The 71,806-nt window shown below is 36.1% G+C and overlaps 6 protein-coding genes and 1 long non-coding RNA gene across 8 annotated transcripts; all 7 read right to left on the reverse strand.

Moving 5' to 3' along the window:
* Nucleotides 1-5,476: 5,476 nt before the first annotated feature.
* On the reverse strand, nt 5,477-6,551 carry LOC145068743 (uncharacterized). The gene is made up of 2 exons (XR_013689106.1): nt 5,864-6,551; nt 5,477-5,751 (listed from the first exon to the last, which is right to left on the reverse strand). It is a non-coding gene; the product is annotated as an uncharacterized LOC145068743 (long non-coding RNA).
* Nucleotides 6,552-17,353: 10,802 nt separating this feature from the next.
* On the reverse strand, nt 17,354-19,658 carry LOC145089254 (protein NRT1/ PTR FAMILY 1.2-like). Its single transcript, XM_079027718.1, has 3 exons — nt 19,299-19,658; nt 18,947-19,164; nt 17,354-18,877 (listed from the first exon to the last, which is right to left on the reverse strand). Exons 1-3 carry the CDS (start codon nt 19,414-19,416, stop codon nt 17,555-17,557), a joined length of 1,659 nt encoding a protein of 552 aa, XP_078883844.1. The 5' UTR covers nt 19,417-19,658; the 3' UTR covers nt 17,354-17,554.
* Nucleotides 19,659-23,770: 4,112 nt separating this feature from the next.
* LOC145089263 (protein NRT1/ PTR FAMILY 1.2-like) lies at nt 23,771-26,145 on the reverse strand. Its single transcript, XM_079027723.1, has 3 exons — nt 25,755-26,145; nt 25,387-25,604; nt 23,771-25,297 (listed from the first exon to the last, which is right to left on the reverse strand). Exons 1-3 carry the CDS (start codon nt 25,870-25,872, stop codon nt 23,975-23,977), a joined length of 1,659 nt encoding a protein of 552 aa, XP_078883849.1. The 5' UTR covers nt 25,873-26,145; the 3' UTR covers nt 23,771-23,974.
* Nucleotides 26,146-34,580: 8,435 nt separating this feature from the next.
* LOC145089269 (protein NRT1/ PTR FAMILY 1.2-like) lies at nt 34,581-36,832 on the reverse strand. Of its 2 annotated transcripts, none has more exons than XM_079027729.1 (3): nt 36,435-36,832; nt 36,067-36,284; nt 34,581-36,001 (listed from the first exon to the last, which is right to left on the reverse strand). In XM_079027729.1, the coding sequence occupies exons 1-3, from the start codon at nt 36,550-36,552 to the stop codon at nt 34,679-34,681; spliced, it is 1,659 nt and encodes a 552-aa protein (XP_078883855.1). In that variant the 5' UTR covers nt 36,553-36,832; the 3' UTR covers nt 34,581-34,678. The 2 variants fall into 2 exon arrangements, with proteins under 2 accessions (XP_078883855.1, XP_078883861.1); XM_079027735.1 differs by having other exon boundaries at nt 36,067-36,376.
* Nucleotides 36,833-54,120: 17,288 nt separating this feature from the next.
* Nucleotides 54,121-56,503, reverse strand: LOC145089281 (protein NRT1/ PTR FAMILY 1.2-like). Its single transcript, XM_079027739.1, has 4 exons — nt 56,197-56,503; nt 55,836-56,053; nt 55,227-55,768; nt 54,121-55,124 (listed from the first exon to the last, which is right to left on the reverse strand). The coding sequence occupies exons 1-4, from the start codon at nt 56,315-56,317 to the stop codon at nt 54,344-54,346; spliced, it is 1,662 nt and encodes a 553-aa protein (XP_078883865.1). The 5' UTR covers nt 56,318-56,503; the 3' UTR covers nt 54,121-54,343.
* Nucleotides 56,504-58,474: 1,971 nt separating this feature from the next.
* LOC145089288 (protein NRT1/ PTR FAMILY 1.2-like) lies at nt 58,475-60,672 on the reverse strand. Its single transcript, XM_079027744.1, has 3 exons — nt 60,407-60,672; nt 60,039-60,256; nt 58,475-59,951 (listed from the first exon to the last, which is right to left on the reverse strand). The coding sequence occupies exons 1-3, from the start codon at nt 60,525-60,527 to the stop codon at nt 58,629-58,631; spliced, it is 1,662 nt and encodes a 553-aa protein (XP_078883870.1). The 5' UTR covers nt 60,528-60,672; the 3' UTR covers nt 58,475-58,628.
* A 1,277-nt stretch (nt 60,673-61,949) lies between these two features.
* Nucleotides 61,950-64,502, reverse strand: LOC145068751 (bark storage protein A-like). Its single transcript, XM_079015755.1, has 5 exons — nt 64,236-64,502; nt 64,088-64,155; nt 63,860-64,015; nt 63,326-63,562; nt 61,950-62,409 (listed from the first exon to the last, which is right to left on the reverse strand). The coding sequence occupies exons 1-5, from the start codon at nt 64,444-64,446 to the stop codon at nt 62,038-62,040; spliced, it is 1,044 nt and encodes a 347-aa protein (XP_078871881.1). The 5' UTR covers nt 64,447-64,502; the 3' UTR covers nt 61,950-62,037.
* Between the last annotated feature and the right edge of the window lie 7,304 nt (nt 64,503-71,806).

Raw genomic sequence — 71,806 nt, forward strand, 5'->3', positions numbered from 1 at the left:
TTGAAAGTTTTCTTGCATTCGTTTCCATAATTTCATGATAGATGCTCCAGCTTCATGATGATTTGGAGTAAATCTAGAGATATTGTGTTGTAACTGCATTGATTGACGATTACATAAATTTATCTTCCATGTGGCATCATCAACGTAGTGAAGTTCATTGTGTGGGCATGTAATCATCTAAAACAGTTTTACCCAAGATGTGTAACAATCATCAATATAATCAAGGATTATTCTCATTAGGAGCCCTATGGCTCGATGATGGAAGAAGAACAAGCCATCCCCTCCACCTCTTCTCGCCTATGGATGTTGTCCTTCTCTTCTTGTCATTCTCATATTCTATCATAGAACACTATAACTCCCTAATGAGAATAAAAAAGCCAACAAGAACAACTTTTACCCTTCCTTCACCATAACAAACATAAAAAAAACTCAATATAGATAACTCTTGATTAAACTAATGATCCTTGCGCATCTTGGGTTGAACTTTTCCATATCATTACATGAAATTACAATGTTCTTGACCAATCGTCAACTAATGCATTTACATGACTATCTCTCCAGATTTACTCCAAAATCATCATGAAGCTGGAAGCATCTACTATGAAGTTATGGAATTGGATGCAATAAATATTCCAAGATAATAAAGATGTAAGGGTTGTTTTAGAAAAAAAAAGTTAAGGTTTAATATGAAAATATGAGAAATATAATGGCAAAATCGACAAAAAAATGAAAATGTAAGTGTAAATAAAATAAAAATAAAAATTGTAAGGGCTAAATCAGGAAAATAAAGTTAAGGTTTAATCTTAAAAACCCCACTATATATATATATATATATATATATATATATATATATATATATATATATATATATGCTTAGGTTATTTTGTTTTTACTAACTATTGTGTGTCATAATGCATAGACCTGAATCAACGGATGTAATTAATCAACGGACATGATTTGAGAGTGTATGATTTTACAATGGGATAATATGTACCACATGGTTAAATTCTTTAGATTCTCTTTCAGGCATTTCAACAAAAACTTGTTAGAAATTATCATCAAACAAGTCAAAATTCATCTAAGATGAATAATGAAGTTAGAATAATAATGTGGGTGTTAGGTGTGTATCAACAAAGACCATGATCCTTATAAATAGACAAAGAAATCATCAAAAAAAATGTTAAGAATAATTGCCATAAGAATGGGCTAGATTCATGAGTTTCTAGCAACTATTGTGTTCCTAAATGGTCCATTCTATAAGAATAATTGCCATCAAATCGAACTATATGATGATAACATTCTCTGGGAAACTTGTTATAATAAAAACTAGTTTCATAATCCATCAACAAAAAATTCAACGAAGATATATAAACAGTAAATTGGTAAAGAGGCTAAGAAAAACACAAAATTAAACTGTTAAAGTAACTTAAGGAGTTGTAATCCTTGAACATAGTTTTAGGCAACACATAAGCATCAGTCGATTCAATAATTTCGCACAGAAAACAGTGATTGCAACACTCCAATACATTCTAATAAAGTGAGGGTGGTGTTTAAGAACAACCCATTTTCCCAATGGTGTTACTGCAAGAGTATATCTTAAAGCATCTACCATTGAAACGCATCTGACATTTCAACAAACACCTGGCATGCATGTTTATCTCGGAGTTTATCTTGAAGCATTTGTCAATGCTAAAGTAAAACTTAAGTATCCCAAATACAAACATAGTACAAATTGGACCTAATTGGACATCGATGAAAATGACTAATAATGATTTGCAAGAGATTATTTTTGGGACAAAGGAAACAGAAGTCAATTAGAGCCACATAAAAAAGAAAATAGATAATGAAATCAGACCTGATGAGCAAAAACTTAATGATACTCAAGAGGCTAGCATCAAGGATTTCGTGTGGATCTAGAGTCTACTTCAGCTTGGGCACGTTTTGGAGGTAACAAGATGTTACCTTGAGCTCTTTTCTTCTAAAATCTTTCATATGTGAAGTTTAGGGCTTTCTTTAGCTATTCATGAAGGGATTATGGTATTGGAGCTAGATCTGAAGCTGAAACTTTAGATCTGAACCTCTTTTGAGCCCTAAGTTCATAAAGTTCTTAATAGGGTCATGAAGGAACCCTTGTTTATGAGCAAAGTCCCATTTAAAGCGTAGATGTGGAATTTGAGTCATGAAAATACGTAAAGGTAGCAACTTTACGTTGCTAATGCACTCTAGGGACCTAGATCTACTGATTGGAACAAAGGGGCAGTTCAAAATCGCTTGATTGTGAGAGTATGCGTATGGACTCGGCGAGTCGGGTAGGGTTTTGTCCAAATTAGTCCCTCATGGACTTGACGAGGTCTGGGAGATGACCCGGCGAGTTAGTTTGGACTTCCAAGCACTGGGTCGCGTATTGACTCGACGAGTCTGCTAGAGACTCGGCGAGTCGAGTCGAGAAATTCAGGAATCAGGAGGGAATCGAGGCAAAGAAAGTTATATTCAGCAAACAGGTCAACATGGACTACTGACCATTGACTAGTGACTTGACTTGACTGTGGGATGTCTTGTACCTCCCAAGGGCATTTTGGTAATTTAAGTGATTATTGAGTGGACACTTATGGGTACAGGCGAGGTGGTTGGAGTTATATCTGGAGGTGTGGATAGTATCATTACGAGCTGCTAGGAAGGTGAGTTATCCTCACTATATCAATAGGGTCTAAGGCACCAAGGTCGGCCCCTTTTAGTAGTTATCTTGGTTATAATATGCTACATGTGGTTATGATCTGTTAGATCGGTATCAGGATATATATATATATATATATTCCCATACATAAGGTTACCACACATCTACTTCCCATTTTTTCATAATTATTTTGCAATAACAATTCAAGATAGTGCCAGTACTCTTCAATTTCATAACGCATCTACCTTTTTTTAATGTTTATATAATAACACACACGTATTCTCATTATACATATTTTTTTTTTCATTTTTGACAATTCCTTGCACAATTGTTCAATTTTAAGTTTCAAGTCAACCATTTGAATCAAATCCATCGACAAGTTCTGTAGCAAAACATTTAATATGTTTTTATTATCGGAACACGATCTAATAAACACATTTCATTAGCATTTGATCATACCCACACTAATAATTCAACATTTCATGACTATTCCTAATTAGGTCATGAATTTATACTTTGCATGTTTAAGATTCTTATCTGATACATATTATTCACTAGGTATGAGACCCATTTATTACATGAGTTAAATAAAAAAAAATTAAATGTAAATGTCTAAATATTTAAAAACTTTTGATTTATAAGAAAATAAGAAAAATAATGAATTATTAAAATTGATTTTTTTATCTTTTAAATTTAAATAAATAAACAAAATAAATTAAAGAGTTTTAATTTAGTAATTTTGAAATAAAAAGATAAGTCTATTAATAACCTTTTATTTTCATTTATTAGTATATTTATTGTAATTATTACATTAAAATATTATGTGAAATTTATTAAAATAGAAAACCTAATAAATGACATGTGGAAAAAAATTAATTCAAAATAACTACAAAATTACATTTAAAAAATTAAATGAAAATGTGACGCGAGATAAAAAAACATTAATTTATTAGAGTAGATTTACTATTTGTTCGCCACTAAGCTCAAGCAACACATATCAATCCATAACCTTATTAAGCAATTTAATTCGCCCTGTTAAAGAAAATCATCAAACTGTAATTCTCGATACAAACACTTGATTTCACCTTGGTCATTTAAACCCACGCTTCACATTAACAAGACACACATTTAAGAAGTGTTTTGGAATTTCTGTAGCTAAAACGAGGAAAAAAAAAAAGACATTTCAATATCGAAATCAAAAGTGATCATTCGGTCAAAACCGTTTGTTATTGGGTACCTACACAAGTCATGTAGAAATTAACTTTGGGCTCATTTTAACCGGCTATGAGACCTAAACAAAAGTCTAAAGATATGTTTAGTTACGGAAAAAATATGTTGTTTTTCAAAAAAAAAATATCAAGAAAAAAGACAAAATTGCTAAAATAGTCCCTATGGTATGCAATTTTTTAAGGTTTTAGTCCATACCTCGAATTTTTTGGATTCATGGTCCTTTTGGAGTGGTTTGTATGTTGAATTGGTCCCTTGCTAAACTGAAATGATTAATATGCCCTCCTGATATTTTTTTAAATCTATTTTCTATTTAATTTAATATTTTATTAAATTAAAATATAGGTCTCTCTCTCTCTCTCTCTCTCTCTCTCTCTCTCTCTCTCTCTCTCTCTCTCTCTCTCTCTCTCTCTCTCTCTCTCTCTCTCTCATGAATGATATAAATATATGTTTATCTCCCAAAAAAAAATCAAGTTCATTTTAACACAAACAAAAAAACTAATCTCTCTTTACCATCCCATCGATGTTCAAGCTTATGAAGAACATAATTCTGAGCTTTATAACACCGATTAAAATACAGATCTAAACATTAACATGTTGCGCTTAATCAAAATTTTCTATGTTTCTGGGTGTTCTTATCTGAACATGAAGATGAACAAAAAATCTGATGAATAAACAAATCCTAAACCCACTATCTATTCGTAACAAATCGAAACTCAAACTCAATTTTAGGAACTCAATTACGAACTTTAAGAACTCAACGATTTTCAATCTGTAAAAATCACCCAAACCAGGAAAATCAGATCTGGTGGTTAGCTAGTGGGATTGACTAGGATGATATCATCTTCAAGGTTGTAAAAATCGCTCGACGGTAGCTCGACGGTCGACTGGTGTTAATGAATTAATCGGTCTTGGCGGAGATTAATCGGGGACCATAGATTATTAATAAAATATTAAAATTAATTAAATATTAATATATCTTAAGAAAAAAAAGTACTTCAAAATTAGAAAATAAGAAAAATTGTAATTTGGAAACACGAAAATATGAACATTTTGGTATAATATTCGAAATTTTGAAAATTTGAAAAGACAAAACTGCAAAAATGGTCCCTCTGGTATGCATTTTTGGGGGTTTTAGTCGAAACCACGACTTTTTTGGCTTTGTGGTCCTTTTGGACTAGTTTGTATGTGAAAATAGTCCCTCCGAAAATTGAAATGAATATAATACGCTTGGGGTATTTATTTTTTAGTTTCCTTTCATTTTTCTTTTAAAATTTAATATTTATTTATTTATTTTAACAATTAAAAAATAATAGAGGACCTCTCTCTCTCTCTCTCTCTCTCTCTCTCTCTCTCTCTCTCTCTCTCTCTCTCTCTCTCTCTCGTATACCCACCTGTTGCAACCATGGATTCCCATTTCTCTTTTCTTCAATGCTCAACCAATCTTCAATAACCTAGAGAAAACTAGATTTTCAAAATGAAATCATAATGTAAATGAAAAGGCATTTGGGATGGAGCGGTGGATCTATGAGGGTGATAGGTAGTGTTTGCGATTGAAAAACACCCAAATCAAAATTATATCTATAAGTATGTATCAACAAAATTGACCAGAAATAGGTATCTTCATACACGAACAAACTTGCTCGATTCGATACACACACTTGATTGGGTCCAATACACACACTGAAAAATTGAAACACGCACACACAGTGAAGAACATGAAAATAGTATGTAAACCCATTTGAATTTGGAATCGCTCTGTTGAATGGTTTTCTCATAGACTAGTGTGTTTCATGAACCAAATCCACTCCCATCCCATCCCTTCCGAATACATTTGTTGCATATTCACTCTGTTGTACATTTTTAGCAGGTTTTAGAACTTACATAAACATATTCCTACAATTACCACCTACAATTTGGGTCAAATGAATTTGAGCAAAAAAATGGAGGAATCGATTTTACCTCTGTACCACAATCAACACCTCCGATCATAGTCGTCATCGGCCTCCACTGCAACAACCACCGGCATCTATGAAACCGTAATCACCACCATCAATCCAAACTCTGGTGGGTTTGGTTCTTTTCGTGGTTCATCATCATCTTCCTCAAACACTGCAACTTCGATTTGTGATTTAGGTTATGATCGGTTCTTGAACACATAACAGTTACATCTCAATTTATCCTTTTACCCCTGAATCAAGTAGAGCAAATCACTAGAAAACCTTTTAAGATCTCACCGGAGAGGTTGTCACTGGATGAAGATGAAGCAGCTGCTAGTAATGGAAGAGTGATGTTTTTTTATTGTCTTCTCTCCCTCCTCTCGTATCTTTCTCGTCTTCTAGGTCCAAATCAACGACCCTCTTTGATGTCGTAATCTCGTTCTTCATCTTCAACTTACATCCCCTCTCACCGCCTCCTTCTAAAATCACTCATCAAGAACCCTCTGTACTTTCATTCGTCACCTGGAGACACAGATCCTCCATCTCCCCCTTTAGCTCTATCAATAAAAAAATGAATCAAGCCCCAAAACCTTTCTCTTTCCTTTTGATAAACCCCAACACATCACCACTTTCGTAACTCTCGTATCATCCTTTTTACTAATTTGATTTTTAATGGCTTTGAGTTTAATTTGATTTTTAATGGCTTTGAGTTATAGGTGAGGTAGGGAGAAGAAGATACGTAGTTTTTTTTTTTTTAGAGAGAAAAAGACGTGGGTCCAAATTAATTAATTATTTTTTTCATTTAAATTAAATAGAAAAAAACATAAAAAATAAATGAGAAGGGCATTGCAGTCATTTCAATTTACCGAGGGACCAAATTCGCAAAGAAACTTGCTCAAAAGGACCACTAATCCAAAAAAGTCGGGGTTTAGACTAAAACCCCAAAAAAATACATACCACAAGGACCATTTTTGCAATTTTGTCATTTGAAAATTTTGGAGTAAAAAAAAAAGTTGGTTTTTCGAATTTTTTTTTTTAAATTTTATCCAAATTTATTTTGACATTTTTTGGCTTTTTTTTTTTTTTTACTTTTGTCGACCGATTAATCCTGCCAAGGCCGATTAATCCCGTCAAACCCGATTAATCATAAATTTCCGATTAATGCCCTAATCCTCGACGGTTGGAGAACGACAAGCGATTAATCCACGATTAATCGCCGATTAATCCCGATTTCTGCAACCATGATCATCTTCAACAAGACCTTTCATCTTCAAGAATCGACCCCCCAACCCAGATTTTCAGTTTACATCTCACATACTTTCCTGAGCTATCGGACTCCTCAGACTCCACACCAAACCCATTTTGAAAGGAACCCATACACCATACCTATTTGGAAGTTGACTGCTGCCAGATTCTTTCTATGCTTTTGGAGAATCGATCTGTCAAAGAAAGGCGGTGTTTGGGTTAACTATTTAAACAAACATGAAGGGGGATCATCGTTTTCAACAAATTGGGAAGGGAAAGAAAATGAACACAAATAGGAAGCACCTCCGGTGGTGGCTAAGAAATCGCGAAGAGTGGAAGAGTCGGCAGAAAGCCGTTGCCAATGACTGTGGAATCGAAGGGAAAGGGTCTCCGGTCTTTGACCGATCGTAAAGAAGAACGAATGTAGAAATCGGGGGAGCATCTTCGATCCTCGTCTGATCATGAAAGGAGAAGGGCTGCTCTGGCAACTTCTTTCTTTTTCAAATTGAAGGGCTTCAGTTCTCTATAGATCGGAGGAGGATGTTGAACAAAAGCAACACTGAATTGGGGTTCTTTGGATTGTTGTTCCGATCGACAAGAAAAATGGAGGAAGGAGAAAGGTTGTTTTACTCTTTGATGACAGGTAGAAAAATTCAAGAGAGAGAGAGAGAGAGAGAGAGAGAGAGAGAGAGAGAGAGAGAGAGAGAGAGAGAGAGAGAGAGAGAGAGAAAGAAAAAGACCCGATTTTTATTTTAAATATATAAATACTTATAGGCAAAAAAAGAAAAATGGAAAATAATTATAATAAGGGCAATTTGGTATTTTCAATTTATCGAAGGACCAAAATCACAAGCAAACTACCTCAAAATGACCACCAATCCAAAAAACTCGTGGTTTGGACTAAAACCCCAAAAAATTGCATACCATAGGGACCATTTTTGCAATTTTGTCAGAAAAAATGAAAATTTTGAAAACGCGTTTAGTTCAACAATTTTTCTGAATTTTTCTCAGAAAATTAAAATTTCTCATTTTCCAAAATTAAAAAGAACTTATAAAAATTTGGAAAACCATAATCATTGTTTTTCATATTTTTCTAATTAATTTCAAAAATATAAGCACAAACCCACCCCAACCCCACCCACTACCCTCACAAACACACATACTCACCCCTACAAACACATACACCGCACTCCACAAACACACCCACATGCACATCCAACCCCACAAACACACATATACACATACAACCACCCCCACCCCCATAACACACACCACTACCCCACAAACACATACACACCATTACCGTAAATTCCGACCTACTATCACATCCACCACTACCTTATCACCGTCACTACCATCATCTCAACCACCACCACCACCCTGTCACCACCGCCACCACCTCACCTGTAGTAAAACGTGTGTGAAAACACTCCCCAAGAATCCGAGTAATTTAGACTAATATTAGTTCGATGCAGAATAGAGTTAAAATATCAAATGCAAACAACCACCAATAAAATACGAATGAAAACGGTAAATAAAAGAGACACAATGACTTTTGTGGAAAACCCAAAACGGGAAAAACCACAGACAGAGGAAGCCGATAAACAATTCACTATAGTTTTGCAGTGTTACAAAGTTTTGGGTAAAAGGAAAAATACTATGAGCTCGAGTGGTTTTAATGTGATGTATTTAGGCTGATGTTATAATCTTGATAAAATCTTTAATAAACTTCGAGCATTTTTATATATGCATGGGTAATATGAAAGCATGTTAAATACGTCGACTTTAATGTGCCGAAATTATGTGTTTTCTTCTTGTGTCTGACATGCAACTTTCTTCAAATGCATATAGACTTCACAGCTGCATTAATTTTAAGCCACCAACCCTCTTTTGATTTTTCAACACTAATCGACAACAAATTTGACAAAAGAGTTCATTAACCAAAATTTACAATTTTGGTCCTTCTAGTATTGAGAACTTGTCATTTAAGAAGGCATAATTTCTACAATTTTCACCTTGACTTCAAAAAGACAAAATGAAAATCATAACATGCTCATCAAACTTCAATACTCCATAAAAACCTGCAATCACCATATAGAGAAAAATTGATTCCAAAAAATAGAATACTTCCTCCACCAGGAGCCTTACCAGGCTCAATTGCGATCAGAAACACCCACCAAATCCAACATATCAGCGGGATTATAATTTGTATGAATTTTTTCCACGACACAATCACATTTTTCAATGATATACCACACAAAATGGAAACATATATCAATGTGCTTTGTTCGGTCATGAAACTTTTGATCTTTACTCAAGAAGAGAGCACTTTGATTGTCACAGTATACCGTGGTGACCTTTAATCTATCATAGAGTCCACTAAATAAACCCTTCAACTATATATCTTCCTTAACTGCATCTGTGATCGCCATATACTCTGCCTCAGTAGATGACAAAACAACTGGAGACTGTAAATGGGCTTTCCAGCTAATAGCACAACCATGTAAAGTAAACACATACATTGTAATAGATCTTCGTTTATCCAATTCTTTGCCATAATCTGAATCAATATATCCAAGCACCCCAGTGTTAGATTTAACAAAGTGTAGACATATAGAAGACGTACCACGCAGATAACGAAAGATCCATTGCACTGCTTTCCAATGTTTTTCCCGGGTTCGACATATATCTACTAACCATGCTAACAGCATAAGCCAAATCAGGGCGCGTGCAAATCATAACATACATCAAGGATCCGACAACACTAGAGTATGGTACGCATTTCATATAAGCCATATTAGTCTCCATAGTAGGACTTAAACGGGATGATAGCTTGAAATGAGCTGCAAAAGGTGTGTTGACATATTTTGCGTCTTGCATATTGAAGCATCTTAGGACTTTCTCAATATAGTTTTCCTGAGAAAGATACAAGATCCTAGACTACCTTTCACGAATAATTCCATATCTAAAATCTTTTTGGCAGCTCCTAAGTCCTTCATTTCAAAGTCAACTTTCAATTGGGTTTTCAATTTTTGAATCTCCTTTATATCTTTCGCTGTGATAAATATGTCATCCACGTATAAGAGTAAGTAGATCACTGAACCATCATCACTGCTTTTATAATAAACACAACAATCATTGGCACACCTCTTGAATTTGTGACTAGTCATGAACGAATCAAACCTCTTATACCATTGTCTAGGAGACTGCTTGAGACCATAAAGAGATTTATTCAATTTACACACATATTCCTCCTTGCTAGGAACTACAAAACCCTTAGGTTGTTGCATAAAAATCTCTTCCTCAAGCACACAATTTAAGAAAGATGTAGTAACATCAAGTTGCTCTAATTTATAATCATTAGAAGCAACCAATCCCAAAAATAAACAGATAGAAGTATGTTTAACAACTGGGGAATAAATATCAGTGTATTCAATACTAGGAATCTGACTATATCCTTTAGATACTGACCAAGCTTTGTACCTTGGTTTCTCATCCGGGTTGACAGGTTCCTTGAGCTTGTAGACCCACTTTCATTTAACTGGTCTTTTGTCTTTCGGAATTGGAACTAAATCCTAAGTACCATTTCTTTGCAAGGAATCCATCTCACTTTGCATTGCAATCATCCAATCACTTGAGTCTTTAGATTTAACAGCCTCATCATAATTCACAGGCTGCATTCCAGACTCAATATCATCAGCAACAATAAATGCATAAGCAACAAGATCAACTTCAACATACCTCTTTGGAGGTACAACATCTCTTCTCAGTCTATCTCTTGTAATGCATGGAGTAGTAGTTCGTGGTGGTAAAGATGTTGACACTTCAACAACAATGGGCTCATTAGACAATGAAGACTCCAGATTTTGTACTGAACTTGGAACGGAAGTAGAAGGTGAAGTAGGAAACTCCACCTCTATTTGAGCTTTTTCTTTACTTGTTTCTAATGATGCATTTGATGTATCTGTATCTTTTAAGGAGTCTTAGACTGGTTGAATCATACCAAACTCATCACAAATAACATCTCTAGAGATAATGACTTTATTCAGATCAAAGCTCCACAACGTTTACCCTTTAACACCCGGATTGTACCCAAGAAAAACACATTTGATTGCTCTTGGTTCTAATTTCCCATTGTCAAATTGTGCATAAACTGGACATCTAAAAGGTTTTAAATACGTATAATCAGCAGTTTTCCCGGACCATAACTCAAACAAAATTTTCTTCTCAATTGCTCGTGACGGTGATCGGTTGATGAGATAGCAAGCAGTCGAGGCAGCCTCCGCCCAAAAAGACTTTGGCAATTGGGAATTAGAAAGCATACACCAGAACTTCTCCATAATGGTGCGATTCATCATTTCGGCTACGCCCTTGTTGAGGTGTATGGACTACCATGCGATGTCGAGTGATGCATTCCTTTCGACAATAGGCATTAAACTCTTTTGAGCAAAACTCAAGTCCATTATTTGTGCGAAGATACTTTACCTCCAATCCTGATTGCTTTTCAACTTGTACTTTCCGATTTTTGAAGGTAGAAAAAACGTCTCCTTTATGTTTCAAGAAGAAAGACTACACCTTCCTGGAAAAATCATCAATGATAGTGAGAATATAAACAGCTCCACCTTTCGAAGAAACTCGAGCCTGCCCCCTTAAATCTGAGTGTACATATTCAAGTGGTCCTTTCCTTGTATGAATACCACTCATAAATCTCACTTTTTTTACTTGCCATATACACAATCTTCACAGAACTCTAAATCAATAATCTTTTGCTCACCAAGTAATCCTCTCTGACTCAACTCAAACATGCCTTGAAAACTCATATGGCCGAGTCGAAGGTGCCAAAGATGGGACTGGTTTGGACCAAAAAAAGACTTTGAAACAACAACAACACCACTCGAGATTGTTTGCCCGTCAAGAAAGTAGAGATCTGAGGTTTTACGCTTGGTTCTCAGTTTATCAGAACCATCTTTGAATACCCTGAGAACTCCACTTTTACCAGCAAACTTGTATCCGTTTTTATCAAAAGACCTGAGAGATAACAAGTTTCTTCTGAGGTCAGGAACATGTCTAACTTCCCCAATGGTTTGGATAACCCCATCAAACATCCGGATTCTGACTGAGCCATGTCCAACAATTGGACATGTAGAATTGTTACCCATCAGAACATAGCCTTGGTTAACCTTTTCAAATGTGTAAAACCAACTTCTTTTGTAACACCCAAAGTTTTGAAGGCCAAGAAAGGAAAGAAAACATTAATTTTAAGGGGCGACTCGGCGAGTCCAAGGAGGAACTCGGCGAGTCCGAGCGGGATCCGGGTCGAGGAGTAAGTGACCGACTCGGCGAGTCGGCCAAGGTGACTCGGCGAGTCTGGTCAGTGCGTGGAAAACCCTAAATTCGGGACTTGGAGCCTATATAAACGTCTTAATCTTCTTCCTAGGGTTCCTTACTGCCTCTTTAGCCCTGGATACCAAACCCTAGCCGTCATATCCTTTGATTGAGCCATTTGTTGCCTTGGAAGGTGCATTAAAGCTTGGAGAAGGAAGAAGGAACTTGGAGGAGCAAGAAGGGACTATATATCTGGGATTGTGAGTTCATTCTGAGCATTTGGAGGTAATAAACTAGTTCCTGGACCCTTTTTGCACCTAGATCTATGTGTGGTTGTTGGGGCTTTTTAGCCATAATGTTATTATTTTGAGTTAGAAGCCAGATCTGAAGTTGCTACTTCAGATCTAAGCACATTATGGTCTTGAGAAGCATAAAGTAGTAGCCCTTGAGTTGATTATGGAGCCTCCTTGTCTTAAACCCTAGTTTATGGTGTATTTTGCTTAGATCTCCTTCTCTACACGTAAAGTTTGCAACTTTACGTGAGGAATAGGCTTGGGAAGGGTAGATCTACAGATTTGAGTCCCTGCATGACTCAAAAATCCTCTGCATGTATGAAGGACCGGATGGACTCGGCGAGTCCTTTGAGTGGACTCGACGAGTAGCTTGAAGATGAGGAGGAACTCGACGAGTGGGATGAACAGCTCGTCGAGTCGGATGAAGTTGGGCATGAACTCGGCGAGTTAGATGAAGATTGTCTTGGACTCGGCGAGTCTGTTCTTGGACTCGGCGAGTCAGGTCGCGAAACCCCAAACCCTTCGAGTTGAGACTCGAATCAGTGAGTCGAATGGAGACTCGGTGAGTTGGACAGGTCAGGAATCGGTAATCGGTAGACTCGGCGAGTCATGGACTGACTCGACGAGTCGAGTCGCGAATAGAAGGACTCTGAACGTATGAGCTCGACGAGTCAATAGGGTGACTCGGCGAGTAGGGTTGACCTGGGAGGTTGACTTTGACCAGGACTTTGACTTTGGCAAGAGTTGACTTAGTTGACCTTTGAAGGTCAGTTAGACTAAGTGTTATGTTGATATTGGTAGCTCGGGGAGCTAGTGGAGCAGCAGTTCGGAGTCAGTGGTCAGGTAGCGGTCAAAGGGATTAGCAGCAGCAGTTCAACAGTATCAGGTGAGTTTCCCTTTGTATGAATGGGTCTACGACCACAATGCCGGCCCATGTAGTTATGAGTAGAAGACCTCGGGGTTAGCCCTAGGAACAGTATGCTAGTATGATATTCGGGACGAGGTCTAATGATAGAGGGCGGGTGCCCAAGGAATGGTTTATGTGATAGTTTATACTTGTTGTCTGTGTGATACTTGTATGTGTCTGGTAGGGAGGTGAGTGTGGGCGAGGTCCCGTATCTCACCAATAGCAGAGTGTGGATGGTGTTCCACATCTCAGTAGCAGCAGAGTAGGGGCGAGCCCCTAGTTAGGGAAGGAGTGAGGGTGGGCTGGGCCCGTACCTCACTATCAGCAGGAGTATGGACGGGGTTCCATGACTCATCAGTAGCAGGACAAGGGCGGGGCCCAGAGATAGGCGAGGCCTTAGGACAAGATCCGTTAGTATGTGTTTAGATTATGTGATGTGATGTGATATGTTTACGTGCTATTATATGTTAGTGGGCGAGGCCCTGTGACAGGCGAGGCCTAAGTGAAACAAATCTGTATCCGAGCGGGGCTCGAAGCCAGGCGGGGCCTGGAGCGGCGGGGCCGTTGTAGCGGGCGAGGCCCGAGGTAGGGGGCGAGGCCCAGGTTAGCGGGTGTGGCCCAGTATGTGCAGTATGTGGTTATGCATGGTATGTGGTAGGGTGGGGAACTCACTAAGCTTCGTGCTTACGGTTTTCAGTTTTGGTTTCAGGTACTTCCGGTAGCGGGTGATGGAGCTCGGGGTGATCGCATGGCACACACCATAGTTTAGACAGTCTGGGAATGTTTACTCTGATAACGAACATGTATTTTGGAAACTAATGCTATGTTTATGTTTTGAAATGATGAATTTGCTTAAAGTGATGTTTTATTAAAAGAATTTTTTAGTCTTGAATTTTGGGACGTTACATCTTTTGTGACACATATGAAAAGTACAACCATAATCGAGTATCTATTCACCATTGGAATCAGGTTTATTTGAATAAACTGTGAGAAATTCTCTAATACAACCGGCCTCTGCTACATCGGTTTCACCCGAAGTGCTAGCTTATTTACCATACGCTGTTGCTTTCTATTTATTCTTCAACTTGAAGCACTCATCAATCATATGTCCCTTCTTGTGACAGTAATTACAAAACTTTCTTTTGCTTTTAGACTTGGATATGGTATTGTTAGAAGATTGAGGATTTTTACCTCTATCTGTTGTTCTTCCTCGGGCATTAAACCTTCGACTTTCGCATCACTTGAACCACCACCGCTAATATGTTTCATCTTCTCTTATAAATCCAAAGTTGTAAAAACTTCACCTAGGACAAGAGTGTCACGATTATAGATGATAATATCATGAAATTGGCTGTAGGATTCAGGCAACGATGACAACAAGAATAAAACTATATCTTCATCTTCATACTGAACATCCATATTATCTAAGTTATTTACTAACTCTTTGAATGTGGATAAATGTTCATCTAAAGAACCTCCTTCAATCATTTTAAGATTGAAAAACTGCTGCTTTAAATGCAACTTGTTTGGTAGGCTCTTCGTCATCAACATTTGCTCCAACTTCAACCATAAAGTAGCCGCTGAAGTTTCTTTCAAAACATCTTGCAAAACATCATTTGACAAATGAAAATGAATATGGGATTGAGCTTTTAAATCTTTCGTCTCATTTTCTTCTTCCGTCCACAAAGCGGGCATCTTCTCATAACCCAAAAGCGCCTTGCATAAATCCATCAGAATAATAATATCTTTCATCTTTACTTGCCATAGGGGAAATCTGGTGTTTCGATCCACCACCCCGCCCACCCCGTCCACCCCCACTCTACCACCACTACCGTTTTCTAAAAATGAAACCGATAGAAAAATACACATCTAAACATGTTTTCTAATTTTCTGAAACCGAAAATGAAAAAAGAATAAGTTTTAACTAGACGCAGTTTCTAAATTTACCAATGAAAACTGAAATCGAAAAGAGAAAAATGAGAAATAAACATTATTTTTCCGTAAGTAAACGCAACCTGTTTAGTTGTGGAAAAATGGGACGTTTTCCAAAAATAATTTCTAAGAAAAATGAGAATTTTGAAAACGCGTTTAGTTCGTATATTTTTCTAAAATATCACAGAAAATGAAAATTTCATGTTTTCTAAAATTACAAAAACGTTGGAAATTTTTGGAAAACCAATAATCATTGTTTTCCACATTTTTCTAATGTCAAAATGTTTCTAAAATATAAATGCACACATACTCTCACCTCTACCTACCTCCACCTTAACACCCCCAATCCACTACACCCCTACGTACGCACACCCACCCACCCACTCCCAAACCAACCCCCACAAACATACACACCTTTTCACCCTCACAAACACACACCCACCCCACCCACATCTACCCCCCCCCCACACACACACACACCCACCCACCCAACACAACTAGCACAATCACCGACCTATCATCACCATAACCACCACCACTATCCCATCACCAGCATCACCATCACCATTGTTGCCGCCATCACCACCACCGCTACCACTATCACCACTGCCACAATTGCCACCGCCACCACCACCACCGTTGTCATCATCGACACAACAACTGTCCCCTGCCGCCTCCTCCACCCCCACCCTATCACCGCTACCATTTTCTAAATATGAAAACCGATACAAAATATACGAATCTAAACACGTTTTTTAATTTTCTAAATTTGAAAATGAAAAATAAATAAGTTTTAACTGAACGTGTTTTCTAAATTTTCTAATGAAAACTGAAAACGAAAAAGGAAAACTGAAAAGGGAAAAGGGAAAACGAAAAACAGAAAATAAAAACTGTTTTTCCGTAACTAAACCTAATATTTTGTTTCTCACTCTAGTTTTCTATGGGCCATTCGAACTGCTTGTACTATATAAGAATTTCATTATTGACATAACTTTCTTATAAGATGCTTAAACGACTTAAATCTTTTTGCGTTGGCTTCCATTTTGACTTAACTACATGATAAATTGTCTAGAAATTTTGCACTTAGACTTGACTTGTCCAATAGTTCACAAGTAGTCTACCACTTTCAACTTGTATCATACATACATATAGTGCTTCTCACTGTCAAGTCTTACATATTTATATTTTATACACATGTTTTTATATTCATTTTCTCATTTTGCCAATAATTTCAAAAAATAGCAATATACTTTGGGATCTATCTTATTCCTTGTTTAAAAATAGTTTTATCCTCTTCTTTCCTATAGTGAAGCATAATATTCATCACACAATACATTTAAGAAGTTTTCCACAATATAATGATTATCGGGTATTTTCATCTCTTTTCCTTCTTGTCCTATTGTTTTAGGAAGTAACAACATATGTTGCAATTTGCATTATGACTCACTTCTTTCATAAACACCTCTTCATCTATACCATTATCATCGATAATCCACCATTTTATTACTCTAAGTTGACGTTTAGAGTATATTTTGACATTATTTACCAATTTCTCACAGTTAGAATCATTTTTGCAAGATCAAGACTTCCATTACATTTCATAAACTTTGAACCATTAATCCACTTAAGTTTAACCCAAATTTAGGATGTTAAATGCACAACATCAACTTCACATTATATCATATTACATCCATATAGTGTAATTTACATTAGATTTAATGTGAAGTTAACATCAAATAGTACGAATCTGTTTAAAAATCCTTCAATCATTAAATTCAAACACTACATAGCATGACATTGATATAACTCATAGAAATTTACGTTATCTAATATGATCCCATAAAAAACCATCATATAATTTCTTTTGGATTATTCGTATAATGTTTATTAAATATGTATCTAATATTACATAATTTGTAATTATCCATGTGAATATAATTCACAACACTAGGGCATGATAAAACCTAATGTTAACCTTCAATGCTCAAAATCTTACCCTTCTTCTCCAAGCTCATGTGGACAATGTAAACCTCCTATGAAAACGACAACATATCAAGAAGTAGAAAAAGTTAAGCAAATTCAAGAAACCAAGTAACCAATAGTAATAATCCACATGCCCTTCATCAATATCACTCGATAACCAACTCACACTACCACCTTCACTAGTCACCAAGTCAACAACATTGACCAAAACGCTTCCAAGTAACCCCGCGAATGCATTGCTCACCATGAACATGGCCATGGCAACACTCGACATGCTCCTCGGGAGCTCAGAGTAATAAAACTCCATCTGCCCTATTGCATTAAAAGCATCGGCTAATCCTAGCAAAGCATACTGTGGGACCAACCACATCGCTGACATGTCATTTCCCGACCTTGCCACGTGGCGCCTTATGGTTTCCATGATTGCAGACACCACCATGGCAATGACTGAGATTAGTAGCCCGATTCCCATTCGGGTTTTTGGGTGGAGCCCACGCGGTTGGTGTGTGTGTTTTGCTAGAATTGGGACTAAGATACGATCGTAAAATGCGAGCCATATTATGAGTGTTAAGACCATGAATAAAACGAATGATGCGGCTGGGATTTCAAACCATGAGGTGATGTATCGATTCATTGCTTTTGCTTGGAGTGTTGGGTAGTTTTGGGAACTTGTGGCGAATAGTAGAATGCTTGAAGACCAAATGGGTGCTATACGAATTAGGGATTTGAGGGATTCGACCTTTTCGACTGTGGAGAGATTCCATGGATCTGTGTTTGAATCATTAATAACGCACGCTTTGTTGAGAAACCTTAAGTTCTCTGTTAGCTCAACTCGATCCATTCCATGGCTATGATTATAGCAGTCATCTTGACTAAGATTGAATTTCCGGTTCTTGAAAGCAACAACTAGAACTTGAATGAACCCTGAAAACGGGCTCTCACCAACTTTAACTTTCACATAAAGAGACGATCCAAGTAAGAACATAAGAGCAGAGCAAACCATGAACAACACAGGAACTGCAAATCCAACCTGCCAACCATACTGATCTTGAATGTACACCACTACTGTAAAAGCAACAACTGTCGAGAATGCTCCAGAAGCATAGTACCAATTAAAGTAGCTGTCAATGAGCCTCTGGTTGTTTAGGGTTGGATGATTGTTGAGTTGGTCTGCACCAAAGGCCATGGAGCATGGTCTGATGCAACCACATCCAATCGAGAGGAGACCAAAAGATGAAAAAAGTAACGCGAGTTGGGTTGGTGTTGCAGGGCTGCAAATGGTGTTGAGTTCATCGCAAGATGAAGGTCGTAACTGTGGGAATATGGAGGTCAGCCAAAGAAAAACCATCCCCTGTAGCGATAAGAAGATTAAATACAGCCCCAAAATCAGAATCAATATTATGGGAGGTGGAAGACTTACGAGAAGGGTGGAGAGAGACCCGAGAGCGATGACCCGAAACCGACCCAAGTAAGAATCAGCGATGAAAGCTCCAAAAATGGAGAGGCCATTTGAAAGTGCTGACCAGATGGAGAGTATACTTGTTCCGGTTACAGCTTCCATGTGATAAGCTTCCATCAGATAGAATATCATGTTTGGCATCAATCCATAGCTCGCCACTCTCTCGAATGCTTCATTCACTGCTCCAAAATCAAAATCAAAACCTAATTAGTACGATCGAGATGCATTTATATTCGAACTCGCAAAAACTTTTTTCTGGGAGTTCGAGTACAGAGTACAGATAACGATGGAAGAATTGGGAATTTTGATGTACCTATGATGAATGGCATGGTTCTCAGACCACCCTTATGATCATGATCACTGTGAAGGAGTAATTTGGTTTGTAATTCTGTATCGATGCTCGACTTTTCTTGATCGGATATTCCTTCCATGGACGATCGACGTTTTCCCCTGATTGATCGACTTCGATTCAAAGATGATTCGATGAAGTTTAACTAGTAGGTTGAATTTGGGTGCCATGTTGATAGTTAGAATGTGACAGAGACAATAACGATATCAAGAACTCAAAATTGCGCAAGCAACTAAGGATTCCATTGTTGTTTGTTTCTTGCAACTGACAAATACATCCCTTTCAATCAATACACTTCCTTCAGCTTGTCAGCTCTTTTGGCCATTTTTTCTTTCATCTGTCAATTATTCATTATCCTGCTAATTTGATTTTCCGTAGGTACGTGAAACGTACGTTTCTCAAATCCAGTTGTATTTCTATAAAAGAAATGACAAAATACTTTTTTTTTCTTAAGATTTTTATAAAAGAATATTCAAAATTTAAGAAAAATTCCCCCACTAACTACTCATTACAAAGTTGAAATATTACAATCAGATTTATTGACATATGAAACTTATATCAATACTATAGATAAAGACCTCACCCTTTGGCAAAACTTTACTAGAATCGGGAAATTACAAAGTTAACAAAATTAAATCAATTTTGGAAACTACCTAGAATTGAATTAACAACCATATGTTACCAAAACAACAAAGCCATTCTACAAACAAAAGAGCCAAGAAAATGGACTCTCAATCTTGCATTTCCATATCAAACGCAAGCCATCTTCCATGTGCCCATTAAAGTTCTTACCCCCTTCTTTTCCAAACCCATATGGAAGATCTAAACATCCCAACATACCAATGAGTAAACAAAATTGAGCAAATTCGACAAACCAAGTAACCAATAATAATAATCTAGATGTCCTTCATGGCTTAATTAATATCGTTGGATAACCAACTCACATTACAATCTTCACTTGTTACCAAGTTAATAAGACTTACCAAAAAGTTTCCAACAAGCCCCAAGAAAGCATTGCTCACAATGAACACCACCATAGCAACACATGACATACTTTTCAGAAGCTCATATAAGATAAGAGATTGTTTCATTCATAAATAGTGAGGTTAAACTGCATATAAACAGGTTTATAAATCCTAAAGGGCTTGGGCCTAAACTCTAATCACTAACATCCCCCCGCGGTTTGATCGGGAGGGGACGATTAAACTGAAAAAATAAAAACATAAAACATAACATAAATGAAGACAGCGGCAACGACAGTGGCAGAGCTATAACGATGACGTCTAACAACTGCTTATCGAAGAAGGAGAGAGAAGAAGCGACAACAGTAGTTCCTTTGTATAAGAAGAGAGGAGCGGCGGCGACGATAACGATCATGCAACCAGAGGGATCCGGAGAAAGGCAGCGAGAAAGAAAGAGGGCTCGAGCTGCAGCGGACGGAGCCAATATCGGCGAGATCGGCGACTATAATGTTGATTGAGAAAGAAACGACTGTAGATCAGAGGCTGCCCGACAGAGAATGTGTCATCGGAGAGAGGCAACCGAAATATCAGAAGGGGTTGAATCAAAAAAAAGATCTGAAGAAGTGGTCGGCCTAGGATGAGGCGGAAGGTGAGGAGGCAGAAGTAGACGAGGCAGTAGAAGAAGCCGATGAAAGGGCTCTGATTTGGTGTCATCTTACTGTTTTATTATTTAGACGAAGAAGAGTAGAAACGGAAAAATAAGGAACATAACAATGACACCTCTGGCGACTATTAGAGAAAGTCGCCGGAGGTGGAAGGCGGTGGCTACGAGTTGTGGTCAGAAGTAAGGTTTTAACCTAGACCTCTGATACCATGTAAAATAATAGATTGTTTCAATTATAAATAGTGAAGTTAAACCTCGTATAAATAAGGTTACATAAGAGACCTAATATAAACCCTAAAGGGCTTGGACCTAAACCTAATCACTAACGGCTGAGAGTAATAAAACCCCAAGTGCATTGCATTGAAAGCCTAACTAATCCTAACAAAGAATATTGTGGGACCAAACACATTCCTTACATGTCATTGACCTACCTTGCTAGATAGGGCCTTATGATTTCCACGATTGCGGACCCCATGGGTAGATAGGTAGATGAGGATGCTAATAGCGAGTTTAGGACTCAATCCTTCTGTGCGTTTTTGATGTCGTAAGTGATTTACTTGAGTTGTTTAACAACCCAAGGTTTTGACGAATATTAGACAAATGATGTTGTCTAAGGATGTTGTTTGTGTATTTCTTATTTTCACATCTGGGTGTTGATTTAATGGATGTTAAATCAAAATATTGGCCAAACCATAGCCCTTTTGGTTACAAACGATTTAGAGGTATGGAACATGCTTATTTTAATGAAACATTTTTAACACTATTTTTGTTTTATTTTCCTCAACCTTTATATTGTTTAGGTACCCATGGACATTATATATGGCAATATACATACATTCAGAAGCGTGCTTCTAGGATAGAGGATACAAAAGATAAACGGAAGAGAAATTTTAAGAAAATGAAAGTGAAATGTGCCAAAAAAAAATGATAGGATAGCATACAATATTTATGGACTACAATATGTTTCCAAGGTAAAGTAACTTGGGTGGAGTGTCAGAGTAGTATGGTGAACTTGTGGTGATCATAGTAGAATAGTAGAATGCATGAAGACCAAAGAGGTGTCATACGAATTAGGGATTTGAAGGCAGTGGCGGACGCAGACTGTTTTAATATGGGTGTCCCTCGTCCTTCAAGCGGGTGCACCTAATAGAAAAAACCAAAAAGAAAAAAAAAATTACAGTGCGTGCCGGAAATTGAGCAGGGACCTGGGACCCCAATTGCCCCACTAAGGTCCGCCACTGTTTGAAGGATTCGACCTTTTCGACTAAGTATTGATCCATGTTTGAATCTTTAATAACACATGTTTTGTTGAGAAACCTGAAGAACCATGTAATACGATTAGGTTAAGTTTATGTTTTTTAAGTTATGAAGTGTTGTTTGTATAAATGATATTTGAAAACCTTTTGAGAAACTCACTACACATTTTTTGGAAATCAAGAGAAAAATATATGAAACCAAATATGTAAACTCTTAAAGAGCTGTAAGTCATTTTTTTCTATATTAAATCAAAATTTAAAATTTTATATATAATTTATGAGATTAATTTCTCCCTGTTAAGTTAGAATTACAAAAGAAACACCACTTTAAGCATCTCTAACCCATTAAAGCATTCTTTGCACCAAACCTATGTAATTTGTTGTGTAAATAATGTTTTATTTCTAACTCGTTCCATTTGTATCTCCAACCCACTTGAGGAATTTGTCAAAGAAATCGAAGAAGTGAAATCGATAAACCGAAGAAAGCATGATGGTTATAGAATTAACAAAAACATATACTTTGAATTGTTGTAATTATTAATTCTTTATGGTTATATCATGTTCGAAATATTATAAAACTAGGTTATAATATGTGGAAACCACGGTCGGTATATTTAAATTTTTTATTTAAATATAAAAAAAAACAAGATATTATTGATTGTAAGTAATTATGAATTAATTTATTAAACAAAATAAACACAATAATGTTATTAGGATATGATTTTGTATTTTCAAATTTTGAATTGAATGATTTGTTACCAGAAAAAAGGAAATAATAAAAATTATAGAAAAATATCATGTGTCAAATATACATTCTAAAAAACTGATACGTATCATTTTTAGGTTTCATCTATTAGAAGCGGTAGATATGAATATATATGGTACCATTTATTCAATAGAATAGCAAAAACAAAGAGAAGGTGATTCATTATAAAGCGACCATGTAAAGTTGCTACAGATTCATATTTAAAATGAGATATCTAACCCATAATACCTTTCTTCGGTGATTTTGTCCAAAATCCCGATCATTTCACGTGCATGTCAACGCCAAAAGGAAGCCAAAAGCCTTGAAAATACCAAAAGCCTTGGTACTCATATAAATGATGGTGAAACCACAGTTTGTCCTTGGGGAGAATTGACACTCTATCCCTATATCGCTCGATGATCATGGATATTTTTGTTTTCCAAGCTTTTTCTTCATTAATCATAGATGCAGAAGATGACGAATAGGAAGTGATTGAGGAATACATTATTACGGAAAGTTGGAAAACTAAGATGGTTGTAAACTTGTAATTCATTTGAGCATGATTTATTTACATAGAAAAAAAGATGTGCTCTACCTATCATACAAAGTTGACAATTTGAACCTAAGAATATAATATTTAAATAAAGATAGCTAACAAACCTTATCGGCATCAAATTACATTATATATATATATATATATATATATATATATATATATATATATATATATAAACTTCTTTAAAACAATAAACGTTAAACATGCAAAATAAAATTTAATGTCCATGCCATGGGTGGGTGGTAAAAAACCATATCGAGAAAGAATTTGAAATTCATTAACAAAGCCAATGATATCATCCTTCAAAAACAAAGGATCTTGAAATTATTTACTAGATTATCCACATGCTACAACACTAAAGCAGGATTTACATAGAAACACATTGCATGGCAATATTGGATTCTAAAACCCTAATGTTGAGCTTCAATCCCCAAACTCCGATCCTTCTTTTTTGAGCTCATGTAGACGATGAAAACATCCGATGAAGACGACAACAGACTAAGAAGTAGAAAAAATTAAGCAAACTCAAGAAACCAAGTAACCAATAATAATAATCCACACGTCCTTCATTAATATCACTCGATAACCAACTCACATTACCACCTTCACTTGTCACCGAATCAACAAGATTTATCAAAAAGCTTCCAAAAATCCCCGAAAACGCATTGCTCACCATGAAGAGTGCCACTGCAATACTTGACATGCTTTTCGAAAGCTCAGAGTAATAAAACTCCAATTGCCCTATTGCATTAAAAGCATCTGCTAATCCTACCAAACAATACTGTGGGACCAACCACAATGCTGACATGTCATTACCCGACCTTGCCACATGGCGCCTTATGGTTTCCACGATTGCAGACACCACCATGGCAATAACTGAGATTATTAGCCCAATTCCCATTCGGGTTTTCGGGTGGAGCCCACGCGGTTGATGTGTGTGTTTGGTTAGAATCGGGACTAAGATACGGTCATAGAAGGCGAGCCATATTGTGACTGTTAAGACCAAGAATAAGACGAATGATGCGGGTGGGATTTCGAATCCTGAGGTGATGTGTCGATTCATTGCTTTTGCTTGGAGTGTTGGGTAGCTTTGGGAACTTGTGGTGAATAGTAGAATTCCCGAAGACCAAATTGGTGCTATACTAATTAAGGATTTGAGGGATTCCACCTTTTCAACTGTGGAGAGATTCCATGGATCCGTGTTTGAATCTCTAATAATGCACGCTTTGTTGAGAAACCTTAAGTTCTCTGTTAGCTCAACTCGATCCATTCCATGGCTATGATTATAGCAGTCATCACGACTAAGATTCACTTTCCGGTTCTTGAAAGCAACAACTAGAACTTGAATGAAACCTGAAAACGGGCTCTCACCAACTTTAACTTTCACATAAAGAGATGATCCAAGCATGAACATAAGAGCAGAACACACCATTAACATCACAGGAACTGCAAATCCAACTTGCCAACCGTACTTATCTTGAATGTAAATCACTAGTGTAAAAGATATAAGCATTGACATTGTTGCAGAAGCGTAGTACCAATTAAAGTAGCTGTCAATGAGCCTTTGGCTGTTTTGGGTTGGATGATTGGTGAGTTGGTCTGCACCAAAGGCCATGGAACATGGTCTGATGCAACCGCATCCTATTGAGAGTAGACCAAAAGATGTGAAGAGAAAAGTGAGTTGGGTTGGTGTTGCAGGGCTGCAAATGGTGTTGAGTTCATCACAAGATGAAGGTGTTAACTGTGGGAATATGGAAGTCAGCCATAGAAAAACCATCCCCTGTGGAAAGGAGAAGATCATCAATAGTTTCTATTTAAGAATCCTATGGTTCTTATTCGGGTCATTTGATAGAAAATTGAGGGACTTACAAGAAGGGTCGAGAGAGACCCGAGAGCAATGACCCGAAACCGACCCAAGTATGAATCAGCGATGAAAGCTCCAAAAATGGAGAGACCATTTGAAAGTGCTGACCAGACGGAAAGTATGCTTGTTCCGGTTACGGCTTCCATGTGATAAACTTCCATCAGATAGAATATCATGTTTGGCAGCAATCCATAGCTCGCCACTCTCTCGAATGCTTCATTCACTGCTCCAAAAAACAAATCAAAACCCTAATAGATACGATAGTGATTCATTCATACTCGAACTCAAAAAAATTCGGGGACGGATAAGGTTTTCCTGTGAGTTACAGTTTAGAATACAGATAATGATGGAAGAATTTGGGGATTTGAAGTACCTAAGATGAATGGCATGGTTCTCATACCACCCTTATGATCATGATCACTGTGAAGGAGTAACTTGGTTTGCAATTCTGTATCAATGCTGGATTTATCTTGATTCAATTTTCCTTCCATGGACGATCGACGTTTTCCCCTGATTGATCGACTTCGATTCAATGATGATTTGCTGGAGTTTAAATAGTAAGTTGAATTTGGGTGATGCCATGGAGATAGTTACAATGTGATAGAGACGATAACAATTTCTATAACGCGAAATTGTGCAAGCAACAAAGGATGCAATTGTTGTCCGCTTCTTGAGGGTTACGATGACAAATACATCCCTTTCGATCGACATACTTCCTTCTATTTATCACCTCTATGTGGCCAGTGACCAGTGGCCAGTGGCCCTATCGATCGACATACTTCCTTGACTATTTCATTACCCGGCTATTGATTTTAAAATAATTTCTCATATACACTTACTAAAATAAATATATTATATTTCTTTCCAAAATTTTATAATATATATATATATATATATATATATATCCCTCTAAACATCAAAATATCAATACAAAGACCACTTAAGACCACTTACTATACTTCTGCAGTGCCACATCATTGTGTCGTTACCCGACAAAACCGGTGGGTGTCATACCACATTTACTCTATTTTTATTTATTTATTTTTTTAAATGACGCAAATGGTCAAAGGTCAAAAAAGGAACAAAAAAGGTGCAGTAAGGGCTTGTGGTGCGGTGGCCAAACGGTGCCACTGGGGGTTGGTGATGTGCGCACCGCACACTGTGTCACCACATCAGCCACCGTAGTGTGCGGTTTATGGTGTATCGACCTAATATCTAAAATATCCTCTATTTGCAATGTCACAATATTCAACAACAAAACAATTAATGCATAGATATCATGGAGATGACTGAAGATGAAGATGTTTGTTTGTCAAGAGAGTGACATTCCAACAATTTAGAAATAAAAATTCAATTATTATAGACGTAAGGATAACATGATTAAATATTTTAATTATTATAATAATTCTAAGATATAAAAAATGATTATAAATTATTAAAAACATTGTAAAAAAGATTTGGGTAAATATGATATTTTGAAGGTTTATAAAGTAGAAATATGATATTAAGAAATTAAGTTGGGCAATATGATATTTTGATGTTTAAGAAATGCATATACAAAATTCTCCCGTTTTGCAAGTCTGTAGACATGTAGTCACCTCAAATCTCATTTTATTATTATAAAAAATGATGAGCGGGTATTATTATCATTGACTTAATCTTTTAGCAAAACTACGGATGATACAAATCCCAAAATCACATAATGCAGAAAACACACAAGCAGATGTGGTGCGATTAAGTCGGACCCTTCCTTTTCAAGCTGGAAGTACATGAAACACAAACTAAAAACCGTAAGCACAAAACTTAGTGAGCTCCTCCAAAATACCACATATCATACATGCATAACAGTCAAAACATAAATAGGTCTATTTCACCCCCTTCGGTATCTTTCAACCGATATTGGGTCAATTTCACCCCCCTCGGTATCTTTCAACCGGTATTAGGTCTATTTCACTCCCTTTCGTATCTTCAACCGGTATTGGGTCTGTTTGTGACAACCCGATATTTCAAATCTTTGTAATGACCTAAAAAGTCAAGTATTGTAACCACTTTTGAGTTAATAAAATTAACTTTGATAATAAAATGTCCAAAAAGTTCTATTTAAATTACCTCTATGTTTAAATGTCATTAAACCATGATCGTACGTAAAAAGAACGCCCAAATCCGACTTCGTATATTGAAGTTAAGATTTTTCCAAGTTCGGCTTAGCAGCTGACAACTAAAAACTCGAATCGGAGATCGAGCGACTTTTGGCCGGAATGACCTAAATGAGAATCGAAGGTCTCGACAATGATATTTCAGCGGTGAAAAGTCTGGCAAAAACCAACGTCAGATAAAGAAGTTATGAATTTTTAAAGAAATTCCTTAATCACGTCATTTTATAAATAAATAATAAAAATAATTTCGGAATTTGCCAACAGGATCTAAACGAAAGTTGTAGAGCGTAGTCTCACCTACGCGTGGATATAAAGACTATCGAAAACGGAGTTCGTATGAAGAAGATATGAATTTTTGAAGTTTATTAAATAAATTATATATAAATTTATATCAAAAATCCGGTAATATCCGAAGAAGGAGTCAGCATCCTCATCCGAGTTACGCGCTGCGTAACCCCGTACGCCCCGCGTACCCGAGGGCCTTGGTCTCGGTCCGTCCACGTCGCCCCTATGCGAAGCTATCGACCCGCCCCATCCGATCCGTCCCATCTGAAGCCGAGGCAGTCGAGGACTCGCTCATGCATGACGTACGCGTACGCGCTGCGTACGAGCGTACGCCCCGCGTACCGAGGCTTCTCAGACCCCCTATAAATAGAAATGCGAGGGTTCCCAGAAATTCACCCCATTTCTCTCCTTTCTCTCACGATCTTGCCTCGATTTCCGTGCCCGTTCAAACCCGAAGCTCTGGTCTTTTTGCTCAAGTCCCGAGGGTCGATTTTACTCCCGAGATTCCCGAGAATCCCGAGAAAAATCTGTTTCTCAAGACGAAACTCTGCCCGGTTTTCCATCTCGCTATCTTCAAACTTTCAAGTGAGTTCATACCCCTTAATTAACCTTTTTAAGATATTCTAAATGCTTTTATATGCTTTCAGGGGGGGAATACAAGTAAAACACACAAGTATTATCGTGTGTTACATAAATAATTATTTTATATGCTTTTATATATCCAAATCACATGTGATTTATAAACTTTATAGGAAACTTTCGTATATAAAATATGTTACCTTAGAATTCTATCTTTTGAAATATAAATTGTTGTAATGCATGTATAAACTAAACTTTTTCTTAGATTTTATGTATACTTGTCTATCTTAGGCTCTACAAAAATCTATACTTTCATAACAAGTGATTCCTTTTCTAGGTATTTCTAAACAAACGAGACATACTTTTAGAAAACTATAATAGGTATAGTTTTACGAGGATATTGCTAACTTTTACATACTAGAAACATGATTTTCAAGAAGTCACTTTCATATACAAGAACAAACGAACATTTTAACACGTAAATCTGTTTTTATACCACGGTTTTGTGAGACATAAACTTCACGTACGTTCGAGTACACATTTCAAGTCCTGTATTATATACCAGAATCCCTTGGAGGGGGAGCATGGTGTTTGTGTATAGATCTATACGGGCTTGACAACCCGCGCCCTGACTGTTAGCTACAGTCCACCGTTTGGGGTAACAAACGTCATAACATTCCAACGCCTGAAGAACGTTGTGTATAGGCATTCCGAGTCAATAGTATGGTTATAAAACTCACATGGGGTATTAAAAATGCATTGATTTACAAGGTTTTCAAACACATTTGGTTATTTCACACTTACATACATTTCAGAAACAAACATTGGTCTTGAGAGAAGGCTACTTTTATACTAGTAGAAAATATAGGATTTTCTAAACACAAACAAACAAGGACAAAACATTTCATTTCATACAAACATTGTCATTTAAATACTTATGAAACTCACCAGCTTAAATGTTGATCTACTCTTTCAAAACTACTTGTATGTCCCAGGGAATCAGTAATTTCAGGTATCATTATGCTTTTGATGAAGGGATGCTGCGGCGCCAGTTTAATCTCATATTTTGACATCATATTGTAATTGGTTTTGAACATGTAACTTTTGACAAATGTAAACTTTCAATTATATATGTGATGGTTGTATTGCTTTCTTTACTATGTATTCATTTGTTACGTTACCACATGAAGTCATCCGCCCCCGAACGTTTCCGCCGTTCAGGTTTGGGGGTGTGACACTGTTTCACCCCTATATCTAAGCATACAATCATATAAACGAAATTCATGAAGACAATAGGCATAAACAAACATAGAATGGAATTGTCACGAAGACAACTATCATCATACTACCAAAATCTAGTGGGCCAACATTGGTGCCTTCGACCCACGAGTACAATGGAGGAAACTCACCTTGATCGAAAGATAGCAAATCCCACACCCGAGTCTGCAGCCCAACGGTTCCTCACGGTGAACATAATCAATACTAACCTTAGTTACTATCTAAGGTCAAGCTTATAATCATAAGGATTAACAATGGTCCAAGCCTAAACTAAAGGACCCTAAGGCCCAACATAGCCCCAAGAGCTCCAAAATGGCCTAAGGCCCACAAATGACCTAATACCACAAAAGGTCTAAGGCCCAAAATCAACAAGGCAAAACCCCAACTTAACCCAAGCCCAAAAACTCCAAAAGCCCAGAGACAGACGTACGTGTGACGTACCTACCTGGCTGATCTAGAATCAGGGTGCTGGTTCAATAAGCACAACGTACTCTGGAGTACGCCAGACGTACTGGTCCGGGAGCCAAACCCACCCAAATGTCTTAACTCATTAAGCTTATAACGTTTAGACTTCAAGTCAACATCAGAACAAGGTCTTAAACCATAAAGTCAAGGACTTTAAGCTTTTGCATGGCTTAAAAAGGTTAAATCTTGGATTTTAACATACTAACTTCATGAAACAACCCTCAACCCTTGCATGGTTGAGCTTAATCCATCAAGACACCTTTCTGATGCATAAGGGACATCAGAAATACTAAGATCTATCATCATAACCTTCTGGAGTAGCTTATACTCTCAAGGAACACCTTAAGAGACCAAAACAAACCAAAAACCCTAACTATCTAGAACTAGGAGATGAATCGTCAAGGTAAGGACTTGATACCTTCTTAAGAATGATCAAGGTGGCTAAGTTTTGGATCCATAAGCTTTAACACCACAAGAGAAACTTCTAAGAGATCCTTCCTTCTTCAAGATCATCAAAAACACCAACAAAGATCACTCCTAAGCTCAAAACACTTAAATGTCAGCTAGGGTTTCATGGGAGGGCTAATAAGGGAGGGAAGCTGATGAGGGGGCAACCTCAAGCCTCATAATAGGGGTTATATAGGAGTTAAACCCTAAAAATTAAGGTTTGCTGATTCACACAGTACGCCCAACGTACATATCGTACGCCTAACATACGAAAGTGCTCTCCCCGCGTCTAATTCAGGTGAGGACGCTACGCATACTCTCATTACGCCCAATGTAATAATCCCCTTTTGTCTTTAAAGAAAATCAACACTTAACCAAAATGTCAAGAAAATAATACCTCACAAAATGGATGTTCCACACACATAACCAACATATAACATCATGTAAATATGAGCCTTTAGCTTGACTAGACTACCTCGTAGGGCCTACAACCTATCCGGACCGCTCTCCGGGCCTTCAGTCTGACTGGTCTGCCTCTCGGGCATTCAGCCTATCCGGACTGCCCCATGTATCTTTTCCTTTAGCACAAAGCAGGATCACCTCAACCCAACAAACCATATCATGTCAACATATACAATAACAATCAATAACCAACAAGTACAGATAATCAACCTGATATACCAATCTAGCATATACTCAGTAAACACACGTAATCATACATATCTACTAGTCTATCGTATAAACAACACAACATCAATCCAATATACCAGGATACATGATCCAGTAGGTTGGCACTGATGCCTTCGACCCATAAGTACAGTGAGGAAAAACTCACCTCACAAGTCCGAAATGTAGTTGAACAGATGATTGTTCCAACTGCTGACTCTACTAGTCACCTAACAACAAACAATGACCTAAACTCAAACTACTACTCAACAAAATCTCAAATTTCCTAAGTCAAACATGGTTAAATTCAACAGTCAACGGACAAAAGTCAAAGTCAACTACAACTGGTCGTCACATCGTGGCCCTCCCTGTCCATGTGGTGGCAACAAAACGACAAAACACTTGACTCTAACCCAGTCGCCATGTTGGGGTGACCTAAGGCCACGCCGTGGGCACTAGGTTCTGAACAACTTAATATTCTAAGTCGTTTTCTTCGATTCTAAGAACTCTACAACTCAGATCTAGTCCATTCCATGGTCTAAATGGATAAAGTTTCCAACTTTATCCCTTAAAACCTTCCATGAGGCAAAGATCTCACCCTTAGGTCCAAAAAGGGGTGAAAACACATCCTGGCTTAATCATTAAACACTTAATATTGAAGATCTCACGACCAACGATTCCAGAAGGGTTCCTAGTACCAAAAATATCATAAAAATCCATGATTTCCAGACATGCATGTTTTGAACTTCTAATAGGTCAAACACTAGTGTTTTATGACCAAAACTCCATGCATGGCACCAAAACTCATTTACAAATCAAATCCAAGACACCAAATACTCTATTTGTCCTGGAGATTCATAAAGTTGCAAACTTTATGAGATCCCACAACTTAAATCCATCAAGACATGAAGAAAAGGGACAAAATCAAGAGGTCTAGTAACATGGCAAGAAAATGTTGGATCTTGGACAGTTACCAAGATCTAGGAGATGTGCTAGCTGAAGAAAATGATGCTTGCCAAGTAACAACTACACCAAGGGCTTCCTTTTCCTTCAAAAATACCAAAAAGCACCAAGAATGAGCTCATTACTTCAATGGAGGCTAAGGTTAGGGTTTCTGAGTTAGAGAAGAAGATGGAGGCTGAATGATCACGAAACCCTAGCCTTAATGTTCTTTATATAGGGCCTAAATCCTGAAATTAGGGTTTTTCACTAAAAACACCTGCCACGTTGTGGCACCTAAGACCACATCGTGGCGGGTCATTTAAATTTCGCGGTCCAAAACATTATGTCACGTCATGGAGATGCTCCACTACATCTTGGCCACCCAATTTAAACTTAATACATAAAAAGTTGATTCATAACTGGAACGGATGTTACACACACTCTCTGTCTGCCTCTCTCTCTCTCTCTGTCTCTTTTTTTTCTCTCTCTCTCACTCTCTCCATGCCTTCATAGATTCTGCGTATCTTCCTCTCCCATCCTCCATTATTTTTTTTTATTTCATCACAACCTTGTAATCTTCCATAAAAATGGTGATAGCAATACATTCATATACCGCCACCACCGGATCTTGAAAATCACACACCCACAAAAATGACACACAACAACACTGGAAAATCTGATGAAGTTAGGTTTTTTTAACTTGAAAATGGAGCTTGGAGAAACAACAATGATAAATTTGATGCTCGAACAATAATGACATATCATGAAATTGAGCTTGAACTTCGAAAAGTTAGGGTTTATCTTGAACCCAAAAATCCAAAGGAAAAAGTCTCGATTCTTGAACTTGAAAATCAAAAGTTGAGGATGATGTTTTAAAGGTTCAAGATGGTAAAATCTGATAGAAAACATGATTGTTATTGTAAGAGTGTCTTAAGGATTTTTTTTTTGGTAGGGGAAAAGGGGGGGGGGGGGGGGGAGGGGGCTCCGGTGAACCGAGATCTAAGAAGTAATGGTTTCGTCCATTCTGCTTTAGCATTTGCAGGTTCAGTGAACGGAGATCTAAAAAGGAGATTGGTGGTGGCTCAATAGTGTTAGCGACGGAAGGAGTAGCTGGTGGTGGTAGGCGGGCGACAGTGATGGACAGTAATGATATACGGTGGTGGTGGTTGGTGATGGCAGTAGGTGGTTTGTTCTTGAGAGGTTGTGTGTTCTTGAATTTTCTTGTACTTAGTGTTTATGTGAAGGAGAAATTGATCGAGAGAAATGAGTAAATGCAAGGACAATATACTATTTTCATTTAATTTAACAAAAAAACTAATGTGTTTGTGTGTATGGTTTGCTCCATATGGACCATCCATACAAAAAATATATCTTAGGGACTATTTTAAAGACAAACAGAAAAGCTTAACGGCTATTTGTGAAATTTTATATGAAATTTATATAAAAACTAAAAAGACTAGTAAGAAATTAGTTAAACAAATACAAAGAGTACAATCACAATCTAATTTTGGATTCGTATACCAAGGTGACTAATTAGTCTACCTTTTTTTATTCCACGCGAGGGTCAAGAAAAAGAATGAATAAAATCAAATATCTAAAATGTCCCACCGACCAGGATTTTTATCCCACAACCAGGGTTATGCTATTAGGCTTATAATCCTTGATACACAAAGGATCTTGAAGATTGGGAATCAAAGCAAATGAGCAACAGGCTTATAATCCTTGATACACAAAGGATCTTGAAGATTGGGAATCAAAGCAAATGAGCAACAAACAAAAAACTGCATCCTTTACACCTCGTTTCCGAGTTTAACAAAAGAAAAGAAGAAAAAAGAAAAGAAAGTCATGAGAAAAAAGAAGAGAAAGGAAAAGAAAACAAAATTTTCTTTCGTGTTCCCGAGTTGGAAAGAAGTGGAAGGAAAATGAATCATTTTGTTCTTTCTTTCCAAATCCTCCCAAATCGGATGAAAAATGATCCTCGTATTTCCCTCCATTTCCTCCCACTTCCCCCCTTTAATGAAACTCGGGAACACCAATCTCTTTTATTTTCTTCTCATTTCCACTCATTTCCTTTTCTTTCTCTCGTTTTTTTTAAAGAACGGAAGTTTTTTTCTCTCGTTAAGTTGAACTCAGGAACGGCGTGTTAGGGAATCGAGAAAGAAAATACTTCAACTACAGGAGTGACATCAATAAGTATGCATGTCTTATAAAAAAATTGTAAATCAATGAATTCACATTCCATGACATTCATGATAATTAATATAAGTTTTTACATTACTAATTACTTATATGAATATGATAAGAGAATTCATTTGTACACAACTTTTTATCATATCATGAAGATCCCTCATGTGCTTGAAAATGTGTAATCAAATACTTAATTTCTTTTGGATTATCCGTATAATATTTATAGAATAAGTATCCAATATTACACAATTTGTAATTGGATGCTAAAACCTAATGTTGACCTTCTTCGAGGTCATGTAGACAATGAGAAAATCCTATGAAGTCGACAACATACTAAAAAGTAGAAAAAGTTGAGCAAACTCAAGAAACCAAGCAACCAATAGTAATAATCCACATGTCCTTCATTAATATCACTTGATAACCAACTCACACTACCACCTTCACTAGTCGCCAAGTCAACAACATTGATCAAAAAGCTTCCAAAAAGCCCCGAGAACGCATTGCTCACCATGAAGAGCGCCACTGCAATACTTGACATACTTTTCGGAAGCTCAGAGTAATAAAACTCCAACTGCCCTATTGCATTAAAAGCCTCGGCTAATCCTAGCAAAGAATACTGTGGGACCAACCACATCGCTGACATGTCATTACCCGACCTTGCCATGTGGCGCCTTATGGTTTCCACGATTCCGGACACCACCATAGCCACGAATGAGATTACTAGCCCAATTCCCATTCGGGTTTTCGGGTGGAGCCCACGCGGTTGAAGTGTGTGTTTGGTTAGAATCGGGACTAAGATACGATCGTAAAAGGCGATCCATATTGTGAGTGTTAAGACCAGGAATAAGACGAATGATGCAGGTGGGATTTCGATTCCTGAGATGATGTTTCGATTCATTGTTTTTGCTTGGAGTGTTGGGTAGCTTTGGGAACTTGTGGTGAATAGTAGAATTCCCGAAGACCAAATTGGTGCTATACTAATTAAGGATTTGAGGGATTCCACCTTTTCAACTGTGGAGAGATTCCATGGATCCGTGTTTGAATCTCTAATAATGCACGCTTTGTTGAGAAACCTTAAGTTCTCTGTTAGCTCAACTCGATCCATTCCATGGCTATGATTATAGCAGTCATCACGACTAAGATTCACTTTCCGGTTCTTGAAAGCAACAACTAGAACTTGAATGAAACCTGAAAACGGGCTCTCACCAACTTTAACTTTCACATAAAGAGATGATCCAAGCATGAACATGAGAGCAGAACAAACCATGAGCAACACAGGAACTGCAAATCCAACCTGCCAACCATACTCATCTTGAATGTAAATCAATAGTGTAAAAGATACAACCATTGACATTGCTGCAGAAGCATAGTACCAGTTAAAGTAGCTGTCAATGAGCCTTTGGTTGTTTTGGGTTGGATGATTGGTGAGTTGGTCTGCACCAAAGGCCATGGAACATGGTCTGATGCAACCGCATCCAATCGAGAGTAGACCAAAAGATGTGAAGAGTAAAGCGAGTTGGGTTGGTGTTGCAGGGTTGCAAATGGTGTTGAGTTCATCGCAAGATGAAGGTCTTAACTGTGGGAATATGGATGTCAGCCATAGAAAAATCATCCCCTGTAGCAACAAGATGATTAAATAGCGGCTCGAAACCAAAATCAATATGGAGGTGGGAGACTTACAACGAGGGTGGAGAGAGACCCGAGAGCAATGACCCGAAACCGACCAAAGTAAGAATCAGCGATGAAAGCTCCAACAATGGAGAGACCATTTGAAAGTGCTGACCAGATGGAGAGTATACTTGTTCCGGTTACAGCTTCCATGTGATAAACTTCCATCAGATAGAATATCATGTTTGGCATCAATCCATCGCTCGCCACTCTCTCGAATGCTTCATTCACTGCTCCAAAATCAAAATCAAAACCCTAACTGATACGACAGACATTCATTCATACTCGAATTCAAAAACAATGGTGGACGGAGAAGGTTTTCCTGTGAATTAGAGTTTAGATTACAGATAATGATGGAAGAAATTGGGGATTTGAAGTACCTATGATGAATGGCATGGTTCTCATACCACCCTTATGATCATGATCACTGTGAAGAAGTAACTTGGTTTGTAATTCTTTATCAATGCTCGATTTATCTTGATTCGAGTTTCCTTCCATGGACGATCTACGTTTTCCCCTGGTTGATCGACTTCGATTGAATGATGGTTTGCTGAAGTTTAAATAGTAATTTGAATTTGGATAATCCCATGGATGCTATTGTAGTCTGCTTTTTTGCGGGTGCGGGTTGCGATGACAAATACATCCCTATCGATCGACATACTTCCTTCTATTTTATCACCTCTATGTGGCCACTGTCCATATCGATCCATGATTCCACATACTTACACAAAGTCTTTTTCTTTCTGTCAATTTATTACTAGTCTATTCAACAAGAAAAGAATGCGTTGAATTCGTGGATATGAATACCATGAGTGGAGCTTCAAAAGAAATTCGAATACAAACGAACAAAACATTAAAAAATAAATAAATAATGATATTAAATAATATATTTGTATAGAACAATCAAAAAAACATAAATAAAATTAATAGTATTAAATAATATATTCGAACAATATTAAAAATAAATAAATAAAACAATAATAAAATTAATATGATTTTAATTAACTAAGATAATTATTTTAAAAGAAATCCTCCCTAATAAATGAAAATATTTTTGCAACATGTCACTCTCTCATTAACTTAGACATATGTCGTTTTTTGATATTTTTGAATAAATGTTTTTTTATTTGTCATTTTCTCATTTTTTTTTAATTTTTTCTTAATTAACATATCATATTTACACCTTAATTAATAATTGTCTTAATTGAAAATAACCAATAAATTACAATATTACAACTCATATAGTATTTTAATATGTTTCCTTTTAAACTCAAATTTTAAATGTTTAATTTAAATAAATTTTCATTTAAACCTTCATATTTAATTTTTTTTTTTTTTTATTCAACACGTATAACATAAATAAAAAATCAAAAAGTTAAATATTATCCTTAAGTTGTAAAAATTTCATAAAAAAACATTTATAAATTGTAAAAAAAGGTTACGGATTCAAAAGATCTAGTTTTAATTGTCGTTGTCATATAAACGAAAAAAATATTAAAAAGTTATGATTAAATAATGTAACAAACAAAACTTTATAAACTTAAAAAATAGCTGAATAAAACGACAACGAAAAATAAATAAAAAATAACATTAAATATTTTTATAATATGTCAAAAAAAATGAAAAGGTTTTTAAATAAAAATAAATAAAGATAAATAATTAATAATAATATGATTTAAAATAATTTAAGATAATTGATTTAAAAAATTAAAATAGTTTATATCAAATCTATATTAAATTTTTTAAAATAAAACGAAAAAATATTAGTCATTAAATGTTTGATCAAGTGAAGTGATGCAAGGGTTTCTTTTAAGAAATCATGTATTATTATCATTGACTTGTTTTTTAGAAAAACTATGGTAAAATTGTAGTTTTTATTTAGACAAAACTACAAAAATTGTCACTATCGTAGGCATTTTTTTTAAGATTTAGTCAAAACCTCAATTTTTTGGCTTCGTTGTCATTTTGAACTAGTTTTGTTGTATATTTGGTCCATTAGTAAATTGAAATGATTGAAATACTTTTGGGTAGTTATTTTTCATTTTTCTTTCATTTTTAAAAAAATCTAATAGTTATTTATTTATTTATATAATTAAAAAAAGAGCCCACATCTCCCTCTCTTTCTCACACACACACAAAACATATCGGTCATCAAAAAACCCATCATCATCTTCCCCACTTCACCTGCAACTCAAGCTACACATACACACACTGAAAGTTAAAACACACCATAAAATCAGTAGTGCATACCACAAAATTGCAATTTTGTAGATATATAATTACAAACCTCATAAAAATTCAGTAATGAGTTCACAGAAATCAATGTCACCCCTTTTGTCACCGTTTCATCTCCTTCCTTGATTCTCTTATTACAACTTCAATTCACCATCATAAAACCACCTTATAACCACTTGATACACAACCATCATCACCAACCTTTACCTGCGCTAAAAATAAAAGAAACAAACAGAAGGAGAACATCAAATACATAGAGGCACACACAAAAGGGGTGAGAGACGAACCATATACTTTAACTTTTTGGTATCTACAAGTTGAATCAACGAGAAAAGGGAGGAGGTCTGCGATTTAGCAAATCGGATAATGAAACCCAACATTAGAGCCCCAGAAACAGTAAATAAAGAAAAAGAACCAGCAAACTGGAACCCAATTTCGGTCCAGCAAATCAGATGGCTTCAAAAAACCCAGACAAAGAGAGAAAGATGCGTGAAGAAGACGTAGGAAGAGGCGGCACCCATTTCGATCCAGCAAATCAGATGGCTTAAGAAAACTCATCGAATTCCCTGATGTGTTGGAGTTCCAGTTAGTTATTGTCCGCGTCTACCGTCTCTTTGTTCGTCGTCAAAGGTTTGAATAAAGACATGAACCCTATATTTCTTTTTTCCTTTTTTGTTTGTTTGTTATCTTCACAAAGCAATGGCAACAATGAATTATTGGTATACGCCACAATTTATGGCGGTCAAATATGAGGAGTTTATGGATTGATATTTCAATTTGGACATTTGTTTCATGAGAGAGAGAGAGGGGGGATATGTGGGCCCACTTTTATATTTAATAATAATAATTTTAAAAATTGAAAGAAAAATGAAACTAAATTCATTAAGGGTATAATAGTCTTTTTTGTTTGGACAAAACTACAAGGAAACTAATTCAAAAGGATCACCAACCCCAAAAAGTCGAGGTTTGGACTAAACCTCAGAAAAAATGCATACCACATGGACCATTTTTACAATTTTGTCTTTTATTTATTTGGGAATAGTATATTTTAACTTTTAAGGCTTTATGTGAAAAGTAAAATTTAGCTTTTAAATATAACTTTTTTATATATAAATAAAATTCATTAATATTATGTTAGTAGTTAAAAGATAAGATGTCTACTTAGGAAGCGAATACTTTATCTATTGGGGGTCGATTTACCTTGTTTAAGTTGGTGTTAGGAATCGGGAGTTATCTTATGTCGTCCTTCTCAATTCATATTGGGGGTTGAAGATTTTGGACACTTTACATGCTCTTTTTTTTTCTTAGAGCATGGGGGTGAAAACTACATTGGGTTAGATGGATAAGGTTTTGGCGAGTCGGGAGAAAGGTGGTATGGATGTAGAAGTTTATTTATTTTTAATTTGGCTATGATGTTCAAGTGACGGTGTTCTTCATTATGTAAAGTCCTTGAGGGTAAAGGTAGTTTAATAGTTGTATAGTTCGGATAAGAGTTGCTTCTCGTTGTTGTCTTCTATGTCCTTCAAGGGGTCGTATAATGACATTATTCAATCTTTGGGATATTTAAGGGATATGGGTTGGATGTGCAAGAGTTTTATCCGATTAGGGTAGGGAAGGGTGGTCGTTCAGATTTATGGAGAGATGTATGGATTGGAGGGAAGACATTATTGTCAGATTTTCATGGGATTTATGGGTTGGGCCTTTTATAAGGAGGTGATAGTTAGGGATAGGGTGGTGATATGTTGTAGATTCTCTTAATCATAATCTGAGGTGAAGGGGGGAGTAGGAGTGGGGGTCCTTTTCTTTTGTTGATACATGAGGCTCGACTTTCAGATTGTTCGAACTGGTTAGGATGGCTTCTCATTGAGCCATTTTTTTTTTATTTTACAGTTTCTTCGACTAGGGCCTTTTTGTATTCGGCTATGGCCTTTTTGGATTCGACTATGCTGGTTGGGGGGGGGGGGGGGGGGGAGGTGGTTGAGATATCTACTAGATGGAAGAATTTGTTCATATGAAGTTAAATATCTTTATATGAAGAGTTGGTCAGCGATGCATCCACACTAAGGAAAGACTTTCTTGAACATGCATTAAGTTGGATTCCATTTTGCATGCTACGTGTTCGATCCATGTCGAGATTATTTCCCATTGTTTTCCAGGGTACCCTTCCTTGTTGAGATTATGGAGTCTGATTGGTGTGTGATTGGTGTTTGGTGCAACGTAGACAATCATGTTCCGGATATTGTGGATTTATTGATTAGTTGGGCTCATAGACTTTCTCTCTCCTTCTCGAAGGAAGGCTTTTGATTTGTTGGTTATTAATGTCTTTTGAACTCTTTGGAAGTTTTGTAACCATCTTATTTTTTGTAACGATTATTCCTATGAAATCTTTCATTTTTATGATATTTAGCTACTAAGTTTTATTTTATGTTCTTTTCTTTTAAATAGTGAATGTTGTCTAGTAGTGTAATTTTGCTTTCATTTAGATCCATGAACACATTCATAAAAATAAAGGAATTCAAGAGCATTTAAACATGTGTATTGTGTGACTTTAGAACAAGCAGGGGGACAGATTCGTAATTCTGGACGTACGCCCAGCGTATGCTGGATGTACGTCCAGCATACAGACCATGACCAAGGACCATTATTTTTTTGGTTTAAATCTGTTAATGCTGGAATATCTTGTTTGGTTTTGTGTTGGTATTTAATTTTTGCAGATTATGGCCCGAAGAACTCAAAGGACCAACCCACCCGAGGACGTGACCGATCACCGTTTCTTACAATTTCCGCAAACTCTGAATGATGCAAACCAGGCCCGATATGTCACCAATTTGAGTCTGCTGCTCACTAAGGAGATCGATATAGCACCATCATTCGACTGGGAATTGGCGACCCAGACTGGACTTGCTGCGCTGATCCAGAATTTTTTGCAATACACGCACTCGGACGCGAGTGGAGTGCATTTGTTCGTATGTCAGGGATGGGCACAATTGTTCAGGATCCAGGAGCCTGTTTATCGGGAATTTTTGCTAGAGTTTTACGCTACAGTTTCCTATGAACCTAGGAAGGCACCCGATGATAGGACAACCTTTTCCTTTAGACCGGGGGGTGTGAGCCGGGAGTGCAGTGTGATAGAGCTTGCGACTCAAGGGGGGTTATATACAGCAGATGAGACGAGGAGTGTCCACTTCCCGGCATTCTTTGCTGATTGTCTCACGGACCGGCCAGATGATTATAATGAGAACACTTTTTGGGTCGAGATTACAGGGGGAGTATATACGCCATCTATTGCATGGGGGAGGATGATTCGGTCTACTACATACAGATTGTTGCACCGTTTGATTTCCATATCTCTCACGCACTATAAGAACAGTGAGAGAGTGCCTTCGACATACTTGTATTTCTTATGGGCACTTGTTGCTCCAGGGAGGCACCTGAACCTTCCAGTTGCGTTAGCTGCGTATTTGGGTAGGAGGGCCAGGGGACTTCGGGAGGATAGCCCGATTTTCGGGGGGTATTTTATCATGCGATTAGCTCGATCATATATGTTGTTGACGCGTGAGATCACGAGATCGATGGTGTTTCATGATATGAGGCCGATGAGCCTTCAGTTGTTGGAGTCGATGCGTGTACTTGAGCGGGGCGGAGATGGTTCCTTGCGGGTACGACCAAATGATGTGGCGGACGAGGAGGGTGTCGTCGAGCCACAGCCGAGACGGGTCCAGCGGCGTAGACCTGCTTCTCGGGGAGCACAACAGGGACCTGAGCCAGAGATTGATATGCGTTACCTAGCTCAGCGCATTGACCGTATTGACGTGGGGGTTCAGAACCTTGGTGAGTATGTTGCACATGTGGACAGACAACAGCAGTGGTATGGGGATGCGTTGACCGCATTCTTTACCCACCAGGGGTTTCGGTACTCGGTTCCTTTCCCTCCACCATTCCAGTCACGACATGATGGAGCCGGTACTTCTGGGACACAGCAGCATGATGACGGAGATGATGAGTGATTTAGTTATCCTTTTTATTTTTATTTTTGTGTTATTTTTAGTTTATTTTTCTTGTTGCTTAGTATTAGTATTTTTATTTGGTATGTAATTAAGTTTAATTTAGGGTGTTTTACTTTTGTTTTCCATGTTGATGCTCTTTGGTTGTTTAGATCTCTGCAGAATTTTCGCCTTTAGAAAGCTGGCAGTAAGTTCAGCAGCTAGGTCCGACTGTTGCTTGAGAGAGTCGTGTGAGAGTTCGAAGGTTATAGTCAAGACCCACAATTTGTCATAAGTGTGGGGTGCATATTGATTTCGTGAGAGATTATTTAGAAGATTGGCATTTTTACTATATTTTGACTCTTATGATATGGATGAGTTGTTCCCACACCATAGAGTTTTATTTCGACGCGAGGAAGAAGTATCATCCCGGCTGCCATGACATGGTTGACACTTTCCTATGTTGTGGGGGATTTTTCATCGCGAGAAGAGGATGTCATTCTTGATGAGACGACGTGGTCGACACTTTCCCACGTCATGGTTACGATACATTGCATTTGTTTGCAATCTTGTGCACCACATTTTCGAAGTCAGCACTCTTGATTTTATTTTTCGGCAAATTTAGAAGCAGCAGTTCTAGTTTTCAGTCTTTCAGCAATATTTGAAGCAACTTGTAGCAGCCTCATTCGATCTCGCCACAACTACCCCATGGGAGTCTGTTCCTTTTTCTCCTTTTTTATGTGCTTAATTAGTTTTATGCGTACAATGAGGACATTGTATGAAATAAGTGTGGGGTAGGGGTCGGTAAAAGTAAATTATAAAAAAATATAATAGTTTGGAAATTGCTAGATTTAAGGAAATTTAAAAATTTAGAAACTTGAAATAATAGTTTAATTTAGAAAAATCTAGTGATAATTTAAATTAATTTTTGCTAATATGGTATGAGATGATCCGATGAGAACTCAAATGTTTAGTTGAGCCAATATACGTTATAGTGCATTTTTGGCCTCCCTTATTTTAGTGAAATCATGGAACAAAAACACAACCTCGCTTAGTTTGAGGGATGCAATATGTTTAGCATTGTGTACCAGAAATGTATCCAAGAAAATTATTATCGTTAACCAATAAAGGTTGAAGTTGAGCGCCCCTGCTTAAGCATGTAGGTTTTGAGTGAAAAAAGTGAGGTACATGTAAGAGAGAGAGAGAGAGAGAGAGAGAGAGAATTGCAAGAAAAGTTTGAAAATTTTTGGAGTAATTAAAGTAAAGATCAAAAGATCAAAATTCCAAGAATTCAAAAAATTGAAGATACTAGAAATCAAACAACAAGGTGGTGAATTCAAAGAAATCAAAGATCAAATTATCAAGAAAGTGAAGAATTCAAAGAAGCTCCATAGTGGTATCATAAATTGTAATTCTAGATTATGTATGCTTGGGTTGCTCAATCAAAAATACCTTGAGGGTAAGAGGTTTTCTGCGGATGGATTCGGAAGGATGCATAAAATGAGCATTGTTCGAAAGAAGTGGGCGAGTGTTTATGAAGATTGTGAGTATTTAAAGTATGGGGGTACTTTAGGAAAATTTTAGACACAAATGCATGCATTGCGGTCTTGACATAATGGTTGAGTTTTAAATGGATTGTTTAGTACGATATTGGTAAAATAAAAGTAAATTTGCTTGGGGGCAAGTAAAGGCTAAGTGTGGGGTATTTTGATATGTGTATTTATATATATATATATATATATATATATATATATATATATATATATATATGCATTATATCTTAATAATTTGGCCTTTATTATTCTCTTTTAGAACTAAAAAGTACTTATAATGCTTTGAATTATGATTTGCAGCTATTCGTTGTTGATAGAGCACAAAAGAAAAGACTGAAGCGGAATCGGGCTTAGAGGCTAAAAGAAAGGAAAAATGCTGGAGGAGCCATTTACGCCCCGCGTAATGCACATGTACGCCAAGCGTAATAGTCAAATACGAGTTATGCCGAGCGTAATATATGTGTACGCCCCGCGTAACGGCTGGCATCCAGATAACTCCATCGCGTATTAATCTTCACTACGCCCAGCGTACGTAAGTCGGTTACAAGGGTTATAAAAGATGATTATCAGCTAACCAGAAGGGAGGATTCAACTTCTAACCTAATTTAGTCGATAATTAACTTCTGTTAAGCCGTTTTGAGGGTCTAGAAGGCGGCCGGAAGGCCGTTAAGCTAACAAGAGCGGAGATCGGAAGGATTGGAGAGCGGATACATGTCGGTAATCATATGGGTTGTTAACGTGACCATGTTTAGCATTCCATTGTGATACTATTATGTGTTTAGTTTCTGATTTGGGTGTAAAAACCTTTTACTTTGTGTTTATGATTTAATGAAACCTTGATTATTAGACTAATTGCTATATTAAATTGTTTGTTTATGTTTAATTTATTTTGCCAAGCTTGTTAAAAGATCCTTACATGTTAATGATAATTATTTGCTGTTAATTATTAAGTAAATTGAGTTGTATGAACATCTGCTCAATTGCTTGTCTCTTATGATTTTGATGACTATCGAGATTATAAGTCTAGGAATAACGAATGTGAAACTAGAATTAAATTGGGAATAAGTAAGTTAATGTGTGAGCCTTGTCTGATGACCATCAACAAGAGGTTAATTGAACGACCAATTTGATTAACTATATTTACAAGTCTTGCTTGATACGAACTGAACACTAGGAAGCATGTTAGTTTAATCAACTGATCACTGTTTGAATTGACTTGTTTGCTAAAGGATTAGTTATAGTGAATGCGAATCTAATCATTTTAGGAATCGGTGAACATGAATAAATGAGTTTGTGTATGCAATTGTCTATGTTTTTAAGGTGTAATTTATCTAAACCAAAATACCTGAAGAGATTTGCTTTCCTGTTAGTTTATCGAGAGTTGTCAATTAATTGTTCGTTTGAGATTTATTAAACTGCTTCTTTATTCTTTTCGTGTGTCCTATAACCTATAATCAAATATTTTAAATTAATTCACCACCGTTCCCTGTGATCGACACCCGACTTACCTAAGCTATACTGTAATCTGACTAGGTACACTGCCTATAAGTGCATAGTTAGTCTAAGTTTGTTAGGTTATAAATATTAAAATTAGTGGGTACTTTCGTGCACATCAACGGATCATTAGAAAATATGGTTTATGTGTAAACCAATCAACATGTGCCACCTAACCCTCATTAAATAATTTATAAAATTATCATATAATTTAGTTAAAATCACATTTTTGTCCCTGATTTCTTAAAAGCCCCCGACAACCGGATCCCATTAAATCTCTAATACAAAAAATCATATAACCAATAATGGTTTCTTATATTCTCTCTCTTTCTTCTCTTATATTCTAAAACGCAAGAACCCTAAGCCATGGAACTTTACATTTCGCCGCCCACCATCACTAACTTCTCTGCCGCCGCCTACAATGCACACGTCACAGCCTCTCCGGCTACAACGCACACGTCTCCTCCTCCGACTCAAAAACTCCGACTCTGGCTCTTACATCTCTTGCTCCAGCCCTCCCTTCTCTACCATGAATTACAAAACCTTGGAAAACTAACAGTTTTCTCCACCACAGACATCCTCCTTCCTCCTCCCTCTTCACCTCCAACCTACATCACCCATGCCCTTGTTATTCCTTGGACCGAAAAAATAATGAAATTTGTGACATCCCCAATTTGAAGGCCAGGAAAGACCGATTTATTTATGCTTATTAAAAATCAGAGTATCATTTTTAAAGAATTATAATGCGGAACTTGTTCCCAAAAATATGATAATAATATTATCAAAAAATTTCCGAAGAAATGTACTTTATTTATATTAAAAACATTTGGATGTTATCGTCAATACAATACATAAGCATAAACGAAAGATTACATTCCTTACAAGAGTACATTAACCTATTGGCCTACATTCTATTATCCTCTCATCAGAATCATCCCAACATTCATGTGCTTTCATACCCCAACCAGTGATACAAGGAAACTGAGTGGGTTAGACTTGAGGAAGCCTGGTGAGCACATAAGGTTTAAACCCACAATAATTAATTTTTTTAATTATATTCTTTTCATCAAACAATTCAACCCGATTATCCATTCCCGTTATCCTCACATTATGACCTAAATACTAGTCTCAAGGGACTTATGCTAAGGTCAATGTAAGTATCGGGGTAGAAAATATCACTTCGGGGATTCCTTAGCGATATATGTCAACAAGTCAACCATGGGGGGATGAAGTACATCTTTAATGAAAACATAGCTCAAAACACCTACAGGTTGCGAGCCTGCTAGCGTTCCATTGGACTATCTAGAATACTCTGTGGTCGTCATCTATACTCTGCTAGACGACTAGATCATCTATAAAGTCAAGGCCTCTCATTTTATCATCATTTCATCTCATCTATTTAATCATTATCATCCCTTTTCTACCCCCCCCCCCTCTCTCTCTCTCTCTCTCTCTATATATATATATATATATATATATATATATATATATATATATATATACACGATCAAATAAAACAATATTATAATATTTCATCTAGCACGGCTAACAGGAAATACAAATAATAGGCATATTTAGAATATAATCATCTAGATACTTCATATCTATGTGTAAGTCGAAGTTACTCTGCACTCGATGATTCGAAATTCAGGCAGCACTTCGCTTTTAGTACTTGACATTTCCTTGGTGACATCCCCATTTTTACGGTCTGAAGAGACCGATTTTCTCATGCTTATTAAATCAGAGTATTCTTTTAAAAAGATTAATTATGTGGAATTTGTCCCAAAAACATGATAATTATTTTATCAAATCATTTTCGAAGAAATGTGTTTTGTTTATATTTCTAAAACCCGGGATGTCATAACTGATACAAAATGGAAGAGCGTCGGTCGCCCAAGCAATATGTTTTGTTCCTTTGGGAATCGCATTACCAAGAACCCAATTGTTCGTGTGATGCTCTCCCTTCCTTTGTGGCTAACCAACATGAGTAGGAAGTTTATGGTGCCCAATGGCCTAGACTATGTCCTGTGAAGACAACCAAGGGCTGCCTGTTGGCGGTTTCAGGCCCTCTTTCCAGGAAGTCAAAAACTGCCTGAAGTAGTGCTCATAAAGGATGTCAGTGCTATTACCATTGTCTATGTAAACGCGATGGATTTGCTTTTGACGTATACATGCAGTGATTAAGAGTGGATCCCTAGGGTTCCAATTGTGTGGTATCGGGTCCTATAGTGAGAAGTTGATGTTAAGGAGGTTTCTAGATAGTACCTCTAAGTCGTCTTCAGCTTCACAGTGCTCGCGTCTCTTGTGCAGCCTCCTGATGGTGAAGATCTCGCTCTTGTGATCTTGGTGTTTACCAACATCTTTTCGAACCCTAATACTCTTCTTATCGGTATCGAACTTGGTCCTCAAGTTATTTCTGATGTCAAAGATGTTGCATTCTAGCTGCCTTCTTTCCATTTCAGCGGTGGTGTGCGCTTGAGGGAAGGTTTCTTGGAGATTGTATATGCAAGGGTTAAACTTCGGTACTTGTTACACCGAAACCAGTATATGCAACATGCTCTCCTTGATGAAGGACTGATGGCTCGTCATTGATTGTAGCGCGAAGGAGGGTGTGGCGTTTGGCGATCAAGTGTTTGTCTCCACATGCTGCAATAGCGGTTGCAGCAGGGAAGCCATCGGTTGTGACTATTGGGTCGGTGGTTGCAACTGTTGAGTTATGGTCGACTGAGGCGTTGTAGTCGCGGTTGTAACCGGGTGCTTTGTTGTGACAGGTGACGTTCGTCATATGGAGGCGATTGTTGCTGTTGTGGTTCCTGTTATTGGACTTGATTTCTGTGTTGTTGGTGTGTAGAATGCAGATGGTTGTGTGCCATCGAGCGAAGACATTGATCTGATTGGACTTGTTTATCCTCCACCAGATGTCGTATGTTCCCTTCCCGTCATTTCCGATGTCTAGAGTCGTATTAAGCTTGTGTAACTCTAAGTACATGCCAAGATGGCGCCAAATGTTGCTATATGTTCCCCGAGCTTAACGTTTTCCCATAATAGCTTCACCTAGGTTAAGCCTTAGAATCACAACAAAGAAAAAACCGACGTCAGTCGTTGTCCTGGAGGTGGTCCTGGAACGAAGCTCCGACAATCTATTTAGTGGTTCTATTAGAGAATTAGGTTTAGGTATGGGATAGAGAATGTGGCAATCCCTTATTCAGGAGAAGAAGGGTCCCTTTTATACTTGTCATCTTCTACGTGTGATCCCGACAAGATCTTTTGTCTCATCTGGGCCGACAGAACGTGGGGGATTCCTATTGGCGGACCATGCACCACTAGTGGTTATCTGTTATTGGTGTGGAACTATCAGAGGACAGTACCGTGGGCGCTACACTTGTTGCTCTAGGGAGTGGCCAGTACTATTTTGGCTTATTTTAGACTGGAGTTTCTTGTCTTGAATTGGACCTTGGCGCTAGAGTGTCGGGGTCTAAGCGTGAGGCCGCAAGGGCGAGGGCCTGGGCCTAATCATTTACGTTGGGTAGCGACCGTTAGCTAGGTCGTCCTTTAGATAATTGTTCTGTTATCTTTGATGTATTCCTAGAGGGATACGTTAACAATACGGTTACACATTCCTTGGGTTGTTGGTTTTGTATCCTTGTATATAGGATGTTGATATGTTGTAGTGATCCGCTAGATCTGCATGATTATTTGTTTGTAACAATATGTTTTATATATTGTATATGTCGACATAGTACGGTTTGAGTTGAGGCTTTACTGCTATGTGTGTAAGCCAACAGACTGAGGCATTCCAATATGATGACTGATTGGGCTAGGGTATTCCAATCTGATGACTGATTGGACCCGTTGCATGTTGGCATTCTAGTCCGATGACTGGATGGGCCGAGGTAGCCCAGTCCTATGACTGATTGGGCCGAGGCATTCTAGTCCAATGACTGATTGGGTCAGGGCATTCCAGTCTAATGACTTATTAGGCTGGGGTATTCCAGTCCGATGACTGATTGGACCTATTACATGTTTTATTTGTCTTAATTTATGTGATATTTTTGGGGGAACTCATTAAACTTTATGCTTACCCAGTTGCTATTATTTCCAGGTATCATTGGTTCGTGGAAAGATGAAGACGTGACTTTACACACTCATCAACAACATTGAGGATTTCGCGTTATTATATTACTCTGATTTTTGATAAATATAACTTGGAATAAATGATTTTCGTAACTTGTATTCTAAAAATGAGCAGTTTCACCTTAATTAAAAATGAAAAATTTTGATGTGAAAATGGGACGTTACTATATATATATATATATATATATATATATATATATATATATATATATATATATATATATATATATATATTGAAAATTCTTAAAATGTCTAATAATAAACTAATTCATATTCATAAGATTTAATCAATTATCATCTCTACTTTATGGTTTAAGTTTAGGAATCTAATATAAGAACTTAATTCACTTAAACCACAACTCTGATACAAACTTGTAACGTCCAAATTTTTATTACCAAGTACACCCCAAAAAAATTTCATTTCTCATTTAAATTTTACAAATAATTTTGGTGTATATTGGCACTACAGAATACAAGAAGTTATCAATAGGGATCGTATTGACCTCAAGTACATTATCAAAGTCGAGCGCCGAAATAATCTACCTGCAAAATGATCATCACAAAAACGTAAGCCTCGCGGCTTAGTGAATAACAACTATTGTAACAAAATCATATAAAATATATTTATCACATAGCAACTCATCATCAATGATATGTAACAAATAAATTACACCAATTAGTGGTGTTCTCATATCCCCATATTCAATTTAATACAAATCAAGTTCTTAATAATAACAATTTATCCCATTAATAATGATCTGTCACTCATTAATGATCTTATGATATATCTCTTAGTGTGATGATATATCTCTTAATCATAATCAATCTCTCAATCATGATCTATCTCTTAGTGTGATGATCTCTCACTCGATCGTGATCAGTCTCTCAATCATAATTTATATCTCAGTTTGATAATCTCTCTCTCTCTCTCTCTCTCTCTCTCTCGATCATGATCAATCTCTCAATTATGATCTATCTCTCCATCATGATCAATGTTAATAAAGATCTACTTCTCAATAATGTTTGATCATTTAAATCACAATACATATCTTATATAATGTATAACACAAATATTACAACGACGGATGTTATACTAGTGTTATTCACATGGTTACTTAGTAGACAAATTCCAGATCCGATCTCAATCCTTCACTGCCTATCAACTTGTTACGTGGTAACACCAATTCATCGAATAACAAGCTCATCAGAACTTGTCACAACCCATTGCTAGCTATACTTTGTGACCTATTGTTACAATAATAATCAAATCTCATAATATAATCGGAACAGGATTAACTCGTAAGTTGTTAGCTAAATCTCTCACAATGGGTAATTTCTCGATCATTAGGGTTTATAACCCTCACAGTCTTGACTAAATATTGAATCGTAATATTTACTCACTAATCTTACCAAAGGGTTCGTAACAACACCATATCATGAATTCCGTAACACATCCTCGGGTCCAATAGATCTTAAAAATAAGAAATTTCGTAATCACAATTAACGGGGTAAAAGATACCTCAACGAATCTCGTAACTCAGCCCGTATCTCTCGTTCAAGGGTATATCCCCTCCGTTATAATCTCCCGAGAATGCTTCTCGAGCTGCATCTCCGATCATGTGTGCCAAAATCTCTCGATCGACACCAAATAAGATCTATTTATACCATCAACAATGTCACGTCGTCATAGTCATATGGCCACACCGTGGCCATGAGTTTCTCCGACAATTGCCACATATTGCACTCTTCCGTCATGTGTCTTGGTGACTCATCTCATACCACGCCGTGGTGACTCAAAAGTTGACCGTTTGACTTTGACTTATGTTGACCTTCGCAAAATAGCAATATACTTTCATCACAACTTCAAATGACCCTAACTTTTTCAAACAAACTCCATTTTCGACGATCTTTATATCCATGAAATCGACTTTAGAAGATCTACAACTTTCCTCAAATCCATTTTGCTAAAGAGAAAATGCTCAATTTAATGCAATTTTATGTTGTATTTCACCTACTCATCTCATAAATTCTAAATCTCTTGAAATAATGCATGTTATGAAAAACAAGTATTACATAAGTGTTCTTAAGAAAACACATGTAAATGAGCACATTTAAAAAGGGTCATATATATTAGCATTGACTTAGAGGAAAATGAAATTGTTTAGAAAACACTTTGAGAGAATGATAAACACGCTCATAAATGATGAATATGCTCGTTTGTGTGTGTGTGTTTATATTATTCGCGGTGGTAAATGTTTATGTGTAAGTGTGTTACTTTGTTTTCATGGAGTTTCAGTATACGACTATATTATCTAAAATATCATCTTTAATCTATAGTATTATGAGGCCATATTGACCATTAGGGGTAATGTGCACTCTATAGATGAAATTACGAGCCACTGTTGACCATCAAGGGCAATGTGCTAAAGTTTGAAACCCAAAAAGTCTAGGGACTAACCTGCCAATATACTATTTATTTCATGTGTGTGTACATGCGTGAATGCATGTATGTGTGCTTCTATCTTTTAACAAAAAACCTCGATTTAAACAAAAAGCTTCGTTTGGGAGTAAGAACGTTTAGTCTTGTAACATCCCAAAAACCATGACAAGAATTTTCATTTTTATTAAAAACATTTTCATAAAACCATAAGATAATCAATCATTATTTTTAAAACGAATCCATAGAGTTGGAGTATCAAATAATCTCTCAAGTATAAATCAGTTGGAGGATATGTACAATCATGCCTTCGCCTTCCCACAATCAACAATGGTACCTGAAAAAGAATTACAAACAATTGGGTAAGCACGAAGCTTAGTGAGTTCCCCCAAAATAACCCACACAACAATACATAAACAATACATGCATACTGGGCCCACAGTTTCCCGACTCGATTTCCCCTGACCTACAGTCTCCGGACTGGATTGCCCCCGAGCCCACATCATAAGAGTGGAATGCCCTCCCGGCCCTCATCTGACTGGATTGCCCCCGAGCCCACATCATAAGAGTGGAATGCCCTCCCAGCCCTCATCTGACTGGATTGCTCCCTAGCGTATAGCATAAGACTGGAATGCCCTCCCGACCCTCAACTTATGACTGGATTGCTCCTAAGCCCACAACAAAAGACAGGAATGCCCTCCCAACCCTCAGCTTATGACTCGATTGCTCCCGGATTTGTTGGCGTATATCACAAAGTAGTACCGTCTCAAGCCAACCACACCATGTCGACATATGCAAACATATAAACAATAACCAACAATAAAGGTAATCGTACAGATCTACCAGTCTAACAGACCATTATAGCATAATAACATCTTATACACATGATACATAACATGAATTGGTGGGCCGACATTTGTGACTTCAACCTATGAGTATAGTGAGAAACACACCTTAATCCTGAAAACAAGATAAGCCACCCACTCGAGCTGACGATATCAAACCTTCTATTGCTACACATATCCATAATAAAACCCTAATTAACAATCAAGGAAACGATTGGCCCACGAAAGGTATAGGCTCTCAATTAAACCTCTTTTAGGCAAAAGACCATTTTTCCCTTCCAATACTAAGTCCAAAAGTCAATAGTTAACCCTAAGCTGACTTACACCCTACGTAGAGCTACACCATGCGTACCTTGATTACGCCCTGCATAGTGCCCCTGACCCTAAAAGCTTCAATTAAGCTCTTAATACAACAAGCCAAAAACTAGGTCCATAAAGTTATATATTGCTTAAGAAATCATGCATGGATGGATGAGAGTGTCAAAGCTCTCATTTTTATGACTCTGTATCCTCAAAAACACCAGAAGGAGGCATTCAAATGGTCTAGAGTATACCATACTCACAAGGACCAAGATTATGGGACAAAAAGCATAAAACGCATGAACTAATTAGATCTAACAAAAAGAACATCAAGATGCAAGCTTTATACATTCTGGAGATAGATGATGAAGTGCAAAGTCTAGATCTACAAACCTTGGAGCTCTCACTTGCTTATCCAATGGACTATTTCTTCAAGAATGCACCTAAAAAGCACACAAATGCTTCCAAAACCCACAATTGATTGGTAGGGTTTCAAAGAAATGATTTGAGGTGATTGAGGTTTGTAATAGGAAAGGTTCCAAGAAGTTAGAGCCCTTAAATAGGGCCCCAAACCTTAGGATTATGGTTTTGGTCAGCAGCAGCTATGTAATGCGTAGCTTAATTTACACCATACGTACCTCCTTAAAAACGCGTTCCTCTACGCCCTACGTAGTGCAGAACCCCCATCTTCTAATTTTCGGTGTTCTTTATATGTACGGAAAGGTATTGGAGAGCCCCACAATATTATCTAGTTACTTTTGACTAAAAACATATCGAACAAAAATCCTTAATTTACACAAGAAACCCAAGATATAACCTTTCCAGTTTTACCCTTGGCTTCAAGGCACAAATCGAGAGCGCTTTAATCACTTAATCTAATGTTGCCAATATCCGAAAAGGGCCTAAACCTTATTCCTTTGAAGACCAACACCATAACTTGATCAAATTCCAACCTGCTGTCTCCAAATTAGAATATCACTAAAACCAGGTGTTACAAGTTTTTAGTTTAAGCAAAAAACTTCAAATCTAAAAGTTACTTCATGTGTCGTTTAAGCAAAAGTTATTGAGCTTTTTTAATAAATTTCTAAATTTACCCTTAAAAATATTTACATATTAATTTTTTGAACAACTGTCCTTTTATGTAATTTTATACATTTCAAAAGCTATCAATTGCTTTTGTTAAACACTCGTATAACAAACAAAAGCTACAGTTTCCAGCTACCGGCTAGTTTGCCAAACATGGCCTTAATATAAAATTTACATCACATATCATATCATGTCATAATTATTACCCGTTCTTCTCCAAGCTCATGTGGATGACGTAAACCTCCGATGAAGACGACAACAGATTAAGAAGTAGAAAAAGTTAAGCAAACTCAAGAAACCAAGTAACCAATAGTAATAATCCACATGTCCTTCATTAATATCACTCGATAACCAACTCACTTCACCACCTTCACTTGTTACCGAGTCAACAACATTGATCAAAAAGCTTCCAACAAGCCCCGAGAAAGCATTGCTCACCATGAAGAGCGCCATTGCAATACTCGACATGCTTTTTGGAAGCTCGGAATAATAAAACTCCATCTGCCCTACTGCATTGAAAGCTTCCGCTAATCCTAGCAAACAATATTGTGGGACCAACCACATTGCTGACATGTCATCACCCGAACTTGCCACGTGGCGCCTTATGGATTCCACGATTGCGGACACTACCATAGCCAGGACTGAGATTACTAGCCCAATTCCCATTCGGGTTTTTGGGTGGAGCCCACGTGGTTGGTGTGAGTGTTTTGCTAGAATTGGGACTAAGATACGATCATAGAAGATGATCCATATTGTGAGTGTTAAGACCATAAATAAGCCGAAAGATGCGGCTGGGATTTCAAATCCGGAGGTTATTTGTCGATTCATTGTGTTTGCTTGGAGTGTCGGGTAGCTTTGGGTACTTGTGGTGTATAGTAGAATTCCTGAAGACCAAATGGGTGCTATACAAATTATAGATTTAAGGGATTCGACCTTTTCGACAGTGGAGAGACTCCATGGATCTGTTTTCGAATCTTTAATAACACACGCTTTGTTGAGAAACCTAAAGTACCAAATAGAAAATATGAGTTAGGCTATGTTATTGTTTCTATTCTTTTAGTTAACAACACGAAAAACTAAAGTAATTTTGTAGTAATTGGCAAACCTTATGTTCTCTGTTAACTCCACTCTATCCATTCCATGGCTGTGATTGTAGCAGTCATCGTGACTAAGACTGATTTTCCGGCTCTTAAAAGCAACAACTAGAACTTGAATGAATTCTGAAAACGGGCTCTCGCCAACTTTAACTTTCACATAAAGAGATGATCCAAGCAAGAACATGAGAGCAGAACAAACCATTAACATCATAGGAACTGCAAATCCAACCTGCCAACCATACTCATCTTGAATGTAGACCACTACTGTAAATGCTACAACCATTGACATTGTCATAGAAGCATAGTACCAATTAAAGAAGCTATCAATGAGCCTTTGGTTGTTTATGGTTGGATGATTGTTGAGTTGGTCTGCACCAAAGGCCATGGAACATGGTCTGACGCAACCACATCCAATCGAGAGTAGACCAAAAGATGTGAAAAGTAAAGCGAGTTGGGTTGGTGTTGCAGGGCTGCAAATGGTGTTGAGTTCTTCGCAGGATGAAGGTCTTAATTGTGGGAACATGGAGGTCAGCCATAGAAAAATCATCCCCTGTAGCAACAAGACGATTAAAATAGTGGCTCAAAATCAAAATCAATATGGGAGGTGAGAGACTTACAAGAAGGGAGGTGAGAGACCCGATAGCAATGACCCGAAACCGACCCAAGTAGGAATCAGCCATGAAAGCTCCAAAAATGGAGAGACCATTTGAAAGTGCTGACCAGACGGAGAGTATGCTGGTTCCAGTTACAGCTTCCATGTGATAAACTTCCATCAGATAGAATATCATGTTTGGCGTCAATCCATAGCTCGCCACTTTCTCAAATGCTTCATTCACTGCCCCCAAAATCAAAATCAAAACCGTAATTATTACAATCAAGATGTATTTATATTCGAGCTCACAAAAACTGATCGATTTTTATGTGAATTCGAGTACAGAGTATATACAAGGATGGAAGAAATTGGGGATTTTGAAGTACCTATGATAAATGGCATGGTTCTCATACCACCCTTACGATCATGATCATCACTGTGAAGGAGTAACTTGGTTTGTAATTCTGTATCGATGCTCAATTTATCTTGATTCGAAATTCCTTCCATGGAAGATCGAACGTTTTACCCAGAGTGGTCGACTTCGACTCCTTCGACTCAAAGATGGTTTGATGCAGTTTAAATAGTAAGTTCAATTTGGGTGACACCATGGACATGGAGATATTTACAATGTGAAAGGCAGAACGCGAAATTATGCAACCAACAAAGGATACCATTGTTGTCTTCTTCTTGCGACTTACGACTGACAAACACATCCCTATCGATCGACATACTTCCTTCTATTTATCACCTCCATGTGGCCGGTGGGCCCTCTCTTAGTTTCTTCTTATTTTAATTTTTGTAAGTCGATAGACACCTACGTCCTCACATCCCATTTTATTATTATTATTATTATTATTATTATTATTATTATAAAGAATGAGGAGCAGGTATATCTAATCAGAAAGCGATATTAATTGTATATTTACTAGTTTATTACTCCGTATTTATTGACTGTACTTCATAAATGGGGCTTCAAAACGACTAAATATGACTTTTTTCATCAATTTCCTTCGATTTTCAGGAAACAAAAAAACAAATATATTTTCATTCTCTTTCTATTGTTCATATCTTGTTTTAAGAGAAACATTCATTTGATCAACAATATATAAAAGATAATTAACTTTAAAATTCTCCTGGGTTGAAAAAACGAAATGTTGATGGCTTGAATTATCATCAAATTATTTTTTTCTATGAACAGGATACATTTGAGGAAATACAATCAATATTCATTTTAATTGAAAGTTCTTAGAGATTTCTCTAAACTCCTTGAAGTATTCCATCAACATGTTCACTTCTTTAATAGCATAAGGAGGCATATCTTTTTATTGTAAAAAATTTATAACCAAGGTAGCCTTGTATAATATTTGATTCCAAAAACTCAAATTCATCATGCTCATTATTTGTTAACGATTTAGCTTCACTTTGGATTTTAGCATCATTGTTATTTTCTGCAACTTCAAGTGAAGCTTCTCTTATTCTTATATCTGAAAGTTGTAGTCTAACAGAAAATCGGAAAACATGGTCCACACCTTTGTTCCACTCTTTGTCTGTGCCTCCACATATTCAAAATAATCAGAAGTTCATAACTCAATAAAAAGTTATACGGTATACCTCATGAATCACATAAACATAGCACAAAAATTCAGAAAGGAACTCTAGAAATTTATACATAAAACCTAAAAAATTATAGCTAAAGCAAACCACAATTATTAGACCTCAAACAACTCCTGATTTCAAACCCAAAGATGAGAAACCGAAATTGTAAACTCCTGATTTTGAACTCAAAAAAGCATCACATATTCAACTCATACTCCTAAGAAAATCACACTAAATAAAAATAAAAACAAACTTCCTGAAGCAAACCACCGAAACTACTGTAATCAAAACAAATATATATGAAAGCAAAGATGCATATTTCGAACAGAAAATACTGAAATGCCTCCTTAACTGAAGGCTTCAAACTCCAAGTCTCAAACTATGAACACCAACACAGATAAATTTGAAATCACCAAAATACCAAATAAGAAGACTGGTAAAAAAAAGATAGAATAGAGGAAATTAGAATTGAGAATCAGAAATCGGATATTGACAATCTTAGTTCAACTTCAACTCACACCAATCGCCAAATCGCAAATAAGAAATTCAGAATTATGAGAATTGGAGAAATCAGAAAATATAATCATATTTTGAAATTAGGATATGGTTTATTTAGAGATGATAGTCAACTCCTGGATCTTCTACATCGTTCATTTTTATTAGAGGGTTAGAATTGTAAATAGTCATAATAAAAGGGTTAAGATGTAATTATGTGTTATGCTAGTTATGGTAGTTAGACGTTCTCTTTCCTCCTGTATATGTACTCTGTTCTTAATTCAATAGAAGTTGAGAAGTTTCATTTCTTCATTCATTTGTTTCATAATTTTCTAGGCGTCAATTGGAAATCAGCCGACCATAAATGTAGAGTATGTTGTTCTTTGGGAATTTTGACAGTTTCATCTATGTTTCTAGTTACTTATCTGTTCCTAGTTAACTTTGAGTCACTTTAAACAACACAATATCGACTTCAGAACATGACATATCATAACGATATAGCTAATATAAATTTACATTATCTAATATGAATCCCATAGAAAACCATCATGTACATGAAAATACCTAATCAAATGCTTAATTTCTTTCGGATTATTCATATAACATTAAGAATATAATTCAACACACTAGAGCATAATACGCATATAACCACATCGCATAGCAATATTGAATGCTAAAACCTAATGTTAACCTTCAATGCCCAAAATCTTACCCTTCTTCTCCAAGCTTATGTGGACAATGTAAACCTCTTATGAAAACGACAACATATCAAGAAGTAGAAAAAGTTGAGCAAATTCAACAAACCAAGTAACCAATAGTAATAATCCACGTGTCCTTCATTAATATCACTCGATAACCAACTCACACTACCACCTTCACTAGTCACCAAGTCAACAACGTTGACCAAAACGCCTCCAACAAGCCCCGAGAACGCATTGCTTACCATGAACATCGCCATGGCAACACTCGACATACTTCTCGGAAGCTCAGTGTAATAAAACTCCATTTGACCTATTGCATTGAAAGCCTCAGCCAATCCTAGCAAAGCATATTGTGGCACCAACCACATTGCTGACATGTCATTACCCGACCTTGCCACGTGGCGCCTTATCGTTTCCACAATTGCAGACACCACCATGGCAATGACAGAGATTAGTAGCCCGATTCCCATTCGGATTTTTGGGTGGAGCCCACGTGGTTGGTGTGTGTATTTGGTTAGAATCGGGACTAAGATACGGTCATAGAACGCGAGCCATATTGTGACTGTTAAGACCATGAATAAGACAAATGATGCGGCTGGGATTTCAAATCCTGAGGTGATGTGTCGATTCATTGCTTTTGCTTGGAGTGTTGGGTAGCTTTGTGAACTTGTGGTGAATAGTAGAATTCCCGAAGACCAAATGGGTGCTATACGAATTAGGGATTTGAGAGATTCGACCTTTTCAACTGTAGAGAGACTCCATGGATCCGTGTTTGAATCTTTAATAACGCACGCTTTGTTGAGAAACCTTAAGTTCTCTGTTAGCTCAACTCGATCCATTCCATGGCTATGATTATAGCAGTCATCGTGACTGAGATTGAATTTCCGGTTCTTGATGGCAACAACTAGAACTTGAATGAACCCAGAAAACGGGCTCTCACCAACTTTAACTTTCACATAAAGAGAAGATCCAAGTAAGAACATGAGAGCAGAACAAACCATGAACAACACAGGAACTGAAAATCCAACCTGCCACCCATACTGATCTTGAATATACACCAATACTGTAAAAGAAACAACTGTTGACATTGACGCAGAAGCGTAGTACCAATTAAAGTAGCTGTCAATGAGCCTTTGGTTGTTTTGGGTTGGATGATTGTTGAGTTGGTCTGCACCAAAGGCCATGGAACATGGTCTGATGCAACCAGATCCAATCGAGAGTAAACCAAAACATGAAAAGAGTAAAGCGAGTTGGGTTGGTGTTGCAGGGTTGCAACTGGTGTCGAGTTCATTGCAAGATGAAGGTCTTAACTGTGGGAATATGGAAGTCAGGCATAGAAAAACCATCCCCTGAAGAAAGGAGAAGATCATCAATAGTTTCGATTTCAGAATCCGTGGGTTAATTTCGGGTCATTAGATAGAAGAATGGAGACTTACAAGAAGGGTGGAGAGAGACCCGAGAGCAATGACCCGAAACCGACCCAAGTAAGAATCAGCGATGAAAGCTCCAAAAATGGAGAGACCATTTGAAAGTGCTGACCAGATGGAGAGTATGCTTGTTCCGGTTACAGCTTCCATGTGATAAACTTCCATCAGATAGAATATCATGTTTGGCATCAATCCATAGCTCGCCAGTCTCTCGAACGCTTCATTCGCTGCTCCAAGTTCAAAATCAAAACCCTAATTGATACGATTGAAATTCATTCATACTCGAAACTCACAAAAGCTGGTTTGCCGATTAGGTTTCCTGTGAATTCGAGTACAGAGTACAGATAACGATGGAAGAATTAAGAATTTTGAAGTACCTATGATGAATGGCATGGTTCTCATACCACCCTTATGATCATGATCATCACTGTGAAGGAGTAATTTGGTTTGTAATTCGGTATCGATGGTCGATTTTTCTTGATTGGAGACTCCTTCCATGGACGATCGACGGTTTCCCCTGCTGATCAACTCCAATTCAAAGATGGTCTGATGAAGTTTGAATAGGTAGTCGAATTTGGTTTGTCGTCTTGGAGACAGTTACAAAGTGACAGGGACGATCACTATTTCAGGATTTGTAGAACGCGAAATTTAGCCGGCAACAAAGGATACGTTTTTGTCTGTTACTTGATCTCAACAAATCGATAAATTAGTGGGAAATTTAAAAGTATGCATGACAAAAAGCAAAAAACCACACAAATGGTCCTTACATTTTAAAAACATTTGACTTAAAAAATGGGTCTCATTTACATTTTCTTATAGTAAAGCACATAAATGGTCTTTACACCATGTTTATCCGTTTTTTAGACAATGATTTTCTCTGTAATCTTGTTCTGGAGAATTTGGAAAATAACCGTATCCGAATCTTCCTCCCAGGTTAGGTAATGATTTTCTCTACTAATTTAAAATGTGAATATTGTTTTTCTATACAAATCTCATGCATGATATTTTTAAATTTTAAAGACCAAGCATTGAAGTGTTACATAATATTGTTGATGTAAATCGTAATGTATTATGCCTATCATGTCTTTGGACCGATTTTGGATTCAATTATGACAAGATGGTTCCTTTTGTAATACAATGTTTATTAGATTAGTTTCAGTTTGTTTTTATTGTGTTTTTTTTTCTTTGTAAACGTAAAATTAATAGATAAGAAGGCTATATTTTTTTATTTTATTATAAAAAATAGAAAGACCAAATTAGAAGACGTGAATATCAAAAAGTCTTACTTGGCGGGCCATGTTCTGTGCACCCAATTGCCAACAACAACCCAACATTAACGGCCCATTTGAGGCTCATCACCCAACCCAACAATTCACTTGAAGGCTTTGGAGAAATCTTTCTATATTTTGAGTCTTTGACCATCGGTTTTTATATTTTCTCATAAAATTAAACATAATATTTGACATGGAAACGCAATATTTTGCTCATTTTTTATTGTAATTCATATTTCCTAATACAAAGAAAAATGTTATTGTTTTATTTTAACTGAAGTAATAATCATTTAAAGTCACTATATTTTATAAGAAGTAAAAAATAAGATCAATATTAATAAATTCAATATTGGTATTATTTACAAAGTCTCATTAGACTTTGTATTTTCTTAATTTCTGGAAAGTAATATATTATTTTTATATTTGTAATAAATCAAGTTAGTAAAATATATAATAAGACTAGAAAAATAATTTTAAAAGGTTTAACAAGAAATTTTTTATGCAAATATTTGAAAAACTGAAACGGAGTGAAAGGAATATCAAATACCGAGTGTCATCAACTACAAGATGGTTTAGTTTATTGTATACCTTAGAAACATTCAAATAGTGATCGTGTAAGATATCTTACAATAAAAACAAATCAAACAAATTACAAAACAAAATCCAAATAATATATTTTCATTATTATTCTTTTGAAAAAAATTAAAACACAAAGTCATCAATGAGTTCTTTTTTTATCAAAAAGTCTTCAATAATTTTCTATTGTAACGACCTGTCAACAATTTAATAAATTCTACCGTAACTATGACAGAATTATTGGCACTGAGCCCTGAAAAAGTGTCAGCCTCGTTTGAAGTGGCTGAGCCACCGCCGGCAAGGTCAGAAAGAGCTCGGAAAGTTATAAAAGGCACCCTTTGTTGATAGCAAATGAGCGCCACCCCAGCACTTTCCATTTCCACCGGACTAATGTTGAATTTGGTGTATAAAAAGTTCCGGTAGGCGGCGTTGTCCAGATAAATGTTAGCACTTGTTCCCCTTTGCACGGTGGTTACCTTGGGTGGCGTGGACAAACATGTCGTGGTGTTGATGCAATCCTCCAACTTCAATTTCTATATAAAAATATGTTTTGAATTGTGAGACGATTAAATGTTTATATTCTTTTGAAACCATGACTAGGAAATTGTTTTCATCTAAGATTATTTTTTCATACAGAATATCTTTCAACATCCTCTTTAATGAATAGAGTTTTCATTTCAATTTTAATAAATAAATACTTAATATCATCGATTTGAACTTCTTATTGTAAAGTTTCTTCATTTAATTTATTGTATTTAAAATACACATCATATATCATATTGAGGTTATTGTTATTAACTATGTAGTTACAAAAGTGAATTAAATCAAGTAGTCAAAAAATAAGATAATTAAATATAAAATACGATTAAAAAGATGAAATGAAAATATTAATACGAATAGGGACTAAAAAGTAATACCACAATAGATAAAATAAATTGTTGAAAAATATTAAATTATTAATAAATATTAACAAAATAAGTCATGTTCACCAATAATTTTAAATATCAAAAAGATAATAATAAGTTATAAATAAGTTTCAAACTCTATTATTGTATGATAGGGTTTTCTACGTGTAATTATATATATTATTATTAAAGATCACATTATCTTAATAGATAATTAATTCTATTTCTATAGTAAATAAATGAACTATTGTAATACAATAGAACAAGTAGGTGGATTGGGTGGATCATGGATGAATAAGATGCAAATATTAATTTATTTGATCATTTCTAACACATGCTTATATTTTAATGGTCGTAATATTATCTTTATGTGTAAACCTAAGATGCCGCAACACATTTACATTTACTTATTATATTTTAATAAAACTACAAATATGTTAATTCAAATTGTTTGTTTCAACATAATTTAATATTATAACAAGTAAATAATCTTTTTATATCGCAATTAGTCAGAATAATCATTAAAAGAGAAAAGAAAAAGAACCTCAAGGATTTTGGATAGAGAAAGGTAATCGGAGTCAACAGGGATCCAAAATGCTTGTTGAGTTTTCTCAGGAGTACCATCAACCGGATAAACTTCTTCTGCTTGATACCACACATTGTTTAACAAGTTATCTTCACCATTTGTTGAATAACTTCCAAACTTTAAGTACCCAATTTCCCTTGTAAATCCATCTTCCCCTTCAAATGGCAATGCATTTTCAGGCCCATCTCCATATCTCTGCCAACATTTCATGCATTAAAGACTTGTAACATTGGAATATATCTCATACTTCATTTCTTAACCAATCTCATTCCCCTTAATATACTTGTACCATAGCCAAAAGGGTCAATAAATCCAGAATGCATCGCTATACGGTTAAAAGTGACTCTAATTAAGAAGTCGTTTTCTAGCATGGCCCAAAAGGGTCCGTAAAACCGTAGACAAAAAAATACTGGTATGCATGCATTGATGACATATATTGTACTAGTCATCAATGCATGTCATGCTCGAAGTGACACTAAATAATAGATGTACCTGCCAATTCCAAAGAGCAGAATGTGACCAATTCTCGGCAATTGTCACATCTCCGATATGCAAATTTGGGTTTGCATTCCCTGCTATTCCATAATGTACCACACCCTCTATTTCAAACAAGGTCAACAAGAGTTGTGTCGCGATTGCAGCATTTACCTTAAACAACAATGATCGGTAGATTGAAAAATCAAATAAAAAAATACACAAAAAAAACATGAAAAAACGTACCAATCCCATTCCACTCATGACTAGAATCACTGGTTTCTTGTAAATCTTTCCAAACCGAAACCTCCTTCCTTCAAACCAATCAAAATAAGCTCATTGAAAAATGTTTTAAGTTTATCGAACAACAAATGATTTTGTAACACGAGTATACCTGCATAATCTATAACGAGCTTGGAGGATTTGTAATGTGGGTTATCGAGTAGAGGATTCATTTCAAACATGTTAGGGATCACCAAGCCTAAATAAGGGCCATTTTTGTTGGCTTGATCAACCATCTTTTTTGTACTTCCATGTAATGCACCATGGGATTGTTCTTGAGATAAAATAAAAATCAAAACAAAAATAAATATTTTTGTAAACATTTTCCCAAAAAATCTAAGTTGTGAGGCAAGAAGGGGGATTGGGGTTTGAATTTAGATCCAAATATGGGAATTTATGAATGAGCTTCAGAAGCCAACGTTGAATTTCAACACATGGGCATTGCTGCAAAATTATAAAAATATCATTTTAAAATTATAGAAATATCATTTTTATATTCAGTAGTGATTGGTGCAGATAATTACAATAAATCAAATAAATAATAATAACGAGATGATTCACGTGTTCCAGCCGATTCGTATTTTGCATAGATTCGTTGGCACGTAGTGTTTTAAAACCGATTTTGAAAACCAATATAGAAGGGTGTCTAAATTGACAACTCTTAGATATCCTGTAAACATTTTTAGTAAAAATCAATCTATAATAAATTATTTATAATTTATCTTTTCAAAAAACAATACAAATTCAACAAATAAAAAAACTTTAAAAATAAACCTCGGTTTTAGAGAATCTAGATCTTGAAGATCTCATTAAGGGAACATTTTTTTGGTACTTTGTGAGTTTAAATAACACATTACATTAATTTAATTCTACTTTTGATAGTTCGTTTTTAGTAATAAACGCCTAACCACCCTATTTTTTCGGTTTCTAGATTGAACTTCATCTATTGTGGTTAATTCCTTTGGATTGATGTTTATCATGTTTTGATTTGTTTGTTATCTAGTTATTTACGTTTTATTTCATTTATAATCCTGAATTTTCACTTGGTTCATGTTGGCCATTTTAATTATGTTAGTTCTCTTATAGTTATTAGATTAATCGTAAAATCTGTAATCGTTTTATGAATCGAAACTAGTAACAAACAAAAAGTTGGTTCTATGTTTGGACTTAACCCCATTTTAAACTTGATAGCATATGTTACCAAACTTTCAAGCTTACGAGAAGATCTTGTAAAGAACTTTATGCTGCTTTTTAATGCTTTTCAATTTAATCTAAAAGTTTGTTTAGGTTAACCTAAAGTTAGGTTCAGTTAAAAAGATTATTTAAATTAAATAAATTGACAAGTAACTCTACAACGTATTAGTGTTGCTTAGTAATAACTTACATCATTAAATGATTCATAACATTAATTCATAATTAACCTGCATTATATATGGATAGCATTAAATCATAATCGTTTTCAAATTAACACTTGTCATTATTCCATCATTCAAGTTAATTTAATTTGATATATTTCTAACTAGTTGTGCAGGGCCGGCCCAAGCCCAGTGCGAGCTGGGCCATGGCCCAGGGCAGCAAATCGTGAAGAGGCATCAATATTTCGAAGTTTGTTATAGGTATTTCTATTATTTGGGTCATATTCAAGTCCAATCCATTTCAAAAAGGGGCAGCCGCAAGCCTTTCTTAATATCAAGACCTAATTTGGTGCGAATTGGAACTGATTTCGCATGTTTCCCACTTCTCGATCCAATCAACAGCCACGCTCCCACGCATAATAATTGAAGACGATGAAGACGAGGCGTCTGGTTTTGTAGAAGGTGAGGTGACAGACTATTCAAAATAAAAATCTTGAACTACTCTAATTCAAACCAACAGGTCTCCTCTCTCACTCTCGCTTAGTCACTCCTCCTAATTTTGTTTTTTCATGAATCATTTCTTCTACAGTCCTATTATTCTTCTGAAGATTCATACAATCATTCACTCTTCTAATCATTCATATTAAAGTGATGTTTCGAAGAGTAACTAACTGATTTGGTCCTCCTAATCGATCCAGGTAAGTTTTTTCATGTATTTTAAATAGAGCTTAAGGGTTGCTATAAGTTCCGTTGATTTTATGAAAATTTAGTTTTCTTAAATAACTCACTGCTGAAATGAAGTTGTCGATCAAAGTTGTAATCTTCTTGATCCAGGGCAGTTATAAGTTCATTGATTTTTCGAGGTAATTTAATTTCTAAAACTTCTTGAAACTTTTATAAGGTTTTATGCTATAAGATTTTCTTAAATTTATGATGTAATTGTTTTTCTTATTTCTGATTAATAATATGTAGGCTAATTTCTAATTGAAAGTCTGATATGTGCATTCTGATTTTGAAAATTTGTTATAAGATTCTAAATTTTATAATTTTATATAATCTAATTTTGAAATTTTGATATTCAGATTGTGGTATTGAAAATTTGCAATGTGGAAATCTAATGTATCTAAAATTTTTAAGTGAATTAAGATGCTGAAATTTATTTTCAAAATCCAATGTATCTAAAAATTTTGACATTGAAATTCTGATATTAAAATTTTGGTATTGAAATTCTGATATTAAAATTCTGGTATTGAAATCCTGATGTGTGAAAATCTGATATTAAAATTCTATTATGTGAATTTCAATTTTGAAAATCTGATGTATATGAAAATCTCAAAGGTTATCTAAATAATATGATGTATCAGATTTCTGAAAATCTGATGTTAAAGTAATTTCTGAAAATTAGAAATGTTAATTCTGAAAAAATTTATGTTTTTTTTTTCGGGTTGTGGTTATGGATAGTTAACTATATGGGTTGTATTTTTCTTTGAAGTACCATGACTCAATAAAGATTCAACAAATTAACAATTTCAAGCATCAAATGTTAATTTGTACAAAGTCTTTGATTAAAATAAAACAAGAGGTATTTGGCTTAAAAAAATGCATGAAGACATTCTATTAAAGAATAGAATGAATTTTTGTATGATTTTGTTTGTATAAACCTTGATTTAATTTGGCTGTAAATTTTATTTCATTTTTGCTATATAAATTGTTTTTTAGATAAGGGCATGAATTTAGTATCTCGCCCCAGGCATTGAAAATCAATGGACCGGCCCTGTAGTTGTGAGACCTATGTATTAAGGCACCGACGGCAGTCACTGACGCTTTGGAGAAGATTCGTCAAAGGTTTTTATGGGGTGGTGATGAAAATAATAGAAAGATCCATTGGGTATCGTGGGATAAAATTGTGGCCCCTAGATCTGAGAGTGGTCTAGGCGTGGGATCAATCCGTACCCTAAATACAAGCTTATTAGTCAAGTGGTGGTGGAGACTAAAAGTGGAAAAAAAATTCGATCTGGAGTTGTACTATAAAAGGGATTCATAATATCTATAACAAACCACACGACTATTTATCAAGCAGGAACGTTCATGGTGTTTGGAAGAATATTGTTGCAGCAAGGACCGATTTAAAAAAACATGGGTTAGAGTTTGAAGACATCTTTAAAGTGCATATAAAATCAGGTGAAAACTCTCTGTTCTGGTTGGATAGATGGCTCGGTACGGTGCCCTTAAAAGTCAAGTACCCATCACTATATGAGCTTGAATCAAGGAAGAACTGTTTGGTGGCTGATAGATTTTTTTAGGGTACTTTTGAAGGGCACTGGTCCATTCGAGTAGATGACACAGGTGAATCCAACAACTTGATCAATTTACATAAGGATCTTGATCTAGTTAGGTCGGTACCAGGTGAGGATCGATGGCGTTGTATCCTAGATAATAGCAGGACATTCTCGGTGAGTACCATGCGGAAAAAGATTGCTTCAAAATTGTCCCTATCCCCCTCGAGCGCCTCCACCAACTTTGTCTTCAAATGGAATAAGGTATCTCCTAATAAAGTCAACTGTTTTATTTGGCGGGCATTACAAAAGAAGATCCCTTCAGCGGTGGCGTTACGATCTCGTGGTATCGATCTCACGACAGTTACATGCGGTGCATGCACCAATGAATCTGAGTGTGTTGATCACATACTACTTCAATGCCCATTTGCTCGTTTTATTACTGATAAAATCCTTTCTTGGTGTGGTGTGCAACATAACTCATTCACCTCGGTGGGTGAACTGCTAGAATATGCAAACGGATGGGGTCGGAATTTGAAGACGAGAAAGAGATTCGTCACCATATGTCACGGACTTATCTGGAACTTATGGAAACTCAGGAATGACCGTGTGTTTAAAGGAGTATTCGCAAAGCCTGGAACTGGTGTTGAAGCAGTAAAATCAATGGTGTATTTTTGGTTAAAATGCAGGGGTAAACAAGTAATGTGCACTTGGGAAGAATGGTCAACATATCCGTTTGGGTGATGTCTTTAATTTTTGTTTGTCGTTCTGTTGTATTTACTTTAGTTTGAATGATGTTTCTGTCTGATGGTTTGTTCCTTCGCTAGTTTCTTGCTAGTCATTGGTTCTTTTTATAAAAGTTGTCGTTTCCAAAAAAAAAAAAAACCTTATGTATTACATGGGTTAATTTAAAAGAAAAATTGTTAAATATTAATGTCAAAATATTTGAGAACTTTGAATTTAAAAGAAAATAAGAAAAAAATAATGAATTACTATGATGAAAATGTTTTTTATCTTTTAAATTTAAATAAAGAAAAAAAAAAACTAATGAGCTTTAATTGTGGGAATTTTGAAATTAAAAGTTAAGTTTATTAATTTCAAATTAATATCAATTTATTGCTACATTTATTGCAATTATTGAATTAAAGTGTTATGTGAAATTTAATAAAATAGAAAAACTCATAAAATGACATATGAAAAAAAAATTAAATAACCATTAAATGACATTTGACAAATTAAATGAGTATGTGACAAGTGACAAAAAAAACTATCATTTATTAAAGAGTATATATACTCTTAATGAGATAGTTAAAAAAATATGGAATGATTACACATGTCATAATTTTAATGAGTGAGAATAATTATAATTATAGGTATATAAAGTAGGAGACAATTTAATTTCTCTTTCTAAAACTTATTTTTTATTGCATATTTTATTTTAAGTTTTTTGAATACAGCCCCTTCTTTATTTATTATTGTTTGTTTACCATTATAAAAAAGTTATATCTTTTACATAAAGAGGTATTCCTACTATTATGATCTTCAATTATTTTGTAATACAGTGTTTATTATATTAGTTTTTTTCCTTTATAATTGTAAGCATACTAGGTATGATATATTTTTTATTATAAATCGGAAGAATTGAATATTAAAAAGGAGCCCTATTTGGTGGCCCAAGATCGGTCCACACGATTATCAACGGCCCATCGGAGGCCCATTCTGCCCAAACCGCAATCCACTTGAAGGCTTTGGAGGCATCCGTCTTGTGTAGCTTTTGACCGTCAATTTTATGTTTGCTCATAAAATTGAACATAAAATTTTGGGTTTGGCAACACAATATTTGGTATTTCCTATTATTCACTTTTGTTATTCGTATTTTCCAATACAAAAAAACATGTTAATGTCTTTCTTTAACTAAAGTAATCATCATTTACAACATCTATACATTTTATATGAAGTAAAAAATAAGATCAATATTAATAAAATTCAATATTGGTATTTTTAAAAAAAAAACTGTAATAAGACTTTGTAATTTTTAAATTTGTGGAAAGTGATGTATTCTTTTTTATATTTATAATAGATCAAGTTAATAAAATATATAATAAGACTATAAAAAATATTTAAAAAGGGTTAAAAAGAAATGTTTGATATACGTATTAGAAAAACTGAAAAGGTGTTAGAGGAATATCAAACTACCGATTATCTCTACAAGACCCGATAGTGACTTATGAATCGTTAATAACGAATGAGTTATGTCCACCTAGGGATGAGAATTTGGCCCGAAAACCCGAACCGAACCGAATCAAACCCGAATAAGCAATTCGATTCGGTTTCCGGGTATCTATATAAGGCTTATTCGGTTTTCGGATATTCGCTCCGGGTTACCCGAATAAGGGCTTATTCGGTCCAAAAGGACCGAACCGAATATGAAAAGTCATTTTTTTTCCTAACACGATTGCTTATTCGGTATTCTTTTCTATCGATCGTTACCCAACAAAACGCATGTAATACACCAAAAAAAATCAATGAAATCGAATTCGATCATCCGTATTACACCAAATCGACGAGTCGACGACCTTACTCTTTGATTGATTGAGGTTTTTCTCATCCTTGCAACATTAATCTTTGATCGACAGTTGCGGCTGCTGCTCTTGCGACTTGCGATAACCTGGACTCATTGATCGATCATCACTAGTTCAAAGTTCAAACGTCAAAGTCCATTCACGATAAGAAAAAAAATTCAGCCTTGCGTCTGGAAAAAATAATTGTCTCCTCATCCTTGTTTTCTAGTTTCTAGTGTGATCAAACTCCATTCAAGTCATGGAAAATTGGGTTTCAAATCAAGAAACTCAAGTAACTATTTGTAGCTTAATCTACTACTCAATCTTTCAATGTGTTATTATGTATGTTACTCATTGAAATTTGAATGTGTTAATCTACTACTCAATATTTTAATTTTGTTTCTTTAAAAGATTTGTTATGAAATCATAATCTACAAAAGTCATACAAAATACAATTTTATAATCACATTCTAAATGTTTTTTGGGTTATTCGGGTTATTCGGCTCCTTAATCATCTTGCACATGTTATTTGGGTTATTTAAGCCGGAACCGAACCGAACCGAACCCGTATTGCTTATTTGGTTCGGTTTTCGGTTCATACAATTACCCTTATTCGGTTTTCAATTTATTCGGGTTCGGATCGGTTCGGATTCGGTTCTGACCCGAATAACATCCCTATGTCCTCCAATGATTTTATATACAAGACAATTATATTCCCAATACTAATAAGCTACAAGAAATACGAGACAATTTTCTCTTGGACTCAACTAATGAACTTTTCTTTTGTCAACTTGATGAAATGCAACTTGAAGCTTCTTTTTCAGTTTAGAAACTTTGATTTTGAACGCATCTTTCCACTTCAACTCCAAAAGGACATATGCATACGTTAAGCTGAATACCACTAGCACGAGAAACAATTCAAGATGAGCCTTTATCGTCATGAAAAGTTGAGAAACGTATGAAGAGTAGTCGTATGCATCGATCACAAGAATTGAGAATAAGGTGATAAAGAAAGTACACAAGATAGCTATCAAGATTATGAAGATGATAATTATAAGAACAAATGAAATGAATGAGCCATGAAGAAGAGCAACAAGGAATAAATCCAGATTTGGAACCATTTTAATCTTGAGGGTCTTGGAAGTTTGGCGGGTGGATTGTAATTAAGAAGAATCACAAAGGAGGATGTTTGTAAACTTTATTATATGCTTTATGGATAAAGAACGGGGAACATGGAAGTAGAACAGGGAAAAGAATAAAGTAATCCTCACTTATTCCACAATGCAAATCACACATATGGTATCATGGGTACATGTATATATACATACATACATATGCACGAATTCATGCATGTATATATCATATGTACATGTATATATACATACATACATACATATTTACATATGTGCATATGTACGAATTCATGCATGCATGCATGTACGTAGCCACGAGCACAAGAACAAATATTTAACAAATTTTCGTATGGAAAAC

Source organism: Lactuca serriola, chromosome 1 (genome assembly GCF_051521515.1).
Source record: "Lactuca serriola cultivar US96UC23 chromosome 1, Lser_US96UC23_V15, whole genome shotgun sequence".
Classification (NCBI taxonomy): Eukaryota; Viridiplantae; Streptophyta; class Magnoliopsida; order Asterales; family Asteraceae; genus Lactuca; species Lactuca serriola.

What these genes read in the sequence shown, in the direction of transcription:
- LOC145089254 (XM_079027718.1), bottom strand. Translation starts at nt 19,416, where the DNA reads ATGGAAGGAATATCCGATCAAGAAAAGTCGAGCATCGATACAGAATTA. An exon ending in AACCATGCCATTCATCATAG is followed by an intron (nt 19,165 to 19,298) that starts GTACATCAAAAT and finishes ATTTTGGAGCAG; the next exon opens with TGAATGAAGCATTCGAGAGA. An exon ending in GGTCTCTCTCCACCCTTCTC is followed by an intron (nt 18,878 to 18,946) that starts GTAAGTCTTCCA and finishes TTATCGCTACAG; the next exon opens with GGGATGGTTTTTCTTTGGCT.
- LOC145089263 (XM_079027723.1), bottom strand. Translation starts at nt 25,872, where the DNA reads ATGGAAGGAAAATTGAATCAAGATAAATCCAGCATTGATACAGAATTG. An exon ending in AACCATGCCATTCATCTTAG is followed by an intron (nt 25,605 to 25,754) that starts GTACTTCAAATC and finishes TTTTTGGAGCAG; the next exon opens with TGAATGAAGCATTCGAGAGA. An exon ending in GGTCTCTCTCGACCCTTCTT is followed by an intron (nt 25,298 to 25,386) that starts GTAAGTCCCTCA and finishes TCCTTTCCACAG; the next exon opens with GGGATGGTTTTTCTATGGCT.
- LOC145089269 (XM_079027729.1), bottom strand. Translation starts at nt 36,552, where the DNA reads ATGGAAGGAAACTCGAATCAAGATAAATCGAGCATTGATAAAGAATTA. An exon ending in AACCATGCCATTCATCATAG is followed by an intron (nt 36,285 to 36,434) that starts GTACTTCAAATC and finishes ATTTTGGAGCAG; the next exon opens with TGAATGAAGCATTCGAGAGA. An exon ending in GGTCTCTCTCCACCCTCGTT is followed by an intron (nt 36,002 to 36,066) that starts GTAAGTCTCCCA and finishes TTGTTGCTACAG; the next exon opens with GGGATGATTTTTCTATGGCT.
- LOC145089281 (XM_079027739.1), bottom strand. Translation starts at nt 56,317, where the DNA reads ATGGAAGGAATTTCGAATCAAGATAAATTGAGCATCGATACAGAATTA. An exon ending in AACCATGCCATTTATCATAG is followed by an intron (nt 56,054 to 56,196) that starts GTACTTCAAAAT and finishes TTTTGGGGGCAG; the next exon opens with TGAATGAAGCATTTGAGAAA. An exon ending in GGTCTCTCACCTCCCTTCTT is followed by an intron (nt 55,769 to 55,835) that starts GTAAGTCTCTCA and finishes TTGTTGCTACAG; the next exon opens with GGGATGATTTTTCTATGGCT.
- LOC145089288 (XM_079027744.1), bottom strand. Translation starts at nt 60,527, where the DNA reads ATGGAAGGAGTCTCCAATCAAGAAAAATCGACCATCGATACCGAATTA. An exon ending in AACCATGCCATTCATCATAG is followed by an intron (nt 60,257 to 60,406) that starts GTACTTCAAAAT and finishes AACTTGGAGCAG; the next exon opens with CGAATGAAGCGTTCGAGAGA. An exon ending in GGTCTCTCTCCACCCTTCTT is followed by an intron (nt 59,952 to 60,038) that starts GTAAGTCTCCAT and finishes TCCTTTCTTCAG; the next exon opens with GGGATGGTTTTTCTATGCCT.
- LOC145068751 (XM_079015755.1), bottom strand. Translation starts at nt 64,446, where the DNA reads ATGTTTACAAAAATATTTATTTTTGTTTTGATTTTTATTTTATCTCAA. An exon ending in TCATGAGTGGAATGGGATTG is followed by an intron (nt 64,016 to 64,087) that starts GTACGTTTTTTC and finishes TTGTTGTTTAAG; the next exon opens with GTAAATGCTGCAATCGCGAC. An exon ending in CTGCTCTTTGGAATTGGCAG is followed by an intron (nt 63,563 to 63,859) that starts GTACATCTATTA and finishes AAATGTTGGCAG; the next exon opens with AGATATGGAGATGGGCCTGA.